Source organism: Oratosquilla oratoria, chromosome 12 (assembly GCF_046742065.1).
Source record: "Oratosquilla oratoria isolate Oo_2021 chromosome 12, ASM4674206v1, whole genome shotgun sequence".
NCBI lineage: Eukaryota > Metazoa > Arthropoda > Malacostraca > Stomatopoda > Squillidae > Oratosquilla > Oratosquilla oratoria.
In genome coordinates this window covers 57,431,454-57,492,401 of record NC_134788.1, presented here as the reverse complement: position 1 = coordinate 57,492,401, position 60,948 = coordinate 57,431,454, and the positions used below count along the sequence as shown (strand labels likewise).

The 60,948-nt window shown below is 39.4% G+C and overlaps 2 protein-coding genes across 6 annotated transcripts; both read right to left on the bottom strand.

Annotated features, from left to right (window-relative positions):
- Positions 1 to 1,798: 1,798 nt before the first annotated feature.
- On the bottom strand, positions 1,799 to 29,199 carry LOC143031835 (uncharacterized). Of its 3 annotated transcripts, none has more exons than XM_076196171.1 (2): positions 29,055 to 29,199; positions 1,799 to 6,304 (listed from the first exon to the last, which is right to left on the bottom strand). In XM_076196171.1, exons 1-2 carry the CDS (start codon positions 29,095 to 29,097, stop codon positions 5,316 to 5,318), a joined length of 1,032 nt encoding a protein of 343 aa, XP_076052286.1. In that variant the 5' UTR covers positions 29,098 to 29,199; the 3' UTR covers positions 1,799 to 5,315. The 3 variants fall into 3 exon arrangements, with proteins under 3 accessions (XP_076052286.1, XP_076052288.1, XP_076052287.1); XM_076196173.1 differs by lacking the exon at positions 29,055 to 29,199 and adding an exon at positions 28,505 to 28,630; XM_076196172.1 differs by lacking the exon at positions 29,055 to 29,199 and adding an exon at positions 28,341 to 28,492.
- Positions 29,200 to 37,196: 7,997 nt separating this feature from the next.
- On the bottom strand, positions 37,197 to 54,745 carry LOC143031832 (uncharacterized). 3 transcript variants are annotated; one of them, XM_076196166.1, is made up of 3 exons: positions 54,609 to 54,745; positions 47,290 to 47,481; positions 37,197 to 41,027 (listed from the first exon to the last, which is right to left on the bottom strand). In XM_076196166.1, the coding sequence occupies exons 2-3, from the start codon at positions 47,309 to 47,311 to the stop codon at positions 39,451 to 39,453; spliced, it is 1,599 nt and encodes a 532-aa protein (XP_076052281.1). In that variant the 5' UTR covers positions 47,312 to 47,481; positions 54,609 to 54,745; the 3' UTR covers positions 37,197 to 39,450. The 3 variants fall into 3 exon arrangements, with proteins under 3 accessions (XP_076052281.1, XP_076052282.1, XP_076052283.1); XM_076196167.1 differs by lacking the exon at positions 54,609 to 54,745 and adding an exon at positions 54,186 to 54,578; XM_076196168.1 differs by lacking the exon at positions 47,290 to 47,481 and having other exon boundaries at positions 54,609 to 54,663.
- Positions 54,746 to 60,948: the final 6,203 nt, after the last annotated feature.

Genomic DNA, 60,948 nt, shown 5'->3' with positions numbered 1-60,948 from the left:
AGACCTGGTGATTTTGTAGCTTCAAGTCTATCTATAAGTTTTACTCCATCTTCTTTGCTAATTCTCTTGTTAATATATATCTCTTTCCCACTGAAAATTGGATCTCAATCAGATACCATATCAAACCTCTTTTGTAAATACTGAAAGATGCCTCACTCATTTTTTCCTCTGTATCTATAAAGACGTCATCATGTTGTATTGGGCCTATCTTTTCTATAACTTTATTGCTGTAGAGATGAAAGAAGCCTTTGGGGCTAGATCCCACTTGTCGCCACCATAATTTTGTAGTCATGTTTCACTCTGTGCAATTTTCATTCCAATCTCATTTTTCAACCTATCCGTCATCCATGTAGATGTATTAATTATCTGACTTTCCTGTTGGCTGATCTGAATTCTAACAGTTAGGGTATTGTATAATTCTTCTACACCTCTTTGTTAGTGACCACACTTGGGAGTTTTCCTACTTCCCACATGTCATGACCTAAGTCAGGTCTATTACTTCTTGCATACTTACTCAGCTATTTTTTCATTCCCTCGAAATCAGCTTTTCAAAGTCAGACACTAAGATGTTATTCTTACCGTTAATTTCCTCTCACTTAATGCTAAATCATATCTCTTAATGATCACTAATACCTAGTGTATTACCCATCAATACTTTATGATATCATCTTTATTTATCAACAGTAAGTCCAAAGTTTTCCCCTCCATCACAGGATAGGTAATCTATTCCTTCTCCTGTATCACATCTTAAGATTTCTGTGCTTCCTGATCTACTATAATATCACTGTCAATGTGTAGAGCAAACCTCTCATGATCACAACATTCTTGTATTGTGATGCCCTCCTTACTTCTTGCAACAGGGGTTTAGTCTATCCTATACTCAGGTTATGAGGTCTAGAGAGGATGCCAATAATAAATTTTCCTTCTTCCCTTTAATCTCTTTCCCTTAACTACACAACAAAAGTCTTAAACTTAGCCTCTGTGACAAGATTTCTCAGAAAACCTACATTGAGCAAAATATGATGAGGTGAACAGAGGACTGGGTGGGTGCGTTTCATTGGTCATAAAGTTTCATGTCACCGAAGTCCTGGTGTAGCATCTTAAATATATCTGACATAGCACTTAACACCCATACTCATGCCCACATGGATTTTGGAATACTTTCCAATATCATCTACATCTACTATGCTAATGCTGACATTAGTATATCTATTTCTTCTTCACTGAAAATTGAGCCTGAATCAAGTACCATATCTAAACCCTGTTTTGTAAATACTGAGGGAAAATACTTGTACTTTCCAATATCATGTTATCCCGTCTTGCAAAGGTTGGCACCTTACAGACATGATGAGCAGTGAAGAGGTAAACACAGGGAAAACTCTGCTTTTATTTTCTTACCTTTTTTAAACTTAAAAAATTTTGCTACTATAAATCAGGCATAAGCAAGACATTCAACAGTGAACATATATAGGCCAGAACAACTTGTTTCTACTCTCGACCAGGCGTTGAACCCACCACTCCTGCCCACCTGGCACTGAGGTGGCAGAATCTATTCCAGGAGTGAAATCTAACTCTCTATGAACTTGACTCTTTCTCTTACATATTAACTCCACCCTTCTTTTCATACCTAAGCCATTGCACTGATGCCACCTGACAAAACTTCAACAATGTGCAATTCCTCTTCCTTGACACACTCCAACCTGTTCCAGCTTCTCTTCTCAAACATCTATAAAATTTATAAGCCTAATTCAAGTATCATACCTCTTATAAAGTGAGTCACCAAGTGAATGGTTATCTACTTTGTCTCAAGTGACCCCTTTTATCACTACAAAGGAGAGTGTGGGAGGCAGAGGGACAGTGCACAAAGAGGTCATGAAGCTAATAGAGGTCCAGTCATCCCAAGCCACCCTGGATCCCTAAAACATGGTTCATTAAAATATGGGCCTACATCCTCAACTTACCTCTTTCATTGGAACATCCTTAGAGTGTAAAAATTTCAAACAGAACCATACATACTCTATTAACATTTTCAACATGTGCAGGTTCCTTCTAGCTGAAATTAAATCCTCTGTGTTATGCATGTGGTCGAGTGGTGGCATGCATAAAAGTGTTCTAGGGTATTAAAAATATGTACGTAGGTTTCTACATCTAATTAAGTACTTTCATATACAAGGACTTGGACACATAAATGGAGCCCTGTCTATATAAAGCTGTGAATATTTTTCCACATTAATGTCACTGCGCTTAGTTCATGTCCACAAGCCCTACAGGGTCTAAGCACAACAATGTCTCTGCTCCAACTGCCTGCTGGTGGGAACTATGCCGTGACGTCATGGCGTCAGCATGGCAAAGGTAATGGATGAGATGTGCATCAGCATCCTAGCCTGAATTATCCTAGCTAGATCATTTATCACACATAGTCCCTATGCTCCGTTACACATGGGATTAAGTGTCTCCTATCCTGACATGTGTTTACAAATATATGTGTGTCATATGCCTATGGGCGTCTATCTTGATCGTGCCATACACGCGAGGAATTCAAATACCCTGATCTGAACACATATGCCACACTCTGGTGGGATATATTAAATACTACAGTTGCAGATACAGCAATTTGCTACATCTTAGCTCTTTACAGGCCAAATGTATTTATTCAGGGCCTAACAGACTAATAATAGACCTGTTCACATAACAACTTTTTCATATTTTCATACATTACTGTACTTTTTCCCATGCTTTTTGACTTGAAAAAGCAAAAAATCACATTCATTTTTATCTAGGATATATGTAAGCATTGCCAATGAAGGCCAAAGTATTTTGCTATCTATCTTAACAAAGGGGACAATTTTAAGTCATTTCTGAGCATATTTTGTGGTATAATTTTTTTTTATCTAAGAGCAACAAATTAGGTACCAAATGAATAAGCAGGATCTACTTTACATTTATCAACCCTTAGAAATGATGAATTTTCCAAGTGACTTATCACAGATATGAAATTGTCAAAAACTCTTCTTCTTTTTTTTTTTTTTTTTTTATTTATTTTTTTTTTTTATTATTAACCTGGAGACATGGTTTTTGCATGGAGCAAGATAGAGCAACAAAATAGTTATCAAATTACAGCATTTTAATGCTCTTTCAAACATGTGCAATCTGATCAACATTATACAAAAATGGCATGTTATTCATAATAGTTACAGAGAAATAACAAAATTCCATACATTTGACATATATCAAAGTGGAAAGTATAATTTTGCAACAAGTCAAACCATCAACTGAATCTACCAAAATAATCATGATTACATGTACCAAAATTATGTTACACAGTCATTTGTTTGCTTCTTGAAGCTTTTGAAGCACCATCTGTTGTATTCCACAGATTGGAGGAGATATTCCCTCTGCTTGGGACCTGTGGTGATGACATTTGCAAAATCACTCATCATTTTAAATCCACGCTCAGTGATTTCATTACTCAGAGGTTTCTCACATATTCCAAGGCTTTCTTGTAGTCCTCCTTCTCTGGCCATGATTCAACATGATCCAAGAGCCAGTCAGGTCTAGTGCTGAGGATGTGTAACAGAAGGCGGGATTCAGGACCAATGAGATCTACTCGTGTGGTCTTGGCTGTCACCTTCTGAAACACAGGTTTTCCCTTTCTGAAGCTCTCGGAAATCTAGTCATGACCTAACATGCAAACTTTCCTCTCAGTCCCCTGGTCCTGGTAGAACCTAATGTCCTCATCTTTCTTCCACCTGGATAACAGTCTGTTGTCCTCTATATCCTGGACAGCATCTGGAGCTCCTAGGTTGGGCAGGCTGTCCAATTCCAACACAAATGCACTCCTCTTTCCTCCAGGGATACTTGCTCTTCATTAGTGCTCTGTGTTTGTCATGGAGTTTCATACAATTCTATTCTGTCTGGTCACTGTCTTGATCCTAGCCATCTGCCAGAATGGGATCATAGCTTCAACCATTTTATAGGAAAAGTCTTGAACCAAGGGTTTCCCTATATTTTCTGGTAAAATTTGGAAAAAATGGAAGTACTGGAATGCTTGTCTGTTGGCGGGAAGCTGGGAACCACTGATGGATGCTGAAGGGCATCCAACCAGGAAGGTTTCAGCGAGATCTGGTGGACAGCCAACTTGATGCTTGCTTGTGGGGGTTCTGAGACATCAACCATATGTACTTGTAGCTCTTTGCTTAATGCCATTGTGAAGTATCTTGTGGATAGTTTTCTGGATTTGGATTGGGTTTCAGTGTTGGCCTTGCTTTTGTATTGTTCAGTATTGCCCAACATCATTAACAGGTTTCTGTAAACAATACAAAATAAAAAGCTAAAATTATGTATGAGTTTTTGGTCTAAATTTACTTAAAATTCATACATCCATAAAAAAAAAAACATGTTCCCAGGTTAGCAAAAAAGCCAGGATTTTCAACAATTTCATATCTTTTAAAATTCACAGGGGAAAATTCATCAATTCTAATGGTTCCTATATGTAGATTCTGTTCTTCCATTTGGTACCTAATGTATTGCTCTATCTTGTATAAAAAATTACATCACAAAATATGCTTAGAAATGCCCCAAAATTGGTCCTTTTTGGTAGGACAGCAAAAAAATTCAGCCTCCATGTGGCAATGCTTCCATACATCCTAGATGGAAGTGGATGTAATTTTTGGCTTTATGAGGTCAAAAAGCATGGGAAAAAGTACAGAAACATATGAAAATATGAAGAAGTTGTTTTTTGAACAGGTCTGATTAAAAAGAGGTAATAATCTTTCAAATAGTCAGTTGTATAATTCCTACTCCAGGTATGTATCATGTTTTTGAATAACTATATACATCTTCTGTACAAGTAAAATGTAACAGCTAATCAATATGAAGCAAATGTCATGTAAAAATTCATCTTATACAGTTTAACACACCCTTGGAGCATCATACATGAGTCCAGATTGCTGCTCCTTGCTTTCAGCCTAGATTGCTACCCCTTTCTTTCTCACCTCTTCCCCCCTCCCCTGCAAGCAGACCAAGTTGGGGCACAACTTGAATCTCACAGGCATCACCTCCCTCACCATCCCTCCCCCATTTTTTCTCACACTTAAAGCAAGCTATTATTATTGGCGCCCAACATTCATTCCTAAATAAACAAATCCTCTCCATCAGAGTTTGCTTCAACCAGCCTAATAGTCCTAATGTGACATTTGATATGAGGTTTCCTAATGAAAGCTTAGCCGCAAATGTCAAACTTGAAAGGCTTCTCTCCTGTGTGGGTCTTCATGTGCCATTTGACACACTTCCTTATGAAAGCTGCATCACAAAGGTCACATTGGAAGGTTTCCTGTATGGGTTGCTATGTGGTTTTTGAGATGATGCTTGTGTCTGAAAGCTGCAATGCAACGGTCACACTGAAAAGGTTTCTCATCTGTGTGGGTCGCCATGTGACTTTTGAGATGATTCTTTCCTCTGAAAGCTGCATCACAAAGGTCACACTTGAAAGGCTTCTCTCCTGAGTGCGTCATCATGTGATATTTAAGAGCAGTCCTTTTTATAAATGCTGCATCACAAAGGTCACACTTGAAAGGCTTCTCTCCTGAGTGGGTCATCATGTGATATTTAAGAGCAGTCTTTTTTATAAATGCTGCATCACAAAGGTCACACTTGAAAGGCTTCTCTCCTGTGTGGGTCATCATGTGATGTTTAAGAATAGTTTTATTTCTGAAAGCCGTGTTGCAAAGATCACAATTGTAAGGCTTCTCTCCTGTGTGGGTCCCCATGTGATGTTCAAAGTAACCTTTCACTGTGAAAGCTGCATTGCAAATGTCACACTGGAAAGGCTTCTCTCCTGTGTGGGTCCTCATGTGATATTTAAGTTTACATTTGTTTAGGTAAGCTGCGTCGCAAAGGTCACACTGGAAAGGCTTCTTTCCTGTGTGGGTCGCCATGTGACCTTTTAGAGTATTCTTTCTTGTGAAAGCTGCATTGCAAAGGTCACATTTGTGAGGCTTCTCTCCTGTGTGGCTCATCAAGTGATAGTCAAGGTTAAATTTTCTTGTAAAAGCTGCATCGCAAAGGTCACACTGGAAAGGTTTCTCTCCTCTGTGGGTCATCAAGTGATAGTCAAGACTACTCTTTTGTAGATAAGCTGCATCACATAGGTCACATTTGTAAGGCTTCTCTCCTGTGTGGGTCATCACATGACGTTCAAGACCAGCCTTTCTTTTAAAAGCTGCATTGCAAAGATCGCACTGAAAAGGTTGCTCTCCTGTGTGGGTTGCCATGTCTCTTTCCAGAACACTCTTCCCTCTGAAAGCTGCAAAGGTCACATTTGTAAAGCTTCTCTCCTGTGTCTGAGATTTTTTTTTTAATCAAGTCTACTTGTAATAGTCAAGGAAAATAAAAATATAGTAACACAGAAAAAAAGCATGCGTAAATAACATAATCCACCATTACACTAGTGGCTGCAGTGGGATGGCCCACAAGTACATTTTGACAGCCTGGATTTGGTGTAGTCAGAGCTGTTTGAGGAGGCAGATGACAGATTAGATAGTTATTGCTAAGAGGTGTGTATGTTGGTAAGTTTAGCATTATGTGTGAGACTGTGATGGGAGATTTACATTGGTTGTTGTTGTTGTCGTTCCCTAGACTGTCTGTCCAAGCAGTCCCATCTCCCCAAGGAATGCTACAGCCGAAACTGGGTTTTCCCACAAGTCCTTTATAGAGTGTATGTTGTGCTGTTTGCGTGCATGATTGACACACTTCCTTATGAAAGCTGCATCACAAAGGTCACATTGGAAGGTTTCCTGTATGGGTTGCTGTCTGGTCACGGTCTTGATCCTAGCCATTGGTAAATGGAGGGGGATATTTCCTGTCAATAGGTGGGCATGTGCGAGACAGGGAAGTCTTGTTCTTGTGTGTACTAGTTTTTTCAGAATGTCAGTTATGTTCATTGGAGGGTAGCCATATATGGGGTTTAATTGTAGGTGTGAGGTAGGGACGTATCCTCATGCAAACAATTATAGCAACTACATGCACTGGGTACTAGGCAGAGTTATCAATCAATGCATTTATGTGCCATCCATTGGTGACATGAACGTCACTGCCCATGTCTTTGTTATGGGTGGTGTACTTCTTGTGAAGTCGTTTGCTCTACCACCTCTAGTTTGTGCTTTCACATATCACATTTTTGTTGTACTGCATACAAATTCATGTGTTTTTCTAATATCTTACAATGGCATAAGGCAGAAAAAAAAATACAGAACATTGATGGAACTAAATTACTTTGATAATAAAATGCACACATATCATAGTTTAGCAGACATTTTATTTTCTATTTTATTTTATGATCTTCAGTACTTTGCCTCCAGAATGTCACACAAGTGCAACCAGTGGAAATCCTGCATCATGCTGGGGTTCCACTTAGTCTTGGTAATTTCTCTCCATCCCAGTAATATTTTGGTGGAGCCTTTCTCCATGCTCATTACTCACTGCTCCAAGGTTCGGAGGGAAGAAGTTAATGTGGGAGTGGAGAAGAGAATTTTTGTGATATTCAGCACCACATATTCTCAAAAAGCTGTAACAACTTCTAGATACACTCTTGGTAATCTAGTATTACCAAGGAGGCCACGGCAGATTAACTCAAATGCTTCCCATGCTCTCAGTTCCTTTCAGGTAAGAAACAGTGGCAGATCCAGGGGGGGCAGGGCTAAAACCCCCTCCAAATTTGTTCTTTCGTTACCTCATTGCAGAGGTCAAGAAACCTGCCTCGTGTGTACTGGTACTTGTCAGATTTTTTTTTCCAGGATTTAATAAAAACCTTCAGTGAGAATACTTATTGAGGATAAATCTTTAAAAATGTAAGATTAAGTATTAATTTTGCCCAGTATATTGAAAGAAACTCAATCAAGTAAGAACATATACTCCAATTTATATTAAAAATCATTGTATTCATGCATCTGTTTAAAAGCATCATCTATATTTACAAAATCCAGGTTAGCCCCTACCCCCCAAATTTTTATTCTGGATCTGCCACTGGTAAGAAGCTCCTTAGAGTCCTTATTCTTCAGAACCTCTTGGATCTAAGGTGTAATGAAGATGCCCTCCTAGAGCTTGGAATAGAGTGCACAAGTGTTGGAAGGTAGCACCATTTCTGTCCATGACCTTCACGAAATTCTTGATTAGACCAGAGGATTCTCTTGGATACTGTTCACCGTGCACGAAAGTGCTCATAGACCCTCAGTCCTTCAGCTTGTAGTGCTTAGACACAGCCTGACATTCCAAATACAGAGAAAGCAACAGTACTTTGTGAAACCCGCTTGCATACCTTTAAGGAGCCCAATGACCTTGAGATCCCTGCAGAGACCCCACTAGTACTGGCTGTTCTTGACAGCTTCCAAAGGCACTCCATATTATCGTATGGCTCCTTCAGATGGACCAAGTGGGCAATGAGGATGCTGGGGTATTTTTTTTTTTTTTAGACAGATCACAGTTCCTTGAAAAAAAAAAAAAAAAATCCTAAATAGGATTAATCTAGTAGCCTTGAATGCATTACTCATTTACAAACACATATACATGCATATCTAAAAAACTAGAGGTAATGAGTAAAAAATGGTTTCACATCTGAAAGCAATACATCAAAATTAGGCTAGGACAACTATTTTACTCCTTGCCTCAATTTCTCTGTAAATCAGAGTAACCAATATAGAATTGATTGATCTGTAGTTGTGTATAGATGATTTATCACCATTTTTAAATACAAGAATAATGTTTGCCTACCCCCCTCCCCCCAGAAAATATAGAAATGAATCCAGTGTCAACCAACTTACCAAATACTTCTGTTAAGTGCTCACATATTTCAAATCTACATTTAACATTTGGAATTTTTCATGTGAAGTAGGGGGTTTTGTAGCTTTAAGTCTACCTACATGACTATGTCTTCCTAGCTAATGCTGATGTTAGTATCTATCTCCTTCCCTATGAAGTTGTAAAACTCAATCAGGTACCACATCTAACATCTCCTTTATAAATACTGAAAGAAAATACTTCCCAATATCATGTTATTCCCCATCTTCCAGATGTTGACACCTAATGAACACAACCAGCTGGGGAGAGGGGAACCAATTGAAAACGTTGCTTTTCTTTTTCTTTCCTTTATTAAACTTAGATATCATTGCTACTCTAAACCAGGCATAATCAATTTATATCAACAGTGCACACACTGTTGAAAGGTGTGTGTTTATTTACCTAGTTGTATTTTACAGGAAGGGGAGCTATGCTCGTGGTGTCCAGCCTTTGTATCTCGCAGTGTCTAGTTTGCTCTTAAATTCATGAATGGTTTTTGCACACACTATTTTTTTGTCCAGTTTGTTCCAAGTGTCCACCACTCTATGTGGAAAACTGTTCTTTTTCAGATCTCTTCTATAACTATGTCTTTTGAGTTTCTTCCCATGTCCTCTTGTGTTTCTTCTGTGCCAATTTAACGAGTTCTCTCTATCAAGTATTTCTGTGTCCTTCATGATTCTATAGATGGTCAGTAGGTCGCCTCTCTCTCTCCTGTGCTCCAAAGTCGGTAACTCCAATCTAGCCAGTCTCTCCTCATATGACATGTTTGAAAGTGCAGGAGCCATTTTTGTGGCTGCTCTCTGGGTTCTTTTGGTTTTCTTTATATTCTTTTTGGTACAGTACTACCCATCTGGGGTATTGGCTGCATGTTATTGTAACTAAGTAGCTGATACTTCAGGGTCTATATGGGGTGCCCCTACAGACCAGAGCCACGCATCATTTAGTCTGTGATAGAGGAAATTTCTGTTCATGGAGAAATGATGATACTTTTATATACGACTGTCCCTCCGTTATGCTGTCCCCTAACCCCTTGTTACTGTCCTGTACCATTTCTCTGAATATTCATTTCCTTTTTTCGGCTACCTACCTACCCTGTCATGGGGGAAAAGAATACTTGAGTCGTAAAAGGCGACAAAAAAGGGATGGAGGATGGGATTAGGAGTCCTACTACCTGTAGCCCCGAAAGGGGACATTCCTAAAAAAACAAAGTACTGTAAAGGCATAAGAGGGTCTGGGAGTTTTCCAATCAGTACCCTAAGGTTTGGGTCTTTTAATATGCGTGGATGTGGTACAGATGAGAGTAAAAGGGAAGAGATAGGCAGTATGTTTGTGAGAAGAAAGATGGATGTACTGGCTTTGAGTGAAACTAAAATGAAAGGAAAGGGCAACTGTGAGTTTGGGAGTGTAGCTGGGAGGTACTCAGGAGTGAAGAGGGGACGAGGGAGAGAAGGGGTGGCTATACCAGTAAGTGAAGAGATAAGTAAGCGGGTAGTGGAGTGGAAGGAGGTGTCATCAAGGTTGATGTGGATGAAGGTGAAGCTGGGAAAGGAGATGTGGGTTTTTGTAAGTGCATTTTTTTTTTTTTTTTGCATCCGACCTAGATATGGATCAAAAGGTCTCCTGTCGGCATGCTTTGCCTTTGTAATCCTTTGTATAGGCCTGGTAGCAAAAAGGAAAGGGAGGCTTTTTGGATAGATATAAATGAGTGCATAGAGGGATTAGGGAGAAATGTCAATGTAGTTGTATTGGGAGACCTAAATGCTAGGGTAGGAAATTAACCAATTGACGGAGTGATTGGGAAGTATGAAGTTCGAGGCAAAAATTGTAGTGGAGAATTGATGGTGGAGATGTGTCTTGAAAGAGAGTTGATGATAGCAAATACAGTGTTTAAGAAGAAAGTCAAGCATAAATACACATGGGAGAGGGTGGTGGATGGAAGGGTGGCAAATAAATCATTAATGGACTATATAGTGGTGTCCAGGAGTATGGTAGGAAGAGTTAAGGATGTACATGTTCTAAGGGGAGAGAGTGGGGGAATATTAGATCATTTCCTGGTGGAAGGTAAATTGAGAGTGGAGAATAGGTGGAGAAAAAGGAAAAGGGCAGAAGGTAGGAAGGTACTTAGAGTGAACTGCTTAAATGAGGAAAAAAAGGAGAATGAGTATAAGAAGAAGTTGAGAGAGGAGTGGGAGAGAGTAAAGGATAGAGTAGAACTAGGAGTGGAGGAGGAATGGGGATGGTTCAAGGAGGGAGTCATAAGGTGTGCAAAGATGGTGTGTGGAACAAGGAGGGTGGGAGGAAATAGAAAGAAGGGTAGTGAGCGGTGGGATGAGGAAGCAAAGCAGGGTGTAGAAGAGAAGAAGGCATGCATAGATTGGCTACAAATTAGGATGAGGGAATTGTATGAGAGGTACAAAGTAAAAAGAAGGGAAGTTATGCATAAGATAAAGGAAGCAAAGAGGAGAGCAGATGTGAAATGGGGAAAGAGTATAACAGAAAATTTTGAAAGCAATAAAAAGATGTCTTGAAGGGAAGTTAAAAGAGGAAGAGGAGGTGAATCAAGTAGAGAAGAAAAGGTAAAAGGTGCAGATGGAAAGATGATAATGGAAGAGAAGGCAGTGAGAGGAAGGTGGGAAGAGTACTTTAGGGAGTTGCTAAATGTGAAGGAGGATAGGGAGGGAAAGGTAGTTGCAGTGGGAAGCGCTAAGAAAATGAGAGTGGTGAGGAAAATGGAGGAGAAATAGGGAAGGATGAAGTGAAAGCAGCTGTTAAGATGATGAGAGCAGGTAAGGCACCTGGGTTGGATGGATGCCATGCAGAGTGTCTGAAGAAAGGAGGTACAGTGATGGTGGACTGGTTGGTGAGGTTATCTAATGTTTGTTTACGAGAGGGTAGAGTGCTGGAGGAGTGCCTGTACAGTTCCGCTTTAAAAAGGAAAGGGGGGCAAGTGTGAGTGTAGTAGTTACAGAGGGATTAGCTTATTGAGTGTATTTAGGAAGGCTTATGGGAGGGTCTTGATTGAGAGGATTAGGAGGAACAGAGGGAGATTGGTGAAGAACAGTGTGGTTTTAGGATAGGTAGGGGATATGTAGATCAGATTTTTGTGTCAAGACAGATATGTGAGAAAGCTATAGGAAAAGGAAAGGATGTTTTTTGGGCTTTTATGGATCTGGAAAAGGCTTAAGACAGGGTAGACAGGAAGGCACTGTGGGAGGTACTACAGATATATGGGATAGGAGGAAAGCTGTTAAGAGCAGTCAAGAGTTTTTATGAGAGTAGTAAAAAGTGGGAGGTGAGCCAGCTGTTGTTTGCTGACAACACTGCGCTTGTAGCAGGATCAGAGGAGGGATTGAGGAAGTTAGTGACAGAGTTTGAGGTGTGTGAAAGAAGGAAGCTGAAGAGAAATGTGGGTAAAAGTAAGGTGATGAGATGTACAAGGGGAGTGACAGTAGGCTGGAAGTGAGCATTAAGGGTGAGAAACTGGGGGAAGTGGATAGTTTCAGATACATGGGTGCGAATGTCACAGGAAAGGGAGGAGTGGGGGTGGAGGTAGAATGTAGATTGAGAGAAGCGAGTAAATGCCATGGTGGATTAAAAAGTGTAATGAGAAACAGACATCTGGGAATGGATGCTAAGAGGAGGTTATATGAAGGAGTGAGTGTGCCAACAGCAATGTATGGGGCAGAAACATGGAACATGAGAGCGGAAGAGAGTAGGAGTATGAATGTGTTTGAGAAGAGGTGTCTGAGAAGTATGATAGCAGTTACTAGGCTGGATAGAGTGAGAAATGAGGAGGTGAGGAGGAGAACAGGGGTGGAAAGGGAACTGGGAGATAGGGTTGATGAAAGTGTATTAGGATTGTTTGGACACATGGAAAGAATGAGTGAAGAAAGATTAGTAAAAGAAGTGTGGAAGGCGGAGGTGGAAGGAGTGAATATGAGGGGGTGTCCTAGGATGAGATGGATGGATGGGGTGAAAGGGGCTTTACAAAAGAGAGGAATGTCTGTGGAGGAAGGACGGGAGAGGACAGAAGATAGGGGTGAATGGAGAAGGGTTGTGTATAGATGAGGCTGTGATGCATGAGGGGGAGTGGGTGGTTGGTGGGGGGTGAGGAAGTATGTATGAGAAAAAAAATTGACGTAGCCCGAAGGGATTTCTCCCCGTCTTCTCCTTTCCTGCATGAGAGGATGGAGAGGGGGGGTCGCCGAATTTATGAAGCGGCCTTGCTGTGGATGTGCTGTGTCTTGCGACACTGCTTCTGACCCAGGGCAGTGGACAGGATGCAGGGATGACCTGTCATCCAGGAGGTGCCAAGATAGGAGGGAGGGTGGAGGGGAGTGGAATATATGGGAAATGAAATGGGTGGGAGTGATTTCTATGCCTTTTTCTTTTTGGCTACCCCCTGTGTAAGGGGGAAAAAGCCTTTAGTGTATGTATATATGCTTTTTGGTACTGGGTGACCACAATATTGCCGCATATTCTAGTCTAGGCCTTATCAGTGTGACTAATATTTTTTAACCACTTCTTCGTCCAAATATGTATATGCCACTTTTATTGATCTTAGCAAGTTATAGGATTCTCCGATAATTTTGTTTATTTGTTTATCAGAGGACAAGTTGTTTGAGATAATTACTCCCAGATCTTTTTCAGATCCCACTTTCTTTACCTCCTTAGTTCCAATTTTATATTGTCCTGATATTCTATTTTTACTTTTTCCAAACTCCATTATGCTACACTTCTTAATATTGAAGTCCACTTCCCATTTCTGACTCCACTTTCAAACCTTATTCAGGTCTTCCTGTAGTGATTCACAATCCATTCCATTTTTTACTTTCCTTAACAATTTAGTGTCATCTGCAAAGAAGCTCATGTAACATTCCACATCATCATCCATGTCATTCACATAAATAGCAAACATTATTGGAGCCAATACAGATCCTTGCAGAACTCCACTAATCACCTCCTTCCAACCTGAATATTTTTCTCTGAGTACTACTCTCATCTTTCTACCATTCAGGAAGTCCTCCATCCATTTTAGCAGGTTGCCTTGTATCCCTCCTATATGTTCCAATTTTTTAAATAATTTTTTATGTGGTACCTTGTCGAAAGCTTTTTGTAAGTCCAAGAAAGCACAATCAGCCCATCCATCCCTTTCTTGCACTATATCTATTAGTCTTGAGTAAAAACATATTAAGTTTGTGGTACATGATCTTCCCTGTCTGAACCCAAATTGTCTTGGGTTTATTATATTATTTTCTTCCAGGTGTTTTACCCATCTATTCTTGATAATTTTCTCACAAATTTTGGCTATAGTGCTTGTTAGTGAGACCGGTCTATATTTAGTTGGCTCTTCCTTGTTTCCTCGTGTGTGTGTTTCTATTTACTTAGTTGTATCATACGGGAAGGGAGCTATGCTTGTGGTGACCCTTCTTTGTATCATTCAGCATCAAGTTTTTTCTTAAAATCTTGAATAGTGTTTGCACACACTGTTTCTTTATCTAAATTATTCCAGGTATCCAGTACTCTATGTGGGAAGCTTTTTTTCAGATCTCTTCTATAGTTATCCTTTTTGAGTTTCATTTCATGTCCTCTTCTTTTTCCATTGTTCCATTTTAGTAAATAATTCCAATCTAGGATTTCCATTCTTTTCATGATTCTATAGTCAGCAGATATCCTCTTTTTCTTCTTTGTTCCAGAGTTGGTAATTCCAGTTTGGACAATCTTTGTTTGTATGTTAATTTAGAGAGTGTTGGTGCCAACTTTGTCATAGCTCTTTATATTCTTTCTAATTTCTTTATATTCTTTTTAGTTATGGGTGTCCATAGTATTGCTCCATACTCCAGTTTTGGTCTTATTAGTGTAACTAATATTTTTTTTAATCATTTCCTCATCCAAGTAGTCAAATGCCACTTTCATTGACCTTATTGAAGTTCACTTCCCATTTTTGAGTCAATTTCCAGATTTTGTCCAGGTCTAACTGTAATAATTGACAATTCTCCTCTGTTCTTAATTTCTTTAGTATTTTTGCGTCATCTGCAAAGAAATTCATATAACACTCCACTCCTTCATCCATGTCATGTGTGTGTGTATTTTACCTAGTTCTACCTAGTTGTATTTTACAGGATGAGAGCTATGCTCATAGTGACCCGTTTTTCTCTCCACATCCAGTTTGTTCTTAAAATCTTGTATAGTTTTGGCACTCACTATTTCCCCGTTTACTTTTTTCCAGACATTAATCACTCTGTGTGGGAAGCTATTCTTTTTTCAAATCTCTTCTGTAACTGTCCTTCTTTAGCTTTTTCTCATGTCCTCGTTTCTCTTCTGTCCCATTTTAATAAGTTGTCTCTATCAAGAACTTCCATCCCTTTCAGAATTCTGTAAATGGTCAGTAACTCACCTCTTTCTCTTCTCTGTTCCAGTGTTGATAGATGTAATTTATCCAATCTATGTTTGTATGTCATTTGAGTGTAGGTGCCATTTTTGTTGCTGCTCTTTGAATTCTAATTTCCTTATGTCTTTTTTTTTTGTACTAGGTGCCCATAGTGTTGCAGCATACTTCAATTTAGGTCTTATCAGTGCAACCACTATTTACTTTACCATTTCTTCATCCATGTAGTCGAAGGCCACTTTCATTGATCTTAATAAGTAAAAAGTCTCTCCAACTAGTTTATTGACATGTTTATCAGGTGTCAAGTCACTTGAGATAATCACTCCCAGGTCCCTTTCTGAGTTGACTTTTTTCACTTCTTTGGTACCAATTTTACAATGACCCAATATTCTAGTTTTGCTTTTTCTAAATTCCATTATACTACATTTCTTAATTTTAAAGTTCACTTCATATTCCGTCTAGGTCTTCTTGTAGTGATCTACAGTCTTCTTCTGTGCTTACTCTCTTAAGTAATTTGGCATCGTCAGCAAAGAAGTTCATGTAACACTTCACTCCCTCGTCCACATCATTTATGTATATGGCAAACATTAAAGGAGCCAATACAGAGACCTGCGGGACGCCAATAATCACATCTTCCCAGTTCGAGTTTTTGTCTCTAAATACATACATACATATACCAAGACTTTTTCCCCCTTACAAGGAAGGTAGCCAAAAAGAAAAAGGCATAAAAACCATTCCCACCCATTCCATCCCTAAATACACTCCACTCCCCTCCACCCTCCATCTTATCTTGGCACCTCCTGGATGATGGGTCATCCCTGCATCTTGTCCACTGGCAGTCTTGCAAGACACAGCACATCCACAGCAAGGCCGCTTCATTAAATCGGCAACCCCCCCTCTCCGTCCCCTCATGCATTAAAGGAGAAGACGGGGAGAAATCCCTTCAGGCTGCATCAAATTTTTCTCACATATACTACTTCACCCCAATTCCCTACCCATTCCACCTCATGCATCACATCATCCATATACAACCACTCTCCATTCACCCCTGTCTTCTGTACTCTCCCATCCTTCCTCAACAGACATTCCCCTCTTCCCCAAAGCCCCTTTCACCCCATCCATCCATTTCATCCTAGGTCGCCCCCTCATGTTCACTCCCTCCACATCTGCCTTCCATACCTATTTTACTAATATTTCTTCACTCATTCTTTCCATATGTCCAAACCATCCCAATACTCTTTCATCCACCCTATCTCCCAGTTCCCTTACCACCCCTGTTCTCCTTCTCACCTCCTCATTTCTCACTCTATCCAGCCTAGTAAAATCCATCATACTTCTTAGACACCTCATCTCAAACACATTCAAACTCCTTCTCTCTTCCTCTCTTGTGTTCCATGTTTCTGCCCCATACAGTGCTGTTGGCACAATCACTCCTTCATACAGTCTCCTCTTAGCCTCCATTTCCAAATGTCTATTCCTCATTAAACTTTTAAATCTATCAAGGCATTTACTCACTTCTCTCAATCTACATTCTACCTCCACTCCACCCTTTCCTGCCACATTCACACCCAAGTATCTAAAACTATCCACTTCCTCTAGTCGCTCTCCCTTAATGCTCACTTCCAGTCTGCTGCCACTTTCACCCCTTGTACATCTCATCACCACATTTATCTTCAACTCCCTTCTTTCACACACTCTCCCAAACTGTCACCAACTTCCTCAATCCCTCATCTGATCCTGCTACAAGCGCAGTGTCGTCCGCAAACAACAGCTGGCTCACCTCCTTTTCTCCATTTTCCTTAAACATCTCCAATCCGTGATCCATCACCCTTGCATTTACCTCTCGCATCACCCCATCCATGTATAAGTTGAACAGCCAGGGCAACATAACACATCCCTGAAGAAGTCCCACCTTTACCTCAAACCACTCACTCTCTCCATTTCTAATCCTGACACACACTCTACTACTATCGTAAAAACTCTTGACAGCTCCTAGAAGCTTTCCTCCTATCCCATATATGTGCAAAGCCTCCCAGAGTGCCTTCCTGTCTACCCTGTCATAAGCCATTTCCAAATACATAAAAGCCCAAAAAACATCCTTGTCTTTTCCTATACCTTTCTCACATATCTGTCTTACTATGCAACCTCTACCTGTCCTAAATACACACTGCTCCTCACCAATTACTCCCTCTCTTCCTCTCCTAATCCTCTCAATCAAGATCCTCCCATAAGCCTCCCCAACAACACTCAACAAGCTGATCCCTCTGAAACTACTACACTTACACTTGTTCCCTTTTCCCTTGTAAAGTGGAACTATACAGGCACTCCTCCAGCACTCTACCCTCTCTCCAGCAAACATTAAATAACCTCACCAGCCAGTCCTCCATCACTGTACCTCCTTTTTTTAGACATTCTGCATGGTATCCATCCAGACCAGGTGCCTTACCTGCTCTCATCATCTTAACTGCTGCCTTCACTTCATCCTTCCTTATTTCTCCTCCATTTTCCTCACTCATCACTCTCATCATCCTAGCACTTCCCACTGCAACTATCTTTCCCTCCCTATCCTCCTTCACATTTAGCAACTCCCTAAAATACTCTGCCCACCTTCCTCTTATTGCCTTCTCTTCCATTATCATCTCTCCATCTGCACCTTTTACCTTTTCTCCTCTACTTGATTCGCCTTCTCTTCTTCTCTTAATTTCTTTCCAAAACATCTTTTTATTACTTTCAAAAATTTGTCATACTCTTACCCCATTTCACATCTGCTCTCCTCTTTGCTTCCTTTATCTTATGCTTTACTTCTCTTCTCTTTTCTTTGTACCTCTCACATGTTTCCCTCGTTCTGTTTTGTAACCAATCTGTGAAAGCTCGCTTCTTCTCTTCTACAACCTTCTTTGTTTCCTCATCCCACCATTCACTACCCTTCCTTCTATTTCCTTCCGTCCTTCTTGTTCCACACACCATCTTTACACACTTTGTGACTCCCTCCTTGAACCATCCCCATTTCTCCTCCACTCCTAGCTCTACTCTATCCTTCACTCCCTCCCACTCCTCTCTCAGCTTCTTTTTATACTCCTTCTCCTTTTCCTTTTCATGTAAAGTGTTCACTCTAAGCACCTCCCTACCTTTTGTCTCTTTCCTCTTTCTCCATCTATCCTCCACTCTCAACTTACCTTCCACCAAAAAATGATCTGATATTCTCCCACTCTCTCCCCTTAGCACCTGTACATCCTTAACTCTTCCTATTATTCTCCTATCTACCACTACATAGTCCATTAATGCTCTATCTACCACCCTCTCCAACATGTACTTATGCTTGACTTTCTTCTGAAACACTGTATTTGCTATCATCAACTCTCTAGACACATCTCCACTACGATTCTTTCCTGGAACTTCACATTTCCCAACCACTCCGTCAATTGGTTCATTTCCTACCCTAGCATTAAGGTCTCCCAATACTACATTGGTGTCCCTCCTTAATCCCTCTATGCACTAATTTAAATCTATCCAAAAAGCCTCCCTTTCTTCTACACTCTTCTCACTACCATGCCCGTATGCACTTACAAAAACCCACATCTCTTTTCCCAGTTTCACCTTCATCCACATTATCCTTGAAGAAACCTCCTTCCACTCCACCACACGTTTACCTATCTCTTCACTTACTAGTATAGCCACTTCTTCTCTCCCTTGCCCTCTCTTCACTCCTGAGAACCTCCCAGCTACACTCCCAAACTTACACTTGGCCTTCCCTCTCAACTTAGTTTCACTCAAACCCAACACATCCATCTTTCATCTCACAAACATACTACCTATCCCTTCCCTCTTCCTCTCATCTGTACTACATCCACGCACATTTAAAGACCCAAACCTTAGGGTGCTGGTTGGAAAATTCCTACACCCTCTTATGCCTTTACTTTGGGGCTACAGGGAGAAGGATGCCTGGTCCCAATCCCTGTCCCGTTTTTCTCGCCTCTTATGATTCAAGTGGGAATACTTGGTGGCAGTATTCTTTTCCCCCCACCACAAGGTAAGTGAAACAAGGAAATGAAATTCAGAGAAATGGTACAGGACAGCAAAAAGGGGTTGGGGGACAGCATAACAGAGTGACAGAGTTTCATCATTTCTCTGTGAGCAGAGTCCTCCTCTATCACATACAAAATGATGTGTGGCTCTGGTCCATAGGGGAGCCCCATATAGACCCTAAAGTATCAACTGCATGTTACTTTGCCATAACAACATGCAGTCAATACCCCATTCCAGTATCTTACCTTGTATTCCTCCTATTATTTCAGTTTTTCTTATTAGCTTCTTATGTGGTACTTTGTCAAAAGCATTCTGCAAGTCCAAGAAGGCGCAATCTGCCCAGCCATCTCTCATATTATCTCTATTAATCTTGAGTAAAAACATATTAAATTTGTGGTACATGATCTCCCACGTCTAAAGCCAAATTCTTTAGGGTTTAATATTTTATTCTCTTCCAAGTGTTTGATCCATTTACTCCTGATAACCTTTTTGCATATTTTTGCTATTGTGCTTGTAAGGGATACCAGTCTGAATTTTGTAGGATCTTCTTTGTTTCCTCCTTTTTATATTGGTACGATGTTTGCATCTTTCCAATCTTGCAGTACCTTTCCTTCTTTGAGTGGGAAATCTATCATCTTGTATAATTTGCCCATTAGTTCATCTATACACTCTTTCAATATCCAATTTCCAATTCCATCAGGTCCATGTGATTTCCTAACATCTAGGTTTTTTATTTGGTCTCTTATTTCTTTGTGTTAACTTAATTTCTTTCATTTTAGGGGAACTTTCTCGTTGTCCATCTTCCCAAATTTGTAAGCTCTCAATTGTAAAAACAGTCCTGAAATGTCTGATCATAACTTCAGCCATTTCTATGTCATCTACATGTTCTTTATCTCCTTCACGCACTTTTACAATTTCGTGTTTGTCTTTTAATTTATCATTTACATATCTGTAAAAGAGTTTAGGTTGATCCTCTCATTTGTCTATAATATCCTTTTCTTAGTTTCTTTTTTCTTTCCTGCATATATTTACATATTTATTCCTGAGTTTTATCTATGTTTGCCATTTGGATGTTTTATTGTCTTTTTCTTTTCATCTTTTCCAGGCTTTGTCTCTTGTCTTTAGCCTCACTGCACCTTTTGTTATACCAGCTCTTTATATAAATCTCTTTTTGCTTCCTCTTTCATACATATTTATCAATTCCTTCCTTGTACTTTTCTTTAAATACGTTCCATTTGTCTTCCATCTATGTTTCCTCTTTGGAAAATTGTGTGTGTATTTACATCGTTGTATTTTGCAGAAGAGCTTTGGTCATAGTGACCCGCAGTTGTATCTTTCCGCATCCAGTTCTTTCTTAATATCATGTATAGTTTTAGTACTCACAGTTTTCTCTTTCAATTTGTTCCATGTATCTATTACTCTGTGTGGAAAGCTGTTCTTTTTCAAGTCTCTTCTGTAACTGCCCTTCTGTAACTGTAGGCGTCATGAGGAGCAAGTGGATTCACGACGCTGCCATATCGGCGTCTTGATTATATTTATTGTAGTCGCCCGTGTTTTTACATTCTCCCAAATGCGCCCTGAATCCCATTCTCTGTGGTTTTCAAAATTCGCGGGTGAAGGAGAGAACGATCGATATAAGCGGCGACTATATTTTATGATGCGAATATTATTACGTTACGTCATACGGCTGGCATTGGCTGCTGCCCGCGAGATTTAAGTCCCGTACTGAAGTGGTTAAGCAACTTCTTATGTGGTACTTTGTCAAAAGCTTTTTTTAGGTCTAGAAATGCACAATCAGCCCATCCACCTCTTTCTTGTATTATATCTATTAGCCTTGAATAGAAACATATTAAATTGGTGACGCATGATCGTCCTTGTCTGAATCCAAATTGCCTTGGATTTAGTACGTTGTTTTTTTCCAAGTATTTTACCCATCTATTTTTGATAATTCTTTCACAAATTTTTGCTATTGTACTTGTTAGAGAGACTGGTCTATAGTTGGTAGGTTCTTCTTTATTTCCTCCTTTATATATAGGTACTATATTTGCTTTTTTCCAATCTTCTGGAACTTTTCCTTCTTTCAAGGAACTGCTTATTATGCTATGTATTTTGTCTGCCAGTTCATTCCTGCATTCTTTCAGAATCCAGTTTGCTATTTCATCTGGTCCATGTGATTTTCTGACATCAAGATTACTCAATTGTATCAATATTTCATTCTTTGATACTTCTATTTTTTCTATAGGGGGGACTTTCTCTTTCCATTCAATCTCTTCAGGTTGTATGTTCTCCCTTGTAAACACTGATTTAAAATGTTTGTTCATTATTTCCGCCATTTCCATTTCCTCAGTGTATTCAACTCCCCCTTGTCTTAATTTCTCCAAGTCCTGTTTGTTTTTCAGTTTATTGTTTACAAATCTGTAGAATAGTTTTGGTTGATCTTTACATTTTTCTATGACGTCTTTTTCATATTTTCTCTTTTCCTCTCTGCACGTTTGTACATATTCATTTCTATAACTGGTATATATTTTCCATTTTTCAGGTCTTCTGTCTTTTTTCCATCTGGTCCAGGCTTTGTCTCTTTTGTCTTTTAACTCCCTACAACTTTTGTTGTACCAGCATTTTACATATTCTTTTTCTTGTTTTTGTCTTGGGACATACTTTTCCACTCCTTTTTTGTAAATTTTTGTCAAAATATTCCATTTCTTTTCCACTGATGTTTCTTCTTTGTATATTTCTTCCCAGTTTCCTTGTTGAAAGAATTCTCTTATTTTATCAAAGTTTGTTTTTTTCATACATCATTCTTCCTTTTCTATATTAATAATTTCTTTTGGTATATTTTTCTTCATTAAGTTCCAGTTCAATCAATATGTGGTCACTTTTACCTATTGGTGTTTTATATTCAATCTTGTCCACTATTCTAGGTTCAGATGTAATTAATAAGTCTAGTCTTGATGGTTCTTCTTCATTTCTATACCTAGTGTTCTCCTGTATCCATTGTGTCATTGTGTGGTCAATAATCATCTCAAGTAGAGCGTTTCCCCATGAGTCGTCTCCACCCTTTACTGTCATTTCTTCCCAGCAGATTTCTTTGCAATTAAAGTCGCCCATCATAACTATTCTTCCTCCATCTTCCATTATTTTATTTAATGTTATCTTTGTGTCCTCTAACATACTTTTATGTTCACTCTCCTCCCATGAGGCTGTTTTTGGAGGCACATAATTTATCACAAATTTTCTGCTCTTCTTATCTCTGTCTTCAACTTCTATCATAATCATCTCTACTGTATTCTTTCCATATATGACACCTTTCACGTTTATATCCTTCTTAGTCAGGAACATAACTCCACCCCCTTGCTTTTTCTCTCTGTTTCTAATCCAATAATTGTATGCATCATGTCCTACACTGTTGGGTGGTAGTGGGCCTTTTAATTTTGTTTCTACAATTCCCATTATGTCTGGTTCTTTTTCCTTCAAATAATCATTCAGCTCATTCAATCCTGTTATTAATCCATCTATATTTGTGTAAGACACTCTTAGTTTTCTGCCACTTCCATTGTGTTCTCTGTTTCCCTTATGTTTCTCTTTTGTATGTCGAACTTCCTTAGTTTCATGTTCACTACTCTCCAATAGAATCTCTCTTTCTCTGACTCCGTTCTGTTCTCGTTTTTTGCCTTAGCTTCCAGTCTTTTCTGCTTTTCTTCCTCTCTTTCCTCTTTATTCATTTCTCTTTTTATCCATATCTTTTTGTATTGTTCACTTGTTGCTAGTTTCCCTGTTTTGGATAAGATATTCTCTGCCGTTGTTTGTGACTTGAATTTAATCTTAATTGGTCTGGTCTTGTCTGTGCTATACTTTCCGAGTCTAAATTTCTCTTCGATTTGTTTCATAATTTCTGGTTCATCTTCCTGAACTGATTCTAGTAATTGGCTTACTTTTTCATTTTCCTCTTTGATTCTTGTGGTTCTATCTGTGTTGTGTTTCTCTTCCATTCCTAATATAATTATACATTTCTTCTTGTCTGCTAAATCTCTTACTATATTCTCCTTTTGTCTCATCACTTTAATAACTGAGTCTTCAGTATGTTCTTTCAATTGCTGTTTGACTATGTCAGTGAATGAAACCTTATTTCCTTCTTGGGTTTTCTTCCAATTTTTACTTTCTTTAGCTATTGTCTCTCTGTTTTCTTTACTATTCTTCTTCAATTCCTCATTCTCCACCTTTACATCTCTTAACTGTCTTTTTAGGTCTTCTATTTCATCAGTTAAGTTTTTATTCGCCTTTTCTAGTTCTTCCAATCTTTCAACCCTTTGTAAAATGGTGTTCATATGACCTAACCTACTCTCCAAGTCCTCGATCACCTTATCAACCTTCTTCTCTAGTCTTGTCAGTCGGGGGGGGTTTGTGTCCCCCCCACTCTCTTTAAATCCCTTGAAAATATTCTCATCACTTTCTACTGTATTGTTCCTATCTATACTTCTAATCTTTACATTCTTATTAGACATTCCGTCGTCCTCCAGCTCGTCTTGCGGTCGCTTGTTTACTTTTCGGCGGTCTGTTAGGGCCAAGTCCTCTACTTCCTCATTACCTTCCATTTCCCCAGCAATCCCTCCCCTTCTCCTCTTTCCTTACTTTCCCACTACCCCACGAGCAATTTCCCCCCACCCTGTAAATACAAAAAGGCACTTCTCTTTGCGTTGGGATCCACAATCTGCACTTTTCTTCAGAACGTTCTTCAAGCCGTCCGTTCGTTGAAAGTGTGTGTGTGTGTGTGTATTTACCTAGTTGTATTTTATGGGAAGGGGAGCTATGCTTGTGGTGTCCCGTCTTTGTATCTCTTTTTATCTAGACTTTTTAAATTCATGTATCATTTTTGCACACACCACATTTTCATCTAACTTGTTCCAAATGTCTATTATCCTGTGGGGAAAGCTGTTCTTCTTTCTGTGTCCTCTTGTATCTCTACTATCCCATTTCATTAGATCCTCTCTATCAATAATTTCTATGTCTTTCATGATTCTATAAATACCTGGTAGTTATCAAGTCTCCTCTCTTCTTTGCTCTAATGTCTGTAGCTCAAGTTTTGCCAGTCTCTCCTCATATGATAATTCTGAGAGCATTGGTGCCAATTTTGTAATTGCTCTCTGTATTCTTTCAAGTTTTGTTATACATCTTTTTTGTACTTGGTGACCACGTCATCACTGCATACTCCAATCCTTTTTGAGTTTCATTGCATGTCCTCTTGTTTTTTCTCTGTCCTGCTTTAATAAGTCCTCTCTATCAAGGCATTCTTTTCCTTTCATAATTCTGTAGATGGTTATTAGGTCCCCTTGTTCTCTTCTTTGTTCCAGGGTTGCCAATTCCTGTTTGGCCAGTCCTTGTTCATATGTCAGGTTTGCAAATATTGGCACCAACTTTGTCGTTTCTCTTTGTATTCTTTCTAATTTTCTTACATTCTTTTTTGTACTGGGTGACCATATCAGCGCTGCATATTCCAGTTTTGGCCTTATCAGTGTTTGTAATATTTTCTTGATCATTTCCTTATCCAGGTATTCAAAGGCAACCTTTATTGATCTCAAAAATGTAATTACATGTTTCTCCAACTTTTTAATTTATATATTTATCTGGCGACATGTCTTTGGTGATGATTACTCCTAGGTCCCTTTCAGAATTTACTTTCTTTACTTTTTTCCATCAATTTTATACGGTCCTGTTATTCTCTTCTTGCTTTTTCCAAATTCAATTATACTGCACTTCTTGATGTTGAATTCTACTTCCCATCTCTTGCTCCACTCTGACACTTTGTTCAGATCCCTCTGCAATACGTCACAGTCTATTTCGAAGTTTATTCTCTTGAATAATTTTGCGTCATCTGCAAAGCAGTTCATGTAACTTTCAATGCCTCCGTCTATGTCATTTACATATATAGCAAACATTATTGGAGCTAGTACTGACCCCTGTGGGATGCCACTACTCATTTCTTCCCCTTTTGAATATTTGTCTCTGAGCACCACTCTCATTTTTCTTCCATATAGGAATTCCTCCATCTAATTCAATAGTTTTCCATCTATGCCTCCTATTGTTTCCAGTTTATATAGTAATTTTCTGTGTGGTACCTTATCAAATGCCTTTTGTAAGCCCAAGAATGCCCAGCCTGCCCAGCCATCCCTTTCTTGCAATATATCTATCAATCTTGAATAGAAATAAATCAAATTAGTGGTACATGATCTTCCTTGTCTGAATGCAAATTGCCTTGGGTTCAGTATATTATTCTCCTCCAGATATTTTGTCCATCTATCTTTGATCATTCTCTTACAAATTTTGACTATTGTACTTGTTAGGGACACCGGTCTATAATTTGTTGGGTCTTCCTTATTTCCCCCTTTACATATCAGCACTATATTGGCATTTTTCCAGTCTCCTGGTAGTTTTTTTTCTTTTGTCCAGGTCTGATTGTAATGAATCACAGTCCTCTTCTGTTCTTACTTTCTTCAATATTTTTGCGTCATCTGCGAAGAAATTCATATAACATTCTACTCCTTCATCCATGTCATTTATGTATATGGCAAACATGACTGGAGCCAGCATCGACTCTTGTGGAACACCAATTATCATTTCTTCCCATTTCAAATATTTGTCTCTAATTACTACCCTCATTTTTCTCCCAGTCAGGAAGTCTTCCATCCATTCTAATAATTTACCTCCGATGCCACCTATTGATTCTAATTTTCTTATTAATTTCTTGTGTGGTACTTTGTCAAATGCCTTTTGTAGTTCTAGATAGGCACAGTCTGCCCATCCATCACTCTCTTGTATTATATCTATTATTCTCAAGTAGATGCAGATCAGGTTTGTTGTACATGATCTTCCTTGTCTAACTCCAAATTGATTTGGGTTTAGTATAGATTTTTCTTCCAGGTGTTTAACCCTTCTACTTTTGATAACTTTTTCACATATTTTAGCTACTGTGCTTGTTAGGGAGACCGGTCTGTAGTTAGTTGGATTTTCCTTGTTTCCTCCTTTATATATTGGTACAATGTTTGCATTTTTCCAGTCTTGTGGTACCTTTCCGTCTTTGAGCGAGCATTTGATTATAGTGTGCATTTTATTTGTTAATTCTTCTATGCATTCTTTCAGTATCCAATTTGCAATTCCATCCACACCATGCGATTTTCTGACATCGTTTTGTTTATTTGGTTGCTGATTTCCTTCTTTGTTACAGTTATTTCCTTCATGGGGGGGGGGGAGGTTCTGTGTGTGTGTGTGTGTTTGTATTTACCTAGTTGTATTTTACGGGAAGGGGAACTATGTGCGTGGTGTCCCGTCTTCATATCTCATTTTATCTAAACTATTTTTAAATTCATGTATTGTTTTTCCACACACCACTTTCTCATCTAACTTGTTCCAAATGTCTATTACTCTGTGAGGAAACCTGTTCTTTTTCAGATCTCTTCTATAGCTGTCTGTCTTGATTTTCTTTTCATGTCCTCTTGTATTTCTATCATCCCTGAGTGACCGGCGTTCCTCCAGGATGCTCCCCTCACCTGTCCATCAAACATGTGTCCTGTCCAAATACATAAAAAACATGACCTGCCCACATGACCTAACTTATTTGTCATTCTTAGAAAATATACGAAGTGTGTATCGCTAGAAGAAATGTATGGAAATATATGATAACATGTTTATTTAATAATTTCTTCCTTTAATATGAATGTAATTAGAAATCCAATTAACTAAGTCATTCCTAGGATATGTACAAAATATTTGTTTATTGCTAAAATAAATGTTTGGAAATGGAAGACTTCATGCTATAGTGCTAACGGGAGGTAGACCTCACGCTATAGTAACACACACACACACATATACATATATATATATATATATATATATATATATATATATATATATATATACATATATATACATATATATATATATATATATATATATATATATATATATATATATATATATCATGTATGATTTTATTTAATGTTACAAACTCCCCCCCACTATCAGGAGGCTAGGATGGTGCCCTTTGCAGAGGACTTTGTAGTGTGTTTTTTATTGAACCATGCCCTTGGTTCAACATCGCCAGTGGTAAAGTTCGAACCACCATCCCCTCGATTTTTGCTGCAAGTAATGATGCCCTAACTCACTTTGCCTACGAGCTTCCATATTCATACATACACACACACACACTCTCACACACACATATATATATATATATATACATATACACACATATATATATATATATATATAATATATATATATATATATACACACACTTTCTAAACAGATATGTAGTAGCACATCTGTACATGACACACAGTCAGAGAAAATAAACTTCGAATGAAAGATTCTATATTTCGGCTCTCAACTGTAGGTCTCTTCTATACCTAACCTACCCTCTCCTTAATTTATTTTTTAAGGACAGACTTAAAGATCTTTGAGTGGCATTTGTATATTTTGTTTCTTGTAATTAATGTGAGTTTTGTGGCTCGCCACTGTACTTTTTCCGATCCAGCATTCACCCCACACAAAAAAATATATAAATATATACCACTGTGACTGTGGGTGGAACTGTAATATATAATTTCTTGATAGCTAGATTTTTTAAATATACTGAGCCACTTACCACAGTATCTCATTTGCTTCATTTAGGGCACATATACAATGCTTAGATAATGTAGGATCACTAATCCAATATCCTTTTCATTCTCCACTTTATTTATTTATTTATTTATTTCAAAATAATGCATATTCATACTAGGTCTTCTTTTGAGCATAGCTTTGTACTCTGTTTAATTGAGCTTCAATCGATATCTAGAATTATTATAAAACATCAGCATATAATGTAAAGTACTTCCCAATTCTTGGAAGGTTATCGTTATTCGAGATACTTTCACTATACTTTGTGTTTCCTGTCTAAAATTTCCCCCCTACACAAGTTTGAAGCACTGGGCTTTTTTCAATACTTTATTTGGTCTCATTACTGATTACAGCATTCTTTCTAAAGTATCTAAAACCTTTAATTGCTACAACTATGATCATGATGATGTCTTTAATTTACTGGTATTATCCAACCACTTACCCTACTGTCGAACTTTACAAATAACTATATCGTTGCCTGTATGGCTTCCTTCTTTGTTTACAATTTTCGTAACACTTCGGTCTCGCAAATGACTCAAGAATTTAAAATATTCTTGCAACTCTGCAAGATCACTTATAGAAATTGCTTTATGTTGTTATCCTTACCCAAATAATAACAAAGACAACTGTAACCGGAAGTTTTATTGAGGAGCCGACCTCTGCCACGTCACTCCTGCAAATTTCTCAATCTCGTCTCTCCCATCTCGCGTCGTCTACTCCGTATCACACTTGCTCCATCGCTCATCAGTCGTTCGCACTAACGTACCTGCCCAATTCCACTTCCTCTCTTTCATCGCCTCCACATTACATTTCACTCTAGTCTGCTCTCTCACACAACTTGCTCTATTTCGGTCTCTCAGGGTTATTCCCATCATTGATCTCTCCATTCTCCTCTGTGCAGTCTTGGCTTTGTTTCCATCGCCTTCATCAGTTTCCAAGTCTCACACCCATAGATTATTTGATTGCTGGCAGAATGCATTTATTGTAAATGTTACGTTTCAAACATTAAGGTAGAGAGCATCTCAGGATTTTTATTATACTTACGAAACATTTTCCAACCAATTGTAATACGTCTTTTTATTTCGTTATCATGATCTTGTGTCACTTTCACCATCTGGCCTAAATTATTATACTGTTCGACTTCTTTGAGACTCACCATCGACTATGACCTCTTTACTTTGAGCTTTCGTGTTGAACATTACTCCTCCTCGTCGTCTCCTTCACTCACCACACGCCGAACATCCAAGATATGCCGCGGCACCCCCTCGACAGAGACGTTGTTTCGTGAATTCCCCTCGGTCACTATCCCTCTCGTCCACTGTGACGTGCACTTCCTGTCCTTTGGCCTCACCCATGCCTCCTCCTCCCGCGCCTGCACTGAGGTGGGGTTTTCTTCAGTAGTCCCGGCCCCCGACTGGGGATGTCCACGGTCGTATTCAAACACGGCTCTTTGTGGAACCAAGCCGTCATCTTGGCCTGACCTGGGGGACATGTTATACAAAAAAAAAAAAAAAAACTGCCTCCGTCGGTAGTATTCGTCCCTTCTCGGCGATGGTGTCGTTCTACTGTACAATTTCCGCTTGGTCGGTAAGCTACCCGGAAGAGGTGTCTTGTGTCCCACTTGTCCAACATGGCTTTCAGCGCCTCCGACCAAAACGCTGTGCCATTGTCCATCAGGACTTCATCCACTGGGCCCCGTTCCAGAAATAGCTCATTTATCACCCCTGCAATCTCTTCTCCAGTCTCCTCCTTCAGTTCTCGCCAGATGGCGAACCATCTCGGCCCGCAGTCGACCATCGACAGGTACCTGGCCCCCTGACAGTGGGTTACATCAACCGCCACCCAGCCGCCCCCAGTTTCCTCCAACACTATGTTCCCCCCGCCAAGTGCGGTCTGGGGGCGGGGTCTATGGACTGACATCGGGCGCACGCTCTCACCGCCTGCCGTACTTCTTCCCTCGATATATTCGAGTCAACCTTCCTTGCCAAGAACAATGACCTATCGGCCCCTAGGTGATGAGTCTCGTGCAACTCTTTGGCACGAAGGGGGGACCCTGCGGCGCATACTTCAAGCTTCTCCTCATGTTTTTCCTTCCCTCGCGTCCGCTTTGTTCATCTCCGACAGCACCTCGCTCACCCTCATCTTCATGCTGAACCCGTCGATGAGCTCCCTCAGGATCCCAAGACGGCGCTTCACTAGGACCTCTGGAGCCCCCTTCGTGCGTACTCTCTTCTCAGCCGTCAGCACTGAGTTCATCCACCCCGCTACAGTGGCTGGGTCAGTACTGATTTCGATCTCACGCAGCCCCCATTTCAGTACCAAATTGACTCCTTTTATGACCGCGTCCAACTCTGGTGGTAGTCGTCCTTTTTCCGGTGCCACGCTCCATCTTCGACTACCACGCCCCCTATCTTCAAGACGGCGCCGGTCGCTATGCTGCTCGCGTCGCACAACACTACGCCTCGGCTCTAATGGGGAGCATTCCACTGTCCCCTCACCGGATCACATCGTGCATCACCCGTTGTACGACGTCACGTATCGTGGTTAGCGTGTTCTCATCCATCTTCTCTCCCCAATCCTTCGACCCCGACCGCCTCTTAATGCAGCTGCACGCCATACGGAGCCAACCGGCGATCGGGTGGTGGCCCACTAATTTGCCACAAAGGGAGAAGAGCTCTCGTTTGCTCATTTCATCCGTAACCTTCGGGATCTCGTTGCCTCTCCTGAACATCAGGTTTCCGGTCCCGTCCCTTTCCAGTCGCAGTCCTAACACTGTTCCTCCTTCCAACGGTTTCGACTCCTTCGCTATTAATCTGTACCGAGCCCAATGCTCCACTACGCTTGACGCTAATACCACGCTATCACCCACCAGTATGTTGTCGAGGTACGAGTCGGTGCCCTTCTTCATCGTTTCAGTCTTCTCCAGCAATGTCTTCAGGATTCTCGCCATGTTCCTCGGAGCTGAGCTGAGCCCAAACCTCAGTCTGGTTAAGCAGTAAGTTCTCCCTTTGTATTTTACTAGCTGGTACTTCCATAGCTTCTTCGCCACTTGAATTTGCAGGTAAGCTACCGACAAGTCTACAATCGCGGACGCCCCCCTCATTCAGTGCCACATACGCAGGATCTCACTGCACACATGTACAAAATCGTCGCCAGTATGACACCTCACAAACTGGTTCAGTTCTCGGAAATCCAACACCAGTCGTACTTTGCTCTTGGTTGGCTGTGCCACTGCCATCAAGGGCAGGATTCCACCCTCCACCAATTCCTTCCAGGGACTCAAGATTCCCTCCTCAATCCAGCGCTCCACTTCAAGGTCAAAGTTTTCCCTCACCCTCTCTCTCAGGGTCTGTGTGTAGCAATCGACTTTGTTCTTCAAAAAGGGCAACCCATCCACCGGTTTTCCGTTTCCTTGATTGCAGGTTCGAGCCATATGTCCTGGCTGACTGCATGCGTAACAGACGAGCTCTACCTCTGTACAGTCCCTCGTGAGGTGACCTAGTCGCCGACACTCGTAACAATGGACCCGAGACGGCCCCCGCCATCCGCTGAAGTCACTCCTGGGCTCACCCGTTTTCCTTTCTCTCGTTGCTGCCTCCTCCAAAGGCCCGCTGCCCTTTGTCCCTGTCCGCGTTCCTTCTCCCGCCGCGGCCTGTATCCTTTTCCGCAGCCTTTCTCTAGCCACGGCTCCCACCGGCCCTCCATCCTTCGCCCTAGTCAGGAGCCTGGCGCGGGCTATCCGTTCGCCTTTGCCGCATTATTCATTTCCTGCAGTCCAGCCGATGTGCGATCCGGAAAACCATTCACGAAAACCATTCTCACTACCGTTTCCAAGCCGTTGCCCTCGAGAGTACCCAGTCCCGCTAATCATCTGCTTTCGTTGGCGAACACATTGGCCTGTTCACCTGCCCACCGCATTCGCTGCAGCTGACAGAACGCATCAAAAGGGCTCTCATCGAAAGCATCCTTTAACCTTTCCTTCACCTTTTCTGCATCCATTCGATCACTGGTCAACATTTCCAGGTAGATGGCTAACGCACCATTCTCCAAATTTAGAGCAATATAACTTGCCACGTCCGTTACTCCCGTTAGCTTCGCGACCAACTCCGCCTTCGTAAGCCACTCGGCGATATCTCCATTGTCGTCAAACGGCCTTAGGGTAATACTGTTCATCTTGAATGCTCCTCAGTGCTCATGGGTGCCTTGATGGCTTGTGGTGCTTGTTTTTCCGTCGAGAATTCTATCCCTGTAGATGCTTCTGGGTCAGTCCTTAATCCTCCTTGGAATACACACAGCACAGTCCCTAAGCTAATTTCCCTATCTCCTAACTTCTAATACTAACCTTCCCTTCTTTGTGGGTTTCCCTTCCTTACACTCACATTCACACCTTCACACACCCGCGGTCCTTGCTCAGTACTACGGACCCACGCCGACATTACACCCTCTGGGGTTACCGACTCGCACGCCCTTTTGCCCCCCCCCCCACCGGGGGTGCCCGTCCCCGTTCGCGCTACATTCACACCACATAAAACTTTTTCTAGAATCCTTGTGATCTGTTCGTTTGTACCCTGCTTGTGTAGCGAGTTTAGTATTGCTATTTGTTCTACAGTGCCAAAAGCCTTCTCGTAATCTACACAAGCTAAACAGAGAGGTATGCTGTATTCTGTCATTTTCTCGATTAGTTGGTTCATCACCTGCAAATGGTCTAGAGTTGGATATCCACTCCTAAAGCCTACCTGTTCTCTCGGTTGATTTCCATCTAAAACCTAACTTAGTCTATTTGTAAGGATTTTGGAGAATACCTTACATACATTTGATAGCAAGCTAATCGGTCAATAGTTACCAAGTTCCTTCAGGTCTCCCTTTTTATGAAGCAAAATCACTATGGCATTGCACCACGATTCAGGAATGCTTTCTTGACATAAGCACAAGGTGTACAACTGAGCTAACTTAATATGAGCTTCTTTCCCTGTGTCTTTCAAGAAATCTATCTATTCCCCAAAAATGCCCTTCACAAAAATATATAAGAATGAATGGATAAATTATTTCTCACAGGCTTTTTCCATTTTCTTATCATTCAGAAATTATAATGTGGAAAATGGTGTTGCACCCTGCCGGATAGTTGCCAAATACGAATAATACAGAAGAGTGAAGTGCCCAATTTCCTGCCCAGAGCACCTTCCCCTTGGAATGTCTGTGCACATTACTGGTTCTTAGAGCTTCAAATCTGCTTCAATTTCTAAGTGAAATTTCTTCTTATTATCCTTAATCTTTGCAAGGCTTATTTTCTTTCTTAAAACTAGTTTATTTCTCTCTCCTATGAAATTGAATTTAGCTGCACATCCTACCATTATATGGTCACTTCCTATGTTGACTTTATTTATGACATTAACATTGCTAACGCTCTTGCTTTCATCTCCTAATATGAAGTCTACTTCGTTCCTTGTTGTTCCATTTGGACTTCTCCAGGTCCATTTACGACCTACACGCTTTTGGAAGAAAGTATTTATTATCATGTTGTAGCTCTCTGCAAAATTGATTAACATCTCACTTCTGTCATTTCTTTCACCTACTCCAAACTTCCCAATGCACGACTAATCTCACATCTTCTTTCCCACTTTAGCATTAAAGTCATCTATTACCAACGTGTACTTACTTTTTTCTTGATCCATTACCTGACTTAAATCATTATAGGAGGATTCAATTTCATCGTCTGAACTCTGTGAAGTTGGTGCATAAACTTGAACTATTTTTAGAGTGTACCTTTTACACAGACTAATCGAAATCCAAGCACACCTGTCTGATAGACTACTGAACCTGACTACATTACCAGCAACCTCTCGGTTTATCAAGAATCATAGCTTAATAAATTGATTAGAGGTAATGATCTATCAATCATTTAATTGTATAGTTCCTACTCAAGGTACATATCCCGTTTAAAAAAAAAACATAATACTTCTGTGCAAATAAAATATAATGCAAACTATGAAAGAAAATATCATATAAAAGATTTATATCATACACAGTTTTACACATCCTAATTGAAAGCAATACTTGGGAATGCTTCTCTTGTGTATGGGTCACTGTGTGACAGGATTAATACTTTCCAAGAAAGCTTCATCCCAAAGGTTACCTGAAAGACTTTATATCTTGTGTGGATCTTCAAATGTGTGTTTTATGAGAGCATTCTTCTTCTTTTTTCAAGAAAGCTGCAATGCAAAGGTCACAGCTGTACGGCTTCTCTCCCGTGTTTACCCTGATGTGGTATTTAAGGTCACATTTCTTTATGAAAGCTGCATCACAAAGTTCACACTGAAGGAAGGGCCTCTCTCCTGTGTGGGTCATCATGTCATATTTAAGATCATTCTTTCTTGTAAAAGCTATGTTGCAAAGGTTACACTGGAAAAGTTTATCTCCTGTGGGGGTCTTATGTGATATTTCATGTCATTTTCCTTATGAAAACTGCATTGCAAAGGTCACACTTGAAAGACTTCTCTCCTGTGTGTGTCCATCCTTGTGATATTTAAGGTCACATTTCTTTTTGAAAGCTGCATCACAAATATCACATTGGAAGGACTTCTCTCCTGTGTGGGTCATCTCATGATATTCAAGATAATTTTGTCTTGTATAAGCTGCATTGCAAAGGTCACATTGGAAAGGGTTCTCTTTTGTGTAGGCCATCATGTGGCTGCAAACACCTCTGTGGCTTCCCTACACTCCAGGCAGTCCTTGATTTAAATGCTAGGGATTTCGTTCTTAACCACAGTGGGAAGTCCTATCCTGTGTTTCCTACATTTTCTCTGTAGCATTTCCTGTAGCAGGATTATGTCTACCTGAGCTTCCTGCAACGTTGCAAGAAGAGATGCCATTTTCAGGCGGATGTCCCCTGCATTCCACTGTAGTATACTCAGCATTCCATTAGTATTTCTAGGATTGATTCCGGGTCTCGCTGATCTTGTTGAGGTGACAGTTGGTCGTGTTGCTGCTGTGCCGTGAATTCCGCCTGAAGGTCTCATGTCGCTACTGGTCGCCGATACTGAGGACATTTACCCGCTGTGCGGTGTGGCCCCAGTCTGTCTCTAGCGGGTTGTTCTGTGGTGGCAGATTGCTCTAATACCTAGTCTATTACCTATCAATACTTTATTATATCATCTTTATTTATTAACAGTAAGTCCAAAGTCTCCCCCTCCATCATAGGATAGGTAATCTATTCCTTATCCTGTATCACATCTTAAGATTTCTGTGCTTCCTGATCAACTATAATATCACTGTCAATGTGTAGCGGCAAATCTCTCATGACCACAACATTCTTGTATTGTGATGCCCTCCTTACTTCTTGCAACAGGGGTTCAGTCTATCCTATACTCAGATTATGAGGTCTAGAGAGGATGCCAATAATAAATTTTCCTTCTTCCCTTTAATCTCTTTCCCTGAACTACACAACAAAAGTCTAGCTCAGCCTCTGTGACGAGATTTCTCAGAAAACCTATACTGAGCAAAATATGATGAGGTGAACAGAAGACTGGTTGGGTGCATTTCATTGGTCATAAAGTTTCATGTAACCTAAGTCCTGGTGAAGCATCTTAAATATATCTGACATAGCACTTAACACCCATACTCATGCCCACATGGATTTTGGAATACTTTCCAATATCTGCATCTACTATGCTAATGCTGACATTAGTATATCTATTTCTTCTTCACTGAAAATTGAGCCTGAATCAAGTACCATATCTAAACCCTGTTTTGTAAATACTGAGGGAAAATACTTGTACTTTCCAATATCATGTTATCCCGTCTTGCAAAGGTTGGCACCTTACAGACATGATGAGCAGCGGAGAGGGAAACAAAGGGAAAACTCAAGGTATACTCAAGACATTCAACAGTGAACATATATATAGGCCAGAACAACTTGTTTCTACTCTCGACCAGGCATTGAACCAACCACTCCTGCCCACCTGGCACTGAGGTGGCAGAGTCTACTCCAGGAGTGAAATCTAACTCTCTATGAACTTGACTCTTTCTCTTACATATTAACTCCATCCTTCTTTTCATACCTAAGCCATTGCACTGATGCCACCTGACTAAACTTCAACAATGTGCAATTCCTCTTCCTTGAGTGTGGGAGGCAGAGGGACAGTGCACAAAGAGGTCAAGAAGCTAATAGAGGTCCAGTCATCCCAAGCCACCCTGGATCCCTAAAACATGGTTCATTAAAATATGGGCCTACATCCTCAACTTACCTCTTTCATTGGAGCATCATTAGAGTGTAAAAATTTCAAACAGAACCATACATACTCTATTAACGTTTTCAACATGTACACCCATTTTGTACAGGTTCCTTCTAGCTGAAATTAAATCCTCTGTGTTATGCATGTGGTCGAGTGGTGGCATGCATAAAAGTGTTCAAGGGTATTAAAAATATGTACGTAGGTTTCTACATCTAATTAAGTACTTTCGTATACAAGGACTTGGATACATAAATGGAGCCCTGTCTATATAGAGCTGTGAATATTGCTCCACATTAATGTCACTGTGCTTAGTTCACGTCCACAGGCCCTACAGGGTCTAAGCACCACAACGTCTCTGCTCCAACTGCCTGCTGGCGGGAACTATGCCGTGACGTCATGGCGTCAGCGTGGCAAAGGTAATGGATGAGATGTGCATCAGCATCCTAGCCTGAATTATCCTAGCTAGGTCATCTATCATACATAGTCCCTATGCTCCGTTACACATGGGATTAAGTGTCTCCTATCCTGACATGTGTTTACAAATGTATGTGTGTCGTATGCCTATGGGTGTCTATCATGATCGCGCCATACGCGCGGGCAATTCAAATACCCTGATCTGAACACATGTGCCACACTCTGGTGGGATATATCAAATACTACAGTTGCAGATACAGCAATTTGCTACATCTTAGCTCTTTACAGGCCAAATGCATTTATTCAGGGCCTAACAGACTAATAATAGACCTGTTCACATAACTTTTTCATATTTTCATATGTTACTGTACTTTTTCCCATGCTTTTTGACCTGAAAAAGCAAAAAATCACATTCATTTTTATCTAGGATATATGTAGGCATTGCCAATGAAGGCCAAAGTATTTTGTTATCTATCTTAACAAAGGGGCCAATTTTGAGTAATTTCTAGGCATATTTTGTGGTATAATTTTTTATCTAAAAGCAACAAATTAGGTATCAAATGAATAAGCAGGATCTACTTTACATATATCAACCCTTAGAAATGATGAATTTTCCAAGTGACTTTTAACAGATATGAAATTGTCAAAAAATCTTCTTCTTTTTATTAACCTGGAGACATGGTTTTTGCATGGAGCAAGATAGAGCAACAAAATAGTTATCAAATTACAGCATTTTTAATGCTCTTTCAAACATGTGCAATCTGATCAACATTATACAAAAATGGCATGTTATTTATAATAGTTACAAAAAATTACAAAATTCCATACATTTGACATATATCAAAGTGGAAAGTGTAATTTTGCAGCAAGTCAAACCATCAACTGAAACTACCAAAATAATCATGATTATATGTATCAAACTGCTGTTGCACAGTCATTTGTTTGCTTCTTGAAGCTTTTGAAGCACCATCTATTGTATTCCACAGCATGGAGGAGATATTCCCTCTGCTTGGGACCTGTGATGACATTTGCAAAATCACTCATCATTTTAAATCCATGCTCAGTGATTTCATTACTCAGAGGTTTCTCACATATTCCAAGGCTTTCTTGTAGTCCTCCTTCTCTGGCCATGATTCAACATGATCCAAGAGCCAGTCAGGTCTGGTGCTGAGGATGTGTAACAGAAGGTGGGATTCAGGACCAATGAGATCTACTCGTGTGGTCTTGGCTGTCACCTTCTGAAACACAGGTTTTCTCCTTCTGAAGCTGTCAGAAATCTTGTCATGACCTAACATGCAAACTTTCCTCCCAGTCCCCTGGTCCTGGTAGAACCTGATGTCCTCATCTTTCTTCTCCCTGGATAACAGTCTGTTGCTCTCTATATCCTGGAAAGCATCTGGAGCTCCTATGTTGGGCAGGCTGTCCAATTCCAAGACAAATGCACTCCTCTTTCCTCCAGGGATACTTGCTCTTCATCAGTGCTCTGTGTTTGTCATGGAGTTTCATGAAGATTTTCATGCAATTCTATTCTGTCTGGTCACTGTCTTGATCCTAGCCATCTGCCAGAATGGGATCATAGCTTCAACAATTTCATAGGAAAGGTCTTGAACCAAGGGTTTCCCTGTCTTTTCTGGTAAAAATTGGAAATAAAGGAAGTACTGGAATGCTTGTCTATTGGCGGGAAGTTGGGAACCACTGATGGATGCTGAAGGGCATCCAACCAGGAAGGTTTCAGTGAGATCTGGTGGATGGCCAACTTGATGCTTGTTTGTGGGGGTTCTGAGACATCAACCATATGTACTTGTAGCTCTTTGCTTAATGCCATTGTGAAGTATCTCGTGGATAGTTTTCTGGATTTGGATTGAGTTTCAGTGCTGGCCTTGCTTTTGTATTGTTCAGTATTGCCCAACATCATTAACAGGTTTCTGTAAACAATACAAAATAAAAAGCTAAAATTATGTACAAGTTTTGGTCTAAATTTACTTAAAATTCATACATCCATAAAAAAAAACATGTTCCCAGGTTAGCAAAAAAGCCAGGATTTTCAACAATTTCATATCTTTTAAAATTCACGGGGAAAATTCATCAATTCTAATGGTTCCTATATGTAGATTCTGTTCTTCCATTTGGTACCTAATGTATTGCTGTATCTTGTATAAAAAATTACATCACAAGATATGCTTAGAAATGCCCCAAAATTTGTCCTTTTGGTAGGACAGCAAAAAAAATCAGCCTCCATGTGGCAATGCTTCCATACATCCTACATAGAAGTGGATGTAATTTTTTGGCTTTTTCAGGTCAAAAAAGCATGGGAAAAAGTACAGAAACATATGAAAATATGAAGAAGTTGATTTTGAACAGGTCTGATTAAAAAGAGGTAATAATCTTTCAAATATTCAGTTGTATAATTCCTACTCCAGGTATGTATCATGTTTTTGAATAACTATATACATCTTCTGTACAAGGAAAATGTAACAGTTAATCAATATGAAGCAAATGTCATGTAAAAATTCATCTTATACAGTTTAACACACCCTTGGAGCATCATACATGAGCCTAGATTGCTACCCCTTGCTTTCTCACATCTTCCCCCCTCCCCTGCAAGCAGACAAAGTTGGGGCACAACTTGAATCTCACAGGCATCACCTCCCTCACCATCCCTCCCCCATTTTTTCTCGCACTTAAAGCAAGCTATTATTATTGGCGCCCAACATTCATTCCTAAATAAACAATTCCTCTCCATCAGAGTTTGCTTCAACCAGCCTAATAGTCCTAATGTGACATTTGATACAACGTTTCCTTATGAAAGCTTAGCCGCAAATGTCACAACACTTGAAAGGCTTCTCTCCTGTGTGGGTCTTCTTGTGCAATTTGTCACACTTCCTTATGAAAGCTGCATCACAAAGGTTATATTGGAAGGTTTCCTGTATGGGTCGCCATGTGCTTTTTGAGATGATGCTTGTGTCTGAAAGCTGCAATGCAACGGTCACACTGGAAAGGTTTCTCATCTGTGTGGGTCGCCATGTGACTTTTGAGAGGATACTTTCCTTTGAAAGCTGCATCACAAAGGTCACACTTGAAAGGTTTCTCTCCTGAGTGGGTCATCATGTGATGTTCAAGACCAATCTTTTGCGTAAATGCTGCATCACAAAGGTCACACTGGAAAGGTTTCTCATCTGTGTGGGTCGCCATGTGACTTTTGAGATGATTCTTTCCTCTGAAAGCTGCATCACAAAGGTCACACTTGAAAGGCTTCTCTCCTGAGTGGGTCATCATGTGATATTTAAGACCAGTCTTTTGCGTAAATGCTGCATCACACAGGTCACACTCGAAAGGCTTCTCTCCTGAGTGGGTCATCATGTGACGTTTAAGAGCAGCCTTTCCTATATATGCTGCATCACAAAGGTCACACTGAAAAGGCTTCTCTCCTGTGTGGGTCATCATGTGATGTTTAAGAATAGTTTTATTTCTGAAACTTGTGTTGCAAAGATCGCAATTGTAAGGCTTCTCTCCTGTGTGGGTCCTCATGTGATGATGAAGGTTACCTTTCTCTGCGAAAGCTGCATCACAAAGGTCACAATTGTAAGGCTTCTCTCCTGTGTGGGTCCTCATGTGATATTCAAGTTTACATTTGTTTAGGAAAGCTGCGTCACAAAGGTCACACTGGAAAGGCTTCTTTCCTGTGTGGGTCGCCATGTGATCTTTTAGAATACTCCTTCTTGTGAAAGCTGCATTGCAAAGATCACATTTGTGAGGCTTCTCTCCTGTGTGGGTCATCAAGTGATAGTCAAGACTACCCTTTTGTAGATAAGCTGCACCACAAAGGTTACAAATGTAAGGCTTCTCGCCTGTGTGGGTCCTCATGTGCCGTTGGAGGCTACCTTTCACTGTGAAAGCTGCATTGCAAATGTCACACTGGAAAGGCTTCTCTCCTGTGTGGGTCCTCATGTGATATTTAAGTTTACATTTCTTTAGGAAAGCTGCATCGCAAAGGTCACACTGGAAAGGCTTCTCTCCTGTGTGGGTTGCCATGTGATCTTTTAGAATACTCTCTCTTATGAAAGCTGCATCACAAAGATCACATTTGTGAGGTTTCTCTTCTGTGTGGGTCCTCATGTGCTGTTGAAGGCTACCTTTCACTGTGAAAGCTGCATTGCAAAGGTCACATTCATAAGGCTTCTCTCCTGTGTGGGTCCTCATGTGATATTTAAGTTTACATTTCTTTAGGAAAGCTGCGTCGCAATGGTCACACTGGAAAGGCTTCTCTCCTGTGTGGGTCGCCAGGTGATCTTTTAGAATACTCTTTCTTATGAAAGCTGCATCACAAAGGTCACATTTGTAAGGCTTCTCTCCTGTGTGGGTCATCACATGATGTTCAAGACCAGCCTTTCTTTTAAAAGCTGCATTGCAAAGATCACACTGAAAAGGTTGCTCTCCTGTGTGGGTCGCCATGTCTCTTTCCAGAATACTTTTCCCTCTGAAAGCTGCAAAGGTCACATTTGTAAGGTTCTCTCCCGTGTCTGAGATTTTTTTTTAATCAAGTCTACTTGTAATAGTCAAGGAAAATAAAAATATAGTAACATAGAAAAAAAACATGCGTAAATAACATAATCCACCATTACACTAGTGGCTGCAGCGGGATGGCTCACAAGTACATTTTGACAGCCTGGATTTGGTGTAGTCAGAGCTGTTTGAGGAGGCAGATGACAGAGTAGATAGTTATTGCTAAGAGTTGTGTATGTTGGTAAGTTTAGCATTATGTGTGAGACTGTGATGGGAGATTTACATTGGTAAATGGAGGGGGATGTTTCCTGTCAAGAGGTGGGCATGTGCAAGACAGGGAAGTCTTGCTCTTGTGTGTACTATTTTTTTCAGAATGTCAGTTATGTTCACTGGAGGGTAGCCATATATGGGGGTTTGATTGTAGGTGTGAGGAAGGGATGTATCCTCATGCAAACAATTATAGCAACTACATGCACTGGGTACTAGGCAGAGTTAGTGACCAATGCATTTATGTGCCATCCATTGGTGACATGAATGTCACTGCCAATGTCTTTGTTGAGGGTGGTGTAATTCTTGTGAAGTCATTTGCTCTACTACCTCTCAATTTTGTGCTTTCATATATCACATTTTTGTTATACTACATAGAAATTCATGTGTTTTTCTAGTATCTTACAATGGCATATGACAGAAAAAAGATAAATACAGAACATTGATGGAACTAAATTACTTTGATAATACAATGCACATAAATCATAGTTTAGCAGACATTTTATTTTCTATTTTATTTTATGATCTTGGGTACTTTGCCTCCAGAATGTCATGCAAGTGCAACCATGTTGGAGTTCCACTTGTCTTGGTAATTTCTCTCCATCCCAGTAATATTTTGGTGGAACCTTTCTCCACGCTCATTACTCACTGCTCCAAGGTTCGGAGGGAAGAAGTTAATATGGGAGTGGAGAAGAGAATTTTTGTGATATTCAGCACCACATATTCTCAAAAAGCTGTAACAACTTCTAGATACACTCTTGGTAATCTAGTATTACCATGGAGGCCACGGCAGATCAACTCAAATGCTTCCCATGCTCTCAGTTCGTTTAAGGTAAGAAACAGTGGCAAATCCAGGGGGGCAGGGCTAAAGCCCCCTCCAAATTTGTTCTTTCATTACCTCATTGCAGAGGTCAAGAAACCTCCCTCGTGTATACTGGTACTTGTCAGATTTTTTTCCAGGATTTAATAAAAACCTTCAGTGAGAATAATTGGAAGGATATTCAACACATTATTGAGGATAAATCTTTAAAAATGTAAGATTAAGTATTAATTTTGCCCAGTATATTGAAAGAAACTCAATCAAATGAGAACATATACTCCAATCTATATTAAAAATTATTGTATTCGTGCATCTGTTTAAAAGCATCATCTATATTTACAAAATCCAAGTTAGCCCCTACCCCCAAATTTTGATCCTGGATCTGCCACTGGTAAGAAGCTCCTTAGAGTCCTTATTCTTCAGAAACCCGCTTGCATACCTTTAAGGAGCCCAATGACCTTGAGATCCCTACAGAGACACTAGTACTAACTGTTCTTGACAGCTTCCAAAGGCACTCCATATTATCATATGGCTCCTTCAGATTTATCTAGTAGCCTTGAATGCATTACTCATTTACAAACACATATACATGCATATTTGAAAAACTAGAGGTAATGAGTAAAAAATGGTTTCACATTTGAAAGCAATACATCAAAATTAGGCTAGAACAACTATTTTACTCCTTGCCTCAATTTCTCTGTAAATCAGAGTAACCAATATAGAATTGATTGGTCTGTAGTTGTAGAAAGATGATTTATCACCATTTTTAAATACGAGAATAATGTTTGCCTGCCCCCCTCCCCTCAGAAAATATAGAAACGAATCCAGTGTCGACCAACTTACCAAATACTTCCATTAAGTGCTCACATATTTCAAATCTACATTTGTTTAACACTTGGAATTTTTCATGTGAAGTAGGGGATTTTGTAGCTTCAAGTCTACCTATATGACTATGTCTTCCTTGCTAATGCTGATGTTAGTATATCTCTCTTCTTCCCAATGAAGTTGTAAAACTCAGTCAGGTACCACATCTAACATCTCTTTTATAGATACTGAATGAAAATACTTCCCAATATCATGTTATTTCCCATCTTCCAGAGGTTGACACCTTATGGACACAACCAGCAGGGGAGAGGGGAACCAAGAGAAAATGTTGCTTCCCTTTTCCTTTCCTTTATTAAACTTAGATATTATTGCTACACTAATCCAGGCATAATCAATTTATATCAACAGTGCACACACTCTTGAAACGTGTATTTACCTAGTTGTATTTTACAGGACGGGAACTATGCTCGTTGTGACCTGTTTTCGTATCTCTCTACATCCAGTTTATTCTTGAATTCATGATTAGTTCTGGCATTCCCTGTTTAGTTTGTTCTAGACATAGATCACTCTGTGTGGGAAACTGTTCTTTTTCAGGTCTCTTCTGTAACTGTCCTTCTTTAGCTTCTTATCGTGTCCTCTTGTTTCTCTCTTGTCCCATTTCAATAGGTCATCTCTATCAAGAACTTCCATCCCTTTCATAATTCTGAAGATGGTCAACAAGTCGCCTCTTTCCCTCCTCTGCTCCAATGTTGACAGCTGTAATTTCTCCAATCTTTGTTCATATGTCAAATTTGAAAGTGTGGGTGCTATCTTTGTCGCCGCTCTTTGGATTCTTTCTAATTTCTTTGTGTTTTTCTTTGTGCTTGGTGCCCACATTGATATAGAATATTCTAGTTTTGGTCTCATCAATGTAGTAATTATTTTCTTAACCATCTCTTCATCCATGTAGTCGAAGGCCACTTTCATTGATCTTAATAAGTTCTAATTCTCTCCGAATAATTTATTTACATGTTTGTTAGGTGTCAAGTCACTTGAGATGATTACTCCTAGGTCCCTTTCTGCTGAGTTTACTTTCTTTACTATTTTGTTTCCAATCGTATATTTTCCTGAAACTCTATTTCTGCCTCTTCTAAATTCCATTATGCAGTATATTGAAGTTCATCTCGTATTTCTGGCTCCATTCCCATACTTTATCCAGGTCATCTTGTAGCGATCTGCAATCTTCTTCTGTTTTCACTCTCTTGAGTAATTTGGCATCGTCGGCAAAAAAATTTATGTAACAATTTACTCCTTCGTCCATATCATTTATGTATATGGCAAACATTAAAGGAGCCAAAACAGAGCCTTGTGGGACACCACTTTTTACATCTTCCCATTTCGAACTTTCGTCTCTAAGTACCACTCTCATTTTTCTCCCAGTTAAAGTCCTTCACCCATTCCGATAGCTTACCTTCAATTCCTATTTTTTCAATTTTATTTATCATTTTTTTGCGTGGTACCTTGTCAAAAGCTTTCTGCAAATCCAGGAAGGTGGAGTCTGCCCATCCATCTCTTTCTTGTACTATCTCAATTAGTCTCGAGTAAAAGTAGATTAGATTTGTGGTGCACGATCTTCCACTTCTAAAACCAAATTGTTTGGGGTTTATCATTTTATTTTCATCCAAATGTTTGGTCCATCTGTTCCTGATAATCTTTTTGCATATTTTTGCTACTGTGCTTGTGAGGGATACCGGTTTAAAGTTTGTAGGATCTTCCCTGTTTCCTCCTTTGTGTATTGGTACTATGTTTGCATCTTTCCAATCTTGCAGTACCTTTCCCTCTTTTAATGAGAAGTCTATCATCTTGTGTAGTTTATCGCTCAGTTCGTCTATACACTCTTTTAGTATCCAATTTGCAATTTCATCTGGTCTGTGTAACTTTCTGACATTTTGGCTTTTTATTTGGTCTCTTATTTCCTTCTGTGCTATTCTAATTTCCTTCATCATGGGTGAGCTCCCTAGTTGTTTGTCCTCCCGGGGTTGTGAGCTCTCAGTTGTAAAAACAGACCTGAAATGTCTGATCATAACTTCTGCCATCTCTGTGTCGTCTATGTACTCTTTATCTCCTTCCCGCAATTATACTGTATCATGCTTATCCTTTAGTTTGTAGTTTATATATCTGAAAAAGATTTTTGATTGATCCTTACATTTGTCTATGATATCCCTTTCATATTCTATTTTTTCTTTCCTGCATATGTTTACATATTCGTTTCAAAGTTTTTGATAAGTTTGCCATTTAGATGTTTTCCTGTCTTTTTTTTTCTTCATTTTTTCCAAGCTATATCTCTCCTGGCTTTAGCCTCACTACATCTTTTGTTGAACCAACATTTTATATAAATTTAATTTTGTTTCTTTTTTGGTACATATTTGTTAACTCCCTCTTTATATTTTTCTTTAAATATGTTCCATTTGTCTTCCATATTTGTTTCCTCTTTAGAGAACCTATCCCAATTTGCATTTTGGAAAAATTTCCTTAGTTTTACAAAGTTCGTTTTGTTGTACATAAATCTTCCTTCTCTATGTTTATCATTTCTATGTTGTTCTGTTCTTTTAATTCAAACTCTATTAGTATATGGTTGCTTTTTCCAATTGGTGTTTTATACTCCATTCTGTTCACAATATCTGGTTCAGAGGTTAATATTAGGTCTAGTTTCGATGGTTCCTCATTGTTTCTATATCTAGTATTCTCCTTAACCCATTGTGTTAGAGTGTATTCGATGGTCATATCTAGTAGCATGTTGCTCCAGAGTTCATCTCCCCCTTTAACTGTCATTTCTTCCCAAATTATGTCTTTTGCATTAAAATCACTCATGATTACTATGTTTCCACCCTCTTTCTGTTACTTGTTTAGCACCGTTTTCGTTTCTTCCAATAATTTGGAGTGTTCACTATCTGACCACGCATGGGTTTTTGGTGGCACATACACTACTACAAATTTCTGCTTTTCATCTTTTTGTTGGCAATTTTAATCATAATTACTTCTGTATTTCCCTGACCTTCAATTATCTTTGTCACATAAAAACTCTTTTTGGTCAATATCATGACACCTCCTTACTTTTCAGTTCTGTTTTTTCCCCAGTGGTTATTTAGACCATGTCCTATGTGGTCCTTTCAGTTTTATCTCTACTCAGCCCATAATGTCAGGTTTTTCTGTTTCTATATAGTCATTTAATTTGTTGATTCCAGAGATCATACTATCGATGTTTGTGTATGCCACTTCTATTTTCATATTTTTTCTTTTTTGGTTTAGGTTTCCATTTTTTTTATATACCATTTTTTCAGTCTCAAATCCAGCACTCTCTCTCTCTCTCTCTCAAAAAAAAAAAAAATAAATAAAAAAAAAAAAAAAAAATATATATATATATATATATATAATAATAATAATAATAATAAAAAAAATCTGTCTGTTCTCTTTTCATTTCTATCACTTACTTCAATTCTGAAACCTTTGCCTTTCTCTTTTTCCTCATCATTCGTTTCCTTTTGTATTCTTATATTTTTGAATTTCTCGCTATTTGCCAGTTTGACCGCTTTTGATAATACTTCCTCTGCCATCATTTGTGTTCTTAGTTTTCTTTTTAGAGGTCTGTGATGTTTTTCTTTTGAGTATTTGCCTATCCTGTGAATCTCATCGATTTCTTTAATGAGATTTTGATCTTCATCCTGTATTTCAGAATTTCTTTGACTAGTTCTTTTTGGTATCTATACATATCATGCTTCTCCTGTATACCATGGACCACAATGCACTTGCCTTTGTCATCTGTGTCTCTCACCAAATTTTCCTTCTCTTCTATTACTTTTATAACTGTTTCTTTTGTATTTTCTTCCATCTGCTCTTTTAATATTTTTTCTAAATGATATTTCTTGATTTTCCTGTTCTTTCTTCCATTGATTCTTTATTTCAATGAGGTCTGTTTCTTTAGTTGATTCTGCTACTTTACTGGTCACTACTTGCAACTGTTCATTTACCTCCTTTTTAGTTCATCATTCTTATTTTCATCCTCATTTTTCAGTCTTTCATTTTCTCTCTTAAGACTTTCTATTTCACTTTTTAGGTCACTCAATTCTTTGATAGTTTGCTCATTGTTTTTGTTTTTGTTTTTGTTTTGTAGTGTAATCAGTTCCTTGTGAACAGCTAGGTAATCAAACTTCAAGTCTATGATATCTTCCATCAGCTCCCTTATTTCGCGATTTCTTAGTGCATTGCTATACCTACTTTCTCTATCTATATCAAAACTTCTTCCTATTTTGCTTGACTTCCTTTGAAAACCTGAAAAAACATTATTTTCCCACCTTGGGTTTTTCCTCGGAGCATCCAATATACAGTGGCACTTAGGCAGGGATGTGTGCTGTCTCCTTTGCTGTTTAATCTTGCACTGGAGAAAGCAGTGAGGCAGATTACCAACCATCTAGGTGGAGCTAAGTTATCCAATGGTCAGATAACCCACCTTGCTTATGCCGATGATGTGGATGTGGTGGCCGAGACTGTGGAGGAAATTAACGAGATCTTTACAGTATTCCAGAGAACAGCAGAACAGATAGGCCTAAAATGCAATGAGCAGAAAACGGAAATTATGAAACTAAGTAGAAATGGGATTTATACACCAGGAGAAGAGCAAGTTGGATCACTAAGGGTGAAGAAAGTGGATAAGTTCAAGTACCTAGGATCCATTGTCAGTGAAAGAAATGAATTGGACATGGAAATAAACAAACGAATAGCTGTAGGAAACAGATGTTACCATGCCCTGGCATCTGTAATGAAGAGTCGGACCATCAGCAGAAGAACTAAGATAAGAACATATAACATTGTAATAAAACCAACAGTCCTGTACAGATGTGAGACATGGACACTGACAAAAGAAAGGGAGAAGAGACTGGAAATTTTTTAAAACAATATCCTGAGAAGAATCCTCGGCCCAGTATATGATGAAGAAGAAGGGAAATGGAGACTAAGACATAACAGGGAAATTAGAGATCAGACTCGGCAACCGTACATTCAGGATGAAATACGGGGAAGAAGAGCAAGGTGGGCTGGACACTGCATACAAATGGAGGCAGACAGACTACCAAAGAAGGTGATGGAAGGAAGAGTGGAGGGCAGACGACCAGTAGGGAGACCCAGGTACAGATGGATGGATGTAGTAAGGAAAGGACATGGAGAGGGTGGCACCAAGAGAGGACTGGAAGGAATTGGCAGAGGATAGAACCATCTGGAGAGGCATAGTGAAAGCGGTGAAGGGCCGTCCAGCCTGACAACCAACAGAGTAGTAGAGTAGTAGAGTACTTGGGTATCACACCTCTTGGGCTCTCAACTATACTCACTTCCAGTCCTCTCTTCATTGATTCCTTTGTTGTTTTTTCTTCACTATCCTTTTCCATTTTTGCCAGAAACTATAACAAAAAACTAGAAATGGAGAGAAAAGTGTTCACCAGTCACGAGTGTGTGTGTATATTTACCTAGTTGTATTATACGGGAAGGGAGCTATGCTCATGGTAACCCGTTTTTGTATCTTTCAGCATAAAATTTATTCTTAAAATTGTGATTAGTATTTGCACACACTGTTTTTTCATCTAAGTCATTCCATGTATCCAGCATTCTGTGTGGGAAGCTATTCTTTTTCCTATCTCTTCTATAGTTGTCCTTTTTGAGTATCTTTTCATGGCCTCTTGTTTTTCCATTGTCATTTTTTAGTAAATTTTTTCTGCCAAGGATTTCCATTCCTTTCATGATTCTATATATAGTCAGTAGATCACCTCTTTCTTTTTTTTGCTCTAGTGTTGGTAGTTCTAGTTTTGATAATCTTTGTTCTTATGTTAACGTGGAAACAACACTGACAATAGTTAACATGTACATTCCCCCCAATCATCCCTCACAGTTCCAAACACCTTCAGGCCTCAATTTAGCCAACTAGCCTCAATCCCCAACCTGATCATGGGTAGTGACTTCAACGCCAAGTTGTCTGCCTGGTATGTCGACAACCCTGACACAGACAGAGGGCTTGATATACAGACTCAGTTTGAGTCATTGACTATCATGAACAACACACACAATCATACACATATCCCACACCAAGCCCTCTACACTCCCTCCTCTCCTGATATCACCTTCTGCTCCCCCTGCCTAACCCCAACAACATCATGGAGAGTGGTCGCCCTTGGTTCTGACCACCTTCCAATCATCATCACCACCAAAACAAGATGCACCCCAGTTGGCCACAGACACACATACACCAATTACAAGAGAGCTAACGGGGAAGCTTTTACCGAAGAGACAGAACAACATTTTGAAACACTTAACAGTATACCAATCACAAACATAAACAATGCTGTGCACACTTTTAATACAATCATACAAAATGCAGACAAGAGATACATCCCTAGAGGCAACAGAAAATCACACAACCCCAACTTCACACCAGAAATCCAAGACCTCATCAGACAACGTGACACACTTAAACACGATACCCCCACACCTATCCCTCAAAACATAGCAGACCAAATACAAACACTAAACACTGTGATTGCCAATAAAATACACGAACAAAAAACACAAAATTGGCAAAACTTTATCACAAAACAAACACCAGCAAATTGTACAAAACACTCAACAGCATTACACTATCCAACAGTAACACAACATGCTCTCACACAGCAATAATCACAACAACAGACAATCTACCCTCAAACAGACAACAAGCAAACACACTCATAAATCATTTTGCACAGACAAGCCATCTCACTTCTCACCCTGACGACCGATGCACTATTTGACGTAAGAAAGACTTTCCCACAGACTCAGACTATACACCCTTCATAGACAGTCAGACAAAACACATAATACATAATCTCAAGCACTTATTTGCCTGTGGCCCTGATAACATAAGCAACATCCACCTAAAACACATTGGACCACAAGGTATACACGCACTCACAAACATTGCAAACTACAGCTTTTCACACAACACTATACCCGACATCTGGAAGCATGGTAAAATAATCACCATTCCAAAACCAAACAAAGACCCAACAATCCCAACATCGCACCGCCCAATCACACTTCTCTGCACCCCCTCTAAAGTCATTGAATGCCTAATACTTCAACTTGTCACACCACATATTCTCCTTGCTGACTCACAACACGGTTTTAGGCCACTACACTCCACAAACACTCTTCTGATAAACCTCACAAAAAGAATTTTAGATGGCATCAATTCAGATAGGCCCCACCACAGAACACTTCTTATAACACTAGACATTAGTAAAGCTTTTGATGCTATCCCCTGCCACAACCTAACAAATAAAATAAATAACACAGACATACACAATAACACCAAAAGATGGCTGACCAATTATCTGGCAGGTAGGAATGCTTACGTGTCATATAATGGCCAATCATTGCACATCAGAAACATTAAGAACGGAGTACCACAGGGCTCTGTTCTATCCCCCACGCTCTTTAATCTATACATGCATGACTTTCCCACACCAGACACCTCAGAAATACACATCTCTTCCTACACAGATGACCTAACAATCACATGCACACATCGTAACACAGACAAAACTGCAGAAATAATCCAGCCATACCTTGATACACTCAACACATGGTTCATCACAGACTCAAAATAGCTCCAACCAAATCTACAGCAACACTTCTCACCAACTGGACAAAAGAACACAAATACATACCTCATCTCTACATCAACAACACTAATACCACACACACACACACACCGAAAATTCTTGGTGTAACATGTCTTTCAAACAACACATCACAAACATAAAAAACAAATGCACACTTAGACTTAATGCACTTGTCAATCGCTGGAATAACATTTGGACAAAACAAAGAAACTAATACAACAATATACAAACAATTACGCTCAGTGATGAATTATGCGAGTCCTGCATGGGCTCCTAATCTCAGTGAGACACACCACAACTCCCTTCAAATCATACAAAACAAAGCCCTAAAAACAATTACAGGCTGCACAAATACAACACCTACAGACCATTTACACCATGAAATAAAAGTCCAAAAAGTCAAGGACCACCTCGACATGAGAGGCACACAAACACTTGCCGCAGCCACCACAAACACATCACACCCACTACACTACATAGCAGAACACCCACACACACCAAGAAACATTAAAACAACACCCAAAGACCTTTATCACACACAGATACTCTCTTCTCTTCCTCCACAACCACCAAATACCAGCCTCCAGAAACATATTCATAATCATATCACTCACCGCTCCATTAACACACTGAAAGACAGCACACTGCTGCATGCCAGACCCCTTGATATCCATCCTTCTGAATCCTCTCTCCCACGAAAGGACAGAGTCCACCTGGCCAGACTGCGGTGCGGCCACCACCCAGCACTTCTAAGCTACCAGAAGAGGCTGGATGACCGCATTGTGGACAGCTGCCCAGGATGTAACAGTTCACCCCATACCATACAACACATAATGGAAGACTGCATTATGCACAATCATGCACGCAAACAACACAACATACAATCTATAAAGGATTTGTGAGAAAACCCAATTTCGGCTGTGGCATTCCTTGGGGAGACGGGACTGCAACAACAACTACAACAACTTTGTTGTTGCTCTCTTTATTCTTTCTAGTTTCTTTATATTCTTTTTAGTACTGGGTGTCCATAGTGTCGCTACATATTCCAGTTTTGGTCTAATCAATGTGACTAATATTTTTTTTTTTTTATCATTTCTTTATCCAAGTATTCAAATGCCACTTTCATTGATCTTAGTAGGTTGTATGTGTGTGCACTTTAACCATACCTCACCTCTTCTTTTTTTTTTTTTTTTCTTTTTTTTTGAGAACAGGATTAAGGATTTCTGAGTGGCATTTGTACATTTTGTTTCTTGTAGTTAATACAAGTTCTGCGGCTTACCACTTTACTTTCTCCCATCCAAAATTAACCCTCCCCCCCAAGAAAATAAAAAATAAAAAAATAAAAATAAATAAACATTGTAAGTGGTACATTGATCTATAATTTCTTCATGACAGCTAGATTTTTAGAAATAAAAGTTTTGAGTAAGAGAAGCTTAAAATACTAGAAGTTATTGAGAAACAACACATTAAAAGATGTGGCTTTCTCAACCAATGAATGATTACAAAGGATTACAAAGGTGGAGCATGCTGACAGGAGACCTTTTGGTCCATATCTAGGTTGGATGCAAAACAAATCACTAATAATAAATTAATAAATAAAAACTATAATAATGCAAATAACAAATAAAATACATAAATAAATGCATAGGTATAGTTAAATAATAAACAAACAGGTAAATAGTAAATAATAATTTTACATATAACTAATAATAAATGAAAATCAAACAGACAAATGATAACAAAACAAAAACAAATAATATCGAATCAATTATAATCATTACAGGATCTTGCTTAGGTGTTTATCTAAATGATTCTTAAAGCTTTGAACTGAACTACATTACACTACCTGTACAGGAAGTTTATTCCATTCATTAATTACACAGTTGACAAAGTTGTTTCTACCTACAACTTTTCTATTTCCGGACAGTTTGAGACCATTATTTCTTGTCTGATTCTCATTCAATGTGAAAATTTTGTCAATTTTGACACCATACCTAAGTACATGGTCTAATTACCCTCATTGGATACCTAATGACCTTTACTTAAGGTATATATATATATATATATATATATGTGTATAACATTTTTTAATGACACCACCACCCCCCCCCCTTATCAGAAGGCTAGAATGGTGCCCTTTACAGAGGAATTTGTAGTGCTATTTATTGAACCATGACCTTGGTTCAACTTCAATAGTGGTAGGGTTCAAACCACCATCCCCTTGACTTTCACTACAAGTAATGATGCCCTAACTCATTTGGCCAACAAGCTTCCATATATATAATATATATAAATATATATATATATATATATATATATATATATATATATATACATACATACATATATATATATATATATATATATATATATATACATATATATATATGTGTATATATCAAGGGCTACTATAACACAGGACGTGCGCACCCAGATCCCTGTGTCCGCTAGCGGAGGCCATTGCTTTCTTTGTAACCTAACATTTTATATTGGACAAATATATCAAAACTAGACACCTAACATTGTATATAGGACAAATATATCAACTATTGACTTATTCAATGCAGTTTAAGTTAATATAAACTTTTATAGTGAAATAAGATACTATTTCTAAGGCACTGTTATGCTTTGAAAAAGCATAACAGTGCCTTAGAAATAATTTCTTATTTCTTATTTCTTATAAAAGTTTATATTAACTTAAACTGCATTGAATAAGTCAGTAGTCGATATATTTGTCCTATATACAATGTTAGGTGTCTAGTTTTGATATATTTGTCCAATATAAAATGTTAGGTTACAAAGAAACCAATGGCCTCCACTAGCGGACCCAGGGATCTGGTATACAGTATATATATATATGTATATATGTATATATATATATATATATATATATATATATATATATATATATATATATATATATATATATATATATACATACACTCACATATACATCTTAACCATACCTAACCTATCGTTTCTCTTTTACATATATATATATATATATATATATATATATATATATATATATGTGTGTGTGTGTGTGTGTGTGTATTTTTTTTTAAACGGACTTAAAGAACTTTGAGTTGCATTTTTATATTTTATTTTCATATATATTTTTATGACTTTCTTGATTTCCAACCTGTTTTGCTGCACACGTTACTCGATTTAATAATCCCCCACCCAAAAACCTCAATTTCCCACAGGTCCCCCAAGATCGTTGGGGAGGAGATGTAGGTATAAGTTGAAAAAATCATTACTTGAAAACTACGGATTTTCGACGGAAATGATGTACACCATCAATCAATACACAACATATCTCACCAGAAACACATAAGCCACATCAGAAAATCGTTGGTTGGGTGAAACTATAAATTGTCCTTTATCTCTTGTAATTAATAATGTGAGTTTTGTGGCTTGCCAGTGTATTTTTTCACATCCAACATGTCTCCCCCCCACAAAATATAAATATACACTGTGGGTGGAACTGCAATATATAATTTCTTGATAGCTAATTTTTAAAGTAGATATACTAAGCCACTTACCACAGTATCCCGTTTGCTTCATTCAAGCCACAAATATAATCATAATAATGCTTAGATAATATATAAGCATTAATTCAATATCTTTTCATTCTTCACTTTTTTTTTCAAATAATGCGTATTCATACTTCGTCTTCTTTTGTGCATAACTTTGTACTTGATTTAATTGAGCTTCAATCGATATCTAAAATTGTTATAAAACATCAGCATATAATGTAAAGTACTTCCTAATACTTAGAAGGTTATTGTTATTCGAGATACTTTCAAAAACTTAGATATCCCGTCTAAAATTCCCCCCTGCACAAGTTTTTGAAGCATTGGGCTTCTTTCTCATAACTGATTACAACATTCTTTCTCAAGTATCGAAAACCTAGATAGCTACAACCATGATGGCCTGTAACTTGCATGGATTATCCAACAACGTACCTTACTGTCGAATTTTACAAATAATTTCATCAGTACATGATGGCTTCCTTCTTTGTTTACAATTTTCGTAATACTTCAGTCTCACAAATGACCTAAGAATTTAAAATATAATTGCAACTCTGCAAGATCACTTATAGAAATTGTTTTACATTGTTATTCTTACCCAAATAATAACAAAGACAACTTTAACAGAAGTTTTATTAAAGGGTAACGTCAATCAATCAATCAATTCAGCCATCCTGAATCAACAGCTGAACAATTAAAGGCCTCTTTCATACATACATATACCAAGGCTTTTTCCCCCTTACAAGGGGGGTAGCCAAAAAGAAAAAGGCACAAAATCAATCCCACCCATTCCACCCCTGAATACACTCCACACCCCTCCACCCTCCCTCTTATCTTAGCACCTCCTGAATGACGGGTCATCCCTGCACCTTGTCCACTGCCCTGGGTCAGAAGCAGTGTCGCAAGACACAGCACATCCACAGCAAGGCCGCTTCATTAAATCGGTGACCCCCCTCTCCGTCCCCCCATTGCATAAAAGGAGAGGACGGGGAGAAATCCCTTCGGGCTGCGTCAAATTTTGCTCACACATACTACCTCACCCCCCATCCACCCGCCCATTCCACCTCATGCTATCACAACATCATCCATATACAACCATTCTCCATTCACTCCTGTCTTCTGTCCTCTCCCGTCCTTCCTCAACAGACATTCCCCTCTTCCCCAGAGCCCCCTTCACCCCATCCATCCACCTCATCCTAAGACGTCCCCTCATGTTCACTCCCCCCACATCTGCCTTCCACACCTCTTTTACTAGTCTTTCTTCACTCATTCTTTCCATGTGTCCAAACCATCCTAATATTCTTTCATCAACCCTATCTCCCAGCTCCTTTTCCACCCCTGTTCTCCTCCTCACCTCCTCATTTCTCACCCTATCTAGCCTAGTAACCCCCATCATACTTCTCAGACACCTCATCTCAAACACATTCAAACTCCTTCTCTCTTCTTCTCTTATGTTCCATGTTTCTGCCCCATACAGTGCTGTTGGCATAATCACTCCTTCATACAGTCTCCTCTTAGCATCCATTCCCAAATGTCTATTCCTCATTACACTCTTTAATCCACCAAGGCATTTACTAGCTTCTCTCAATCTACATTCTACTTCCACTTTCACTCCACCTTTCCCTGCCACATTTGCACCCAAGTATCTAAAACTATCCACTTCCTTCAGTCGCTCTCCCTTAATGCTCACTTCCAGTCTACTGCCACCTTCACCCCTTGTACATCTCATCACCTTACTTTTACCCACATTTATCTTTAGCTTTCTTCTATCACATACTCTCCCAAACTCTGCCACCAATTTCCTGAATCCCTCCTCCGATCCTGCTACAAGCGCAGTGTCGTCCGCAAACAAGAGCTGGCTCACCTCCCACTTTTCTCCATTTTCTCCATCTCCAATCCCTGACCCACTACCCTTGCATTTACCTCTCGCACTACCCCATCCATGCACAAATTGAACATCCAGGGCGACATAACGCATCCTTGACGAAATCCCACCTTTACTTCGAACCACTCACTCTCTCCATTTCCAATCCTGACACAAGCTCTACTACTCTCATAAAAACTCTTGACAGCTCCCAGAAGCTTTCCTCCTATCCCGTATATCTGCATAACCTCCCACAGTGCCTTCCTGTCTACCCTATCATAAGCCTTTTCCAGATCCATAAAAGCCCAAAAAACATCCTTCCCCTTTCCTATAGCTTTCTCACATATCTGTCTTACCACAAAGATCTGATCTACACAACCTCTACCTGTCCTAAATCCACACTGCTCCTCACCAATTACTCCTTCTGTTCCTCTCCTAATCCTCTCAACCAAGATCCTCCCATACGCCTTCCCAACTACACTCAACAAGCTAATCCCTCTGAAACTACTACATTCACACTTGTCCCCTTTTCTCTTGTAAAGAGGAACTATACAGGCACTCCTCCAGTCCTCCGGCACTCTACCCTCTCTCCAACAAACATTAAATAACCTCACCAACCAGTCCACCATCACTGTACCTCCCTTTTTCAGACATTCCGCATGGCATCCATCCAGACCAGGTGCCTTACCTGCTTTCATCATCTTAACAACTGCCTTCACCTCATCCTTCCTTATTTCTCCTCCATTCTCCTCATTCATCACTCTCATTTTCTTCGCACTTCCCACTGCAGCTATCTTTCCTTCCTTATCCTCCTTCACATTTAGCAACTCCCTAAAACATCCTGCCCATCTTCCCCTTACTGCCTTCTCTTCCATTATCATCTCTCCTTCTGCACCTTTTACCTTTTCTTCTCTACTTGATTCGCCTCCTCTTCCTCTCTTAATTTCTTTCCAAAACATCTTTTTATTACTTTCAAAATCTTTCATAGAATTCCAAATATTCACGCGACCGCGCCAACCTCTGCCACGTCACTCCTGCAAATTTCTCAGTCTCGTCTCTCCCATCTCGCGGCATCCACTCCGTATCACACTTACTCCATCGCTAATCAGTCGTTCGCACTAACGTACCTACCCAATTCCACTTCTTCTCTTTTATCGCCTCCACAATATATTTCACTCTAGTCTGCTCTCTCACCCAACTTGCTCTATTTCGGTCTCTCAGGGTTATTCCCATCATTGATCTCTCCATTCTCCTCTGTGCAGTCTTGGCTTTGTTTCCATCGCCTTCATCAATTTCCATTTCTCACACCCATAGATTATTTAATTGTTGGTAAAATGCATTTATTGTAAATTTTACGTTTCAAACATTAAAGTAGAGAGCATCTCAAGATTTTTATCATAATTACGAAACACTTTCCAACCAATTGTAATACGTCTTTTTATTTCATTATCATGATCTTTTGTCATTTTCACCATCTGGCCTAAATAATCATACTCTTCGACTTCTTTAAGACTCACCATCAATTATATCTCTTTACTTTGAACTTTCATGTTGAACATTACTTTGGTTTTACTCTTATTTACTTTTAAACCTACTTTGAGACTTTCCTTGTTCAGATCACTCATATCTTGCAAGTTTTCTGCTCTTTCTGAAATAAGAATAATGTCACCTGCAAATCTTAGGTGGTTCAAATATTCGCCATTAATTTTCAAACCTTTATCTTCCTAACTCAACCTTCTGAAATTCTCTTCCAAGCAAGCTGTAAATAATTTGGGTGAAATTGTATCGCCTTGCCGTACTCCTTTCTCGTTCTTGATTTTTTTTTTCTGTATCTTTGTGTAGTCGAATTATAGCGGTATCTCTCACATAAACCTTTTCTAAAATCCTTACGATCTATTCGTTTGTACCCTGCTTGCGTAGCGAGTTTAGTATTGCTATTTGTTCTACCGTGTCAAAGGCCTTCCCGTAATCTACAAAAGCTAAACAGAGAGGTATATTGTATTCTGTCGTTTTCTCGATTAGTTGGTCCATCGCCTGCAAATGGTCTAGAGTTGGATATCCACTCCTAAGGCCTGACTGTTCTCTCGGTTGGTTTCCATCTAAAAATTGACTCGGTCTATTTGTAAGGATCTTGGAGAATACTTTATATTCATTTGATAACAAGCTAATCGGTCGATAGTTACTAAGGTCCTTCTGGTCTCCTTTTTTGATAAGCAAAATTACTATGGCATTGCCCCACAATTCAGGAACGCTTTCTTGACGTAAGCACTAGGTGTACAACTGAGATAACTTAATATGAGCATTTTTCCCTGCGTCCTTCAATAGACCTATTGATATACCATCTTTCCCATGTGCTTTTCCTCGTTTCATAGTTTTAAGAGCAAATTCTACCTTTTCTTTTGTAAATTCTGGTGCACTACTAACGTCTGCACATGAATTCACTGACTCAACTACGGTCTTTGACAAGTAAAGCTCTTGATAAATTCTTCTACTCTTTTTACCATTCTGTCTCTATTTAATTTCTCCATTTCTATATTTCAAACATATCATTTGCTGTCTTCTTAAAGCATGTCTGCGCTCGGTCCCTTTAATATTTTTACCTTTCCGAATAATTTCCTCTATTTCATCATGTTTCTCTTTCTTTTCTCTAAACTCTACCTTTTGTTGGTAAGCTTGTTTAGTTCTACTTTTTCTATTTCGTCTCTCCTACTTTTAATCTGGATGACCCTCCTTTTAATTAGGTCATTTGTAGCTCTAGTGTATTTATTTTCTCTAAAAACTTTTTGTACTTCCTACTTTCTTTGCCAATTCCTTAATGATATTCACTAAATTGAAATTCATATCTTCGACGGTGTCCTCATTGGTTCTTAGAGCTACAAATCTGTTTTAATTTCTAACTGAAAGTTCTTCTTATTATCCTCAACCTTTGCAAGGCTTATTTTCTTTCTTAAAACTATTTTATTTCTTTCTCCTCTGAAATCTAATTTAGCTGTGCATCCTACCATTCTATGGTCACCACCTATGTTGACTTTATTTATGACAGCAACATTGCTAACACCCTTGCTCTCATCTCCTAACATGAAGTCTACTTCGTTCTTTGTTGTTCCATTTGGACTTCTCGAGGTCCATTTACGACCTACAAGTTTTTGGAAGAAAGTGTTCATTATCCTCATGTTATAGTTTCCTGTAAAATTGACTAACATCTCGCCTCTGTCATTTCTTTCACCTACTCCAAACTTCCCAATGCACGACTCATCTCACATCTTCCCCACTTTAGCATTAAAGTCGTCTATTACCAACGTGTACCCACTTTTTTCTTGATCCATTACCTGACTTAGATAATTACAGAAGAATTCAATGTCATTTTCTGAACTCTGTGAAGTTGGTGCATAAACTTGCACAATTTTTATATTGTACCTTTTACACAGCCTAATCGAAATCCAAGCTCACCTGTCTGATAAACTACTGAACTTGACTACGTTACCAGCAACCTCTCGGTTTGTCAAGAATCCTACTCCACTAGATCTTTCTTTGTCCTTACCTCTATAGTAGAACAGGTGGTGACTATTTAGTAATTATATCAACTTTTCTTCCGTTCTTCGGACTTCCCTCAGTCCTACGATGTCCCACTTGATGCTGTTCAGTTCTTCTATTAAATTCTCCAGCCAGTGGTCTTCTGAGAGAGTTCTGACTTTGTAAGTATAGATCTTCATTTTCTTCGAGCTATTAAATGTCCAAGACTTGGATCTGCTTGGACAGTGCTTACTCACATTCGGTGGCACACTGCCCGTAAACACACGAGACAATACGGTTGGACCTTTAGGAAACGATGATCCAACAGGAACGCCCGGTTTTGTTTTGGTTGTATTATTCATGGTTGCTATGAACGTGTTTTGGCAGTAATCTCACCTCCCTGCCAACTGGTTTCTGGTGAGATATTTCTCTGGTGTCACCTTATCTATTATATTCGGTGAAGCCCTATATATTTATGGGCTACCCAATGGTCCACGCCGTCATTATGACGGTACCCCATATATCTATGAGGAATTTCCCTGTTCACCATCAGGGACGTGCCAGTTAGCAGTGGGTCCTACGACTGTGTGTGTGAGGTGCTCTTTGTCTGGTCTTTCTTACAAAACCTGTTCCATATAGGTGACCCTGTAGAGATTTCCTCTCTATCGACATGGCTTTTGTAGTCATTAAGATTCTCAAGCCTATCCACCACATTAAGGTGTCAACTCTTGGATATGAAGGGGTAACTTATTTGTTCTTATTTCCTTGTATGGAAAATCAATTTAGTTTTCTACAGGAGAATGGTTGTGTATGGTGGGGTTATGGGGGTGAGAGAGTATGTGTGAACGATATTTTGACATAGTCTGATTTGATTTATCCTCGTTTTCTGTTTCTGCATAAGTGGACGGAGATGGGGGTCGCCGATTAAATGAAGCTTCCTTGTTGTGGATGTTCTGTCTTGCTGCATTGCTTCTGATCCAAGGCAGTGGGAAGATGCAGAGATGACCCATCATCCAGGAGCAAAGAAAAGAAGGAGAGGTGGTGAATAGGAGTGGAGTATGTGGGGACTTTGACTATCTCCCTTGTACATACATATACCAAGGCTTTTTACCTCTTACAAGGGAGGTAGCCAAAAAGGGAAAGGCATAAAATCATTCCCACCCATTTCATCCCTGAATACACTCCACACCCCTCCACCCTCCCTCTTATCTGAGCACCTCCTGGATGACGGGTCATCCCTGCACCTTGTCCACTGCCCTGGGTCAGAAGCAGTGTCGCAAGACACAGCACATCCACAGCAAGGCCGCTTCATTAAATCGGCGACCCCCCCTTGCATAAAAGGAGAGGACGGGGAGAAATCCCTTCGGGCTGTGTCAACTTTTGCTCACACATACTACC

Coding starts and splice junctions, on each gene's coding strand:
- LOC143031835 (XM_076196171.1), bottom strand. CDS start 29,097: ATGTTCAACACGAAAGCTCAAAGTAAAGAGGTCATAGTCGATG. Junction 6,305..29,054: donor TAAAGAGGTCATAGTCGATG/GTGAGTCTCAAA, acceptor TGACCTTTGCAG/CTTTCAGAGGGAAGAGTGTT.
- LOC143031832 (XM_076196166.1), bottom strand. CDS start 47,311: ATGCTCCGAGGAAAAACCCAAG. Junction 41,028..47,289: donor GCTCCGAGGAAAAACCCAAG/GTGGGAAAATAA, acceptor TGACCTTTGCAG/CTTTCAGAGGGAAAAGTATT.